Raw genomic sequence first — 72,089 nt, forward strand, 5'->3', positions numbered from 1 at the left:
ACTTGGAACGGCCATGGGTGTGTGGAAAAGGTTCCTAGGATCGAACGTTAGAGGTAGGCGTGACTGAGTTTTCTGGTGCCTTCTCCTCATGACCTCGTTTGACACGTTCAGATCCACCGAGAGTCAGAAAGTCTCTGGTTGAAGCTGCTGAGCACGAGCGTCCAAAGCCGCCCGCTCTATAGCCATCCTGACCTCTTCTACTGCTAAGTTTTCCTTGGCCTGTGCCATCTCTTCGTGTACCCATGCCACCTCCGTGTCATGCCGGGCCTTATCCGCTGGCTCCACCACAACAGTCAACAGAGCCATCAACTTATCCATCAGGTCCATTAGCATCTGAGCCGGGGGGCGCGTGGGGTCTCCTGACCTGACTGCTGCTGACCCGGTGGTTGTTGCCGCTGCAGCGATGGAGTTTTGCCCAGGTTGAGTGCCCGCCATGAAGACTCCGGCTTGATTTGGCGGCTCAAAGGGGTCTGGAATACTACTGCCATCGGAATAGCCCCCGAGCATGCCATCTTGCAGTTGGTACAAAGAATCTGTCTCGCCTGTTGATGATGTAGCGTCAGAACAGATGGCCGTCTCACCGCCATCCACTGATCCTTCAGAGCATTCACCTCCATGGACGCAACCCACGAAGGCATGCCTCACGGCAGGTTGAACCCGGGCGGATGTCGCACGCTGAGCCGTCTCAACGAGGTTGGTGTGGACGTCCGGCTCAGGGCCCGATTCGCCGATCCGGCCGATGAAGACATGAATTCCGCCGAAGGGGACCCGGTACCCGTACTCAATCGAGCCAGCCTTGGGGCCCCAGCCTTCGTCGTTGATGTAGAGTTTGCCGCGACGACTCTTGGTTATCCGGCCCATAGCGTATCCCTTGAGCCCTTCGAAGTTGCCCTTCAAGAACTCAAATCCACCATGCGCTGGCCCCACCATGGGCGCCAACTGTCGTGGAATTGTCACGACAGATGTCCTAGAGAAAGGACTTAGTCGTAGGGCCATCGCAACTAGGAAGCTTAAATGGGTTAATCGGGACAAAGGACATGAGAGGTTTTATATTAGTTCGGCCCCTTACGATGAAGGTAAAAACCTACATCTAGTTGTGTTTGGAATTGCTGGGGTTTCGAAGACCAGGGAGCGAATATGCTTGTTCTGGGTTCGAGTTGTTGTCTCTTACCCTAAGCCGCCGCCGGGTCGTCCCCTTATATACACGGGTTGACTCCTGGCGGCCTACAGAGTCTCGGCCAACTTCTTTTACATGCCTTTCTTTACAAGTCTTTCCTTACATACGGCGGTTTACAATATTGGGCCTTAAGCCGCCTCTGGGCTTAGGCCTTCTATAAGTCTTAATAAACTATCGCCTTGAATGTTACTGGGCTTCTTTTGTAACCCGCCATTGGGGCTGACCCGGTCCCTCCTGGGCGGGTCATTCCTAGTAGCTATATCCCCAATAGAGGCAGTTGCTCCTAACGAAGTTGCACAAGAGATTCAAGTTCCCTGAATGGGATGATAGTATAGAACAACCGTGGGATGATCCAAAGATGAAAAAGATTAACAATCACACCATGCATGTTCAGCAATGATTTGGCCTCTTGGAAAGGGATGGTGAAACGAGCTATTGAGGCTGCGGAACCCCTGTCCAAGATTCTGGAGGAAAACCGGACACTTACGGAAGAGGAGTTCCAAAATTTCAAGGAAACTTGCGCTACCGAGGCAGCCAAGGCTAAGGCTGCAAAATTCAAGAGACTTCAGCAAAGGAACACGGGGAACCAACGCCTTAGAAGCCGTGGCTACCTTGGCAAAAGGCCCATATGTGATAAGGAGGATGCAGAACGTGAAGCCGCGGGTCTCCCAGACCCCTTCGCAAAGTTCACCAACCCCTTGGAGCGTGACTTCATTAGGGCCCGCTACAAGTGGGACAAGGAAAAGAAGGTTTTTTACACGGACCCAATCATGAGGAAATTGATTAGAATACTGGTAATTATTCTTTTACCACCTTACATTTAGTTTCTAATCAAGTCGACTACACATTCGTAAAAGGTTCATGTTCCTTCTGCAAGAGAAGCAACACTAGCCTGCAACTAAAAGCCAGTCTTCGTTGATGAGGCCCAAGTGGGATACCCCTCTCAACCGGGCCTTGAACGAACTTAAGGGACTCCCTATGGACCAGTGGCCGCAATATGGACGTGTGCACGGAGCCGGAGACGGCGGCACGTGGAAGGTCCTTTATAACGAGGGCCAGGAGGCCAAGAAGCGGAAAAAGAAGTTTAGTCAGGCGGACATCGACAAGAAGGTGAAGCATGCGTTCGAGAAAAAAGCAGTTGAGGACACGAAAAAGCAGCCGAGGAGAAAAATGAGTTGCTATAGCAGGCAGTCGATGCAGTTGTACATGCCTGCAGAAATGATGTCGCTACTAACTTGATCCCAGCTATCATCAACTGGACGAAGGAAAATCCAGACAAGACGGTAGATGATTTCCCCATGCCCAGTTTTTCGGGAGCAACTCGGTGAACAACACCACCGCACCATCACCAGCTCACGCAACCGCGTCTGCTCTCGCACCCGCACCCGCACCCACACCCGCTCATAGCAGCCCGTCCGCAGCCTCTGGCGCGCTAGGCGGGCTTTCGTCTTTGGCTGAGCTCGACGCCCTCATGGTAATTACATGTCGCACCAACATATATCTAGAATATTCCATTTTCGTTGCCTTTCAGATGTTTTACGCCGCAAACATGTATTTGCAGGCCGACAAAACCCCGTGCACGGTACTCTACTTGATCAAAGGCCAGAAGGTGGACGAGGGAAAGGCGGTGATAATGAAGCCCTTGGAACTCACGTTCCACGGCCAGCCGATGCCCGATGGGCACGTCAGGGTTACCTTGTCGAGTGTGAAATCGGGACATGAGGATTTGCCTCCTCTAGTACGGCTAGGGGGAGAGGACAACGAGACCACGCCGCAGATTGGAAACTACAAGGGTTGGGTGCTGCTATGGCCGAACAATCTTCTTCATCTGGAGCCAGCCGAGAGAACACCAATAACCACACACCAACAAGCAGGTATGAACACCACACCTCGCCTAAGCAATTACCAGCGCATGTAGTGCTTAGTGAGAGCGTCGGACGAGGTGATGAAGGGGGTCCAATAGTGGCTGATGTAATCGCCCCCGTAGAACAAAGAATGGATGATGAGATGGATGAGGACCCTCTTCGGTCCTCAATATAGGCGCCTGTGACGGTGACTTAGATATGATGAGTCAGCCATATGACAACTCAGGCTATTAGCAGGCTGATGAGGATATGGATGATCTGCCCGGGTAGGAATGTCCTAGTAGGGATTGCAAGAAGTCTCTCTTCACACAATCCTCACAAGACACGCCTGAAGATGCCACCTCAACACAGGCTCAACTAGCCGAGGGTCGTACAATGCTTAGCCCGACAACACCGGGGTAGGAGTTAAGGAAGGGTCTGGAAGGTCAGCCCAGGAAAAAGGAGAGGAAGAGACCGGGGAAGAGAGGCTCTGCTGCCTACAAACAAGCCAGAGCACACAACAGCCAGACGGCATATTTTCAAGAGAGTGTACATGTCAAAGGTGTGGCCATGTTCCATGTCACGAGCGGGCCGATGCTACCACGAAAATCGCTGGAGGCAATATCAGGGGATCTTAGGAGACTTCACGACTATGTGCTATCGGCCGAGAAAAGCCTATGATGACCCACAAGTATAGGGGGTCAATTGTAGCTCTTTTCAATAAGTAAGAGTGTCGATCCCAACGAGGAGTAGAAGGATATGACAAGTAGTTTCCAGTAAGGTGATGTGTGTGTAACGCCCCGGATACAACTTTCCATATTTGTAACTCTGACTCTTGCCTTTTCCGGAGATGCGGTACGATTTTTCCCTTCGTGGTTTGGTTTTGTCTTTGTTTAGCTTTTGGTCATGTCATGCATTTCATATCATGTCATAATGTGCATCACATTTGCATTCGTGTTTGTCTCATGCATTCGAGCATATTCCCCGTTGTCCGTTTTGCAATCCGACACTCCCACTTGCACCCGGCGCACCCCTCATGTCCCTTTTCATGAGCGGGTGTTGAACATTCTCGGAATGGACCGAGATTTGCCAAGTGGCCTTGGTACACCACCGGTAGACCGCCTGTCAAATTTTGTTCCATTTGGAGTCCGTTCAATGCCCCAACGGTTAACTGGGTAACCGCAAAGGCCTCGTGTGTGTTGCAGCCCAACCTCCAAAACGGCCCAATAGCCCATCCTAACCCCTTCCATGTCCTCCGTCATCAGATCACAATCATGTGGGCGAAAACTACACTCTATCTGGACACTCCTACCTCCTCCTAGCTATAAATATGTGTCTCCCCCCGAAAATTCGCGGTCTAACCCTAGATCTCACCTCCACCGCGCCACCGGACATGCCCGCACCACGCCGGACATGTCCATCGCCGCCTCCACGTCGCCCAGCCAATCCGGAGCCGCCACCTCAGCACCGCCGCCTCCCTCCTCCACTCGCGCGCCGCCATGTGTTGCCGCCGCCCTCCTCCACCGCGCGGCCCGCCGAGCCCATCGCGGGCCCGCGTGAGCCCGACCGCGCTGCCACCCGCCTGCGCTTCCCCGCCGCCGTGCGCCTCCCGCATGCGCTTCCCCATCGCCAGCGCCGCTTGCTGCCTCGTCGGCAACCGCTCGTCGCCGCCCGGCCCCGCCATCGCCAGATCCGGGGGCGCCACGCCCGGATCCGCCCGCCCCGCTAGCCGGCGAACCGCCTTGCCGGAGTTCAGCCGCCGCCGCGCTCATTCCCTGGTGTGGGAGGATGACGCCTCCAGCCCCACCGTCCGCGTGGGCCTGCGCGTGGCCAGCGACCCAGCCTAGCCGCTTCCACAGGCCTGCCAAGCCTCCACCAAATGGGCCGAGCCCATGGGTGAGCGCCATTATTCCCTGCCCTGGGCGACCCATAGTTATTCGACGCTCACTTTTCAGACCTGAGATTTTCTCTAAGTCCTTTTTTCTATGAGATTATATGCCCTGTTCATATGCCCCTGAGATTTCATTCCATTGTGGCATGCTTGTTTGTGTCCATCTTGATGCCCATATCACTGATGCAAGAGTGCTATAAAATGTTTACTGCTGCTACTTATCAGATTATGATGTTTTGTCATTTTTGCCACATTTGTTGTGTGCATCATATGGGCATGAGCTCTATATGTGTTTTGATCTATGCCATGCCATATTTATAGAGGTGCTTTCCATGTATTTTTGTGATCTATGTGGTGACTAGCACAAGCATGCAAAGTAGCCCTCGTGATATTGCTATTTTCAGGGACTTAGGATTTTACTAAGTCATTTTCCCGCCGTTATTTTTATGCCATGTAAACATGATGCTACAGTGAGATACATGCTTGTTTTGAGTATCAGTAAGGGTGTTTTGCAAATATGGTTATCCCCTATCCATCCATGCCCCTGTTTGCCATTATGGAGTGCCCTAGCATGTCTTAATCTTGCTCTACTTTTGCTACAAAAGGTTCTTGGCAGATTGTTTACATGTTAATCAATTTTGCCATGGTTGTTGCTATTGATCCATGCCTGCTATGAACTTGCTCTTGCCATGGTTAGCTTCATGAACATGTAATCTTGTTCTTGCCATGCTTGTCTTGTCATGCAATGCCTTGTGGTGAGTGATTTCAGCTCGCAAAGATGCCTTCATAATTTTGTTTATGCCATGCTCTATTTTATGCCAAGTCTGAAACTATTAATAAAACTTGCTATGTTTACATGGGTGCCATCATATATTCTGTGCCTTTCTGGCTCATGATCAGTAAGGGACTTTTGTTCTATCCATTTAGTAGAATCATGCCATGCCTTTGTTTGCTATGATATGTTCCCGTAGCATGTTGTTTGCTTGCTCTAAACATGTCTTCCTGATGTTATTCCTGGCATGTTAGTAATTTCAGAAAGTCTGTGAAGCTGATATCTTTTGCACTTTTGCCATGCTTGTTTGAACCTGCTCTTATGTGATTTAGCCGTAGCTCAGTGTTCATGTTTTGTCAAGCATCTTGTGTACATCACTGCCATATGTTTTTTTGCTATGTTGGAGTGCAGTAGCTTACTTTCTTGGTGCATTCTAGATGGCATCGTGCTGTTAATCGCAGAATTGTGCCATTCTTGTTTTGCTTGCCATTTGCAAACCGTGCATCCGTTTCCGGCGATCTTTATATCGATTTCATCCGAAATCATCTCATCTTTCCAGCAGCATACTTGGTTTTCCAAGTTGATGCCTCGATCATTATTTCTCTTTCGGAGCACGCATATGCATTGCATTTCACATCTCGCATGTCATGCCATGTTTTGCATCATGTTGTTTGTGCATCGCACCGTGATTTATTGTTGGACCTTTTGCTCGTGTTCTTGCTGTGGGTAGAGCCGGGAGACGAGTACGTGATCGAGGAACCTGTTGAGTACACTAACGAGGATCAAGCTTTCGTCAACTCTGAGAACTTTGCAGGCAAGATGACCATACCCTCGAAATAACTTCTATCTTTGCTTGCTAGTTGTTCGCTCTATTGCTATGTCGCACTACCTACCACTTGCTATATCATGCCTCCCATATTGCCATGTCAAGCCTCTAACCCATCTTCCTAGCAAACCGTTGTTTGGCTATGTTACCGCTTTTGCTCAGCCCCTCTTATAGCGTTGCTACTTGCAGGTGAAGATGAAGTTTGTTCCATGTTTGGAACATGGATATGTTGGGATATCACAATATCTCTTATTTAATTAATGCATCTATATACTTGGTAAAGGGTGGAAGGCTCGGCCTTATGCCTGGTGTTTTGTTCCACTCTTGCCGCCCTAGTTTCCGTCATACCGGTGTTATGTTCCTTGATTTTGCGTTCCTTGCGCGGTTGGGTGTTATGGGAACCCCTTGACAATTTGCTTTGAATAAAACTCCTCCAGCAAGGCCCAACCTTGGTTTTACATTTGCCTAACAACCTATACCTTTCCCTTGGGTTTTCGCGAGCCCGAGGGTCATCTTTATTTCAACCCCCCCGGACCAGTGCTTCTCTAAGTGTTGGTCCGAACTAGAGCCCCTTGTAGCGCCACCTCAGGGAAACTTGAGGGTTGGTTTAGTTGTATGGATTGCTCATCCGGTGTGCCCTGAGTATGAGATATGTGCAGCTCCTATCGGGATTTGTCGGCACATTCGGGTGGCTTTGCTGGTCTTGTTTTACCATTATCGAAATGTCTTGTAACCGGAATTCCGAGTCTGATCGGGTCTTCCTGGGAGAAGGAATATCCTTCGTTGACCGTGAGAGCTTGTGATGGGCTAAGTTGGGACACCCCTGCAGGGTTTTGAACTTTTGAAAGCCGTGCCCGCGGTTATGGGCAGATGGGAATTTGTTAATATCCGGTTGTAGAGAACTTGACACTTAACTTAATTAAAATGCATCAACCGCGTGTGTAGCTGTGATGGTCTCTTTTCGGCTGAGTCCAGGAAGTGAACATGGTTCTTGTGTTATGCTTGAACGTAAGTAGTTTCAGGATCACTTCTTGATCACTTCTAATTCACGACAGTTGCATTGCTTCTCTTCTCGCTCTTGTTTGCGTAAGTTAGCCACCATATATGCTTAGTGCTTGCTGCAGCTCCACCTCACTACCCTTTCCTACCCATAAGCTTAAATAGTCTTGATCTCGCGGGTGTGAGATTGCTGAGTCCTTGTGACACACAAATACTTCCAAACAGTTGCAGGTGCCGATGATACCAGTGCAGGTGATGCAACCCAGCTCAAGTGGGAGCTCGATGAAGATTGTAGTCGTTGTTTTGTTTCTTTTCCGGATGATCAGTAGAGGAGCCCGGTTGGGACGATCAGGGATCTAGCATTTGGGGGTTGTCTTCTTTTATTTCGGTTCCGTAGTCGGACCTTGATTGTATTCTCGATGATGTATGTTTAACTTGTATTTGTGTGAAGTGGCGATTGTAAGCCGACTCTTTATCCCTTTCTTATTCAATACATGGGATGTGTAAAGATTACCCCTCTTGCGACATGCCTACCATGCGGCTATGCCTCTAAGTCGTGCCCCGACACGTGGGAGATATAGCCGCATTATGGGTGTTACAGTCTGCAAGTGCTGAAATTGTAAGTAGCAGGGTAGTTTGATAGCAAGATAATTTGTAACGAGCAAGTAACGATAGTAGTAACAAAAGTGCAGCAAGGTAGCCCAATCCTTTTGAGGCAAAGGACAGGCCAAAATGGTCTCTTATAACAAGCAAAGCGTTCTTGAGGGTACACGGGAATTTCATCTCGTCACTTTCATCATGTTGGTTCGATTCGTGTTCGCTACTTTGATAATTTGATATGTGGGTGGACCGGTGCTTAGGTGTTGTTCTTACTTGAACAAACTTCCTACTTATGATTAACCCTCCCGCAAGCATCCGCAACTACGGGAAAAGTATTAAGAATACATTCGAACCATAGCATTAAACTTTTGGATCCAATCGGTCCCTTACGGAATAGCGCAAAAACTGGGGTTTAAGCTTCTGTCACTCTCGCAACCCATCATCTAATTGCTACTCCACAATGCATTCCCTTAGGACCAAATATGGTCAAGTGTCATGTAGTCGACGTTCACATGACACCACTAAGGGAATCACAACATACATACTATCAAAATATCGAACACATATCAAATTCACATGATTACTTACAACATGATTTCTTCCGTGACCTCAAGAAAAAAGGTAACTACTCACAAACGATAAACGTGCTCATGATCAGAGATGTATTAAATAGCATATTGGATCTGAACATATAATCTTCCACCAAATAAACCATATAGTAATCAACTACAAGATGTAATCAACACTACTAGTCACCCACAAGTACCAACCTATAGTTCCGGTAACAAGATTGAACACAAGAGATGAACTAGGGTTTGAGAGGAGATGGTGCTATTGAAGATGTTGATGGAGATTTCCCTCCCCAAGATGGGAGAGTTGTTGGTGATGATGATGACGATGATTTCCCCCTCCGGGAGGGAAGTTCCCCCGGCGGAATCGCTCCGCCAGCGGGCAAAAGTGCTCCTGCCCAAGTTCTACCTCGAGGCAGCGGCGCTTCATCCCGAAAGTCCTCTTATTTTTTTCTAGGTCAAAATGACTTATATACCAAAAGATGGGCACCGGAGGTGCTGAGGAGGCCACAACCCCCAGGGTGCGCCCGGGGGCCCTGGCGCACCCAGGTGGGTTGTGCCCACCTGGTGGCCACCCCCTGGTAGTTATTTTCTCCAATAATTCTTATATACTCCTTAAAAAATCCCCATGAAGTTTTAGCTTGTTTGGAGTTGTGCAGAATAGGTAGCCGGACATAGCTTTTCCAGGTCCAGATTTCCAGCTGCCAAAATTCTTCCCCTTGGTGTGTACCTTGCATATTATGAGAGAAAATGCATTAGAATTACTCCAAAAAGTATTATTATTGATAATAACATCATAAATAACAGTAAGAAAACATGATGCAAAATGGACGTATCAGCCTACTAGCCTCGAAGGATCCAGGATATCTGACATACGCGACTCGTGTGCCAGAGGGGAAGTGCTATGTCGACACACATCCTGTGGAGGTGTTCTTCTTGTGGTTTGAGCATATCTTCGAGATGTTTCCGAAAAGGTGGCTCGATTGTACAATCGTCCGCCTTTTTGCGCTACATATGAGCTCCGTCATGAAGAGAGAAGAAGTCTCGCAAATCTGTGTAGCGGATCCATACTACATGCACGAGTCCTTCTTGAGTCTCGGCGACTTTGAGCATAAAACTGCTAGGGAGTACCTCGAAAACTTCATGGTACAAAAAAAGGACCAGGAAATCGTCCTCCTGCCTTATCATCCAAAGTAAGTCAGTGCCGGACAACCCTTTCGTACATCTCAATCATTCCTTCTCGCTCACAAGGAGAATAATTTGAGGTGTTTTTCCCCGCAGCAACGGGCGCGCCGTCCTTATCGTTCTTTGCCCGTGAGTCTCCCATGCAGTGTATTTCGACCCTACCAGAAACTACGAGAAGGACTACACCCACATAATGAATATTCTAGATGATGCTCTCCAAGGCTTCAGCTTGAGGGGTGGCCATGTTACACCCTGGATGTAACTTGCCATATTTGTAACTCCGACTCTTGCCATTTTCGGCTTTATGTTATGAGGTTCTCTTCGTGGCTGGGTTTTTGTCTTTTGTTTTGAATCTTGTTCATCTCATGCATTTAATATCATGTCATCATGTGCATTGCATTTGCATACGTGTTCGTCTCATGCGTCCGGTCATTTTCCCCGTTGTCTGTTTTGCAATCCGACACTCCCACATGCACCCGGTGCACCCCTCTTGTCTCGTTTCGTGAGCGGGAGAAAAATGTTCTCGGAACGGGCCGAGATTTGTCAAGTGGCCTTGGTGTATCACCGGTAGACTGCCTGTCAAATTTTGTTCCAGTTGGAGGCTGTTTGATGCCTCAACGGTTAACCGGTAACCGCAAAAGCCTCTTTTGTGTTGCAGCCCAACACCCCTCCAAAACAGCCCAATAATAACCCATCTAAACCACCTCCATGTTCTCCGTCGCCGGATCACGATCGTGTGGGTGAAAACCCCACCTCATTTGGAAACTCATAGCTCCCTCTACCTATATAAACACCCCCCTCGAAAATTCTCGGGCAAACCCTAGCCTCCTTCCACCTCGCGACGCCGGACAAATTCCCCCGCCGCCGAGGAACGTGTCCGCGCCGCCGCCCCGGGTCCCCGCCGCCATGCCTCACCCACCAGCCCACCAGGGCCCGAGCGGGGCCCTCTGGGCCCTTTCGCCGCCGCCCCCACCGCCCGGCTGCCCGTGCCGCCCCGCTCCTCCGCGCGCCTTCCCAAGCTCCCGCTCCTCCGCGCGCCGCCTTTGCCGCTGGGCGCCGTCTGCCACGCCGCCGAGCCGCCGCCTTGCTCCGCCACACCGCGCTGCCGCCTTGCTCCGCCACGCCACGCCATCGCCCGCCGCCGCCTCTCCCTCGTCGCCGGCGTCTTCCTCCTCCACCATGAGTCCGACCGGCCACCTCCTCGCCGAGCATCTCCGGTGAGATCCGCATCGCCTCGTTTTCCGTGCCAAACCCTAGATCCGATCCAGAGTGGTATAATTTCGTCTAAGTCCTCGAATCGTGTAATTTTTATGCCATCTTCATCATGCCATATCTCGGGGACCATGGCTCCAAATCATGCATATGATATGTGAAAATGTTCGTCTCGTTGAGCTCTTCATGTTAGTAGCATTTCCATGCATGTTACTGTCCATTATGATGCCATTTTCATTGTTGCAAAAGTTCTATGAAATGTTAACTGCTGGTACTTATCAGATCACGGTGATTTGTCATTTTTGTTGCATTTGATGTGTGTATTCTATGAGCATGAGGTCTGCATGTATTTTGAACTACATCATGCCATCTTTCCAGAGGTGCAAGTCTTGTATTTTTGTGATGTATGTGGTGACTAGCACAAGCATGCAAATTAGGCTTCATAATGTTGCTGGTGATGATGATGGTGATGTTGATGAAGACATCACTAGATCATAATATGTGGCATCAAGAACCATGTTCAAGTAGGGATTATAGCGGGGTGCGGGAGAGTGGACTGCGTAAAAGAGATGAGGATGGTGATGATGATGGTGATGTTGATGAAGACGATCACCGCGGCGATGATTCCCCTCCCGATGGCACTCCCATGCCACCGAGAGAGAGGAGAGGTTCTCCCCCTTGTGCGTCCTCCTACATGGCCTCCCCCTGGATGGGAAGAAGTTCTCCCTCTAGTCCTTGGCCTTCATGGTGATGATGGCCCCTTCGGGATCCTCCTTGACAGCCTCCGGTAATGATGGCCCCCTCCGATACGGTGCCAGAGAAGGCCTAGATTGATTTCTCGTGGCTATAGAGGCTTGCGGCGGTGGAACTTTCGATCTAGGTTTCTTTCTAGAAGTTTGGGTATAAATAAGAGGTGTTGGAGTCGGGAACAAGTCAGGGGGTCCCTGAGGCGGCCACGAGATAGGGGGGCGCGCCCTGATACGTCTCCGTCGTATCTACTTTTCCAAACACTTTTGCCCTTGTTTTGGACTCTAACTTGTATGATTTGAATGGAACTAACCCGGACTGACGCTGTTTTCAGCAGAATTGCCATGGTGTTGTTTTATGTGCAGAAAATAAATATTCTCGAAATGACCTGAAACTCCATGGAAGATCTTAGAAAAAATAATAAAAAATCATCGCCAAAGATGAAGACCAAGGGCCCCACACCCTGTCCACGAGGGTGGCGGGCGCGCCCCCTACCTCGTGGGCCCCCTGGATGCCCTCCGACACCAAATCCAACTCTATATATTTGCTTTCGGAGAGAAAACAATCAGAGAGAAGAAATCATCGCGTTTTACGATACGGAGCCGCCGCCAAGCCCTAACACCTCTCGGGAGGGCTGATCTGGAGTCCGTTCGGGGCTCCGGAGAGGGGGATTCGTCGCCGTAATTATCATCAACCATCCTCCATCACCAATTTCATGATGCTCACCGCCGTGCGTGAGTAATTCCATCGTAGGCTTGCTGGACGGTGATGGGTTGGATGAGATTTATCATGTAATCGAGTTAGTTTTGTTAGGGTTTGATCCCTAGTATCCACTATGTTCTGAGATTGATGTTGCTATGACTTTGCTATGCTTAATGCTTGTCACTAGGGCCCGAGTGCCATGATTTCATATCTGAACCTATTATGTTTTCATGAATATATGTGAGTTCTTGATCCTATCTTGCAAGTCTATAGTCACCTACTATGTGTTATGATCCGACAACCCCGAAGTGACAATAATCGGGACCACTCCCGGTGATGACCATAGTTTGAGGAGTTCATGTATTCACTATGTGCTAATGCTTTGTTCCAGTTCTCTATTAAAAGGAGGCGTTAATATCCCTTAGTTTCCAATAGGACCCCGCTGCCACGGGAGGGTAGGACAAAAGATGTCATGCAAGTTCTTTTCCATGAGCACGTATGACTATAAACGGAATACATGCCTACATTACATTGATGAATTGGAGCTAGTTCTGTGCCACCCTATGTTATGACTGTTACATGATGAACCGAATCCGGCATAATTATCCATCACTGATCTGGTGCCTACGAGTTCTCCATATACTGGTTTACGCTTATTTACTTTCCCGCTGCTACTGTTACAATCACTACAAAATACCAAAAACATTACTTTTGTTGTCTTTACTTTTGTTACCATTACCACCACTATCATATTACTGTGCTACTAAATACTTTGCTGCGGATACTAAGTTTCCAGGTGTGGTTGAATTGACAACTCAGCTGCTAATACTTGAGAATATTCTTTGGCTCCCCTTGTGTCGAATCAATAAATTTGGGTTGAATACTCTACCCTCGAAAGCTGTTGCGATCCCCTATACTTGTGGGTTTTAAAGACCAATTTATGGCGCCATTGCCGGGGAGCATAGCTCTATTCTTTGAGTCACTTGGGATTTATATCTGCTTATCATTATGAAGAACTTGAGAGATCCAAAAGCCAAGATCTATCCCTCAACTACGAGGGGAGGTAAGGAACTGCCATCTAGCTCTGCACTTGATTCATCTTCTGTTATGAGTAAGCTTGCGACACCTACACCTGCTTCTGCTATTCGTTCTGATATGTCGCATGTTATTGATGATTCCACTTCTGCTATGCATGATACTTATGATGAAACTGCTTCTATGCCTGATACTACTGTGCCCCTTGGTGAATTTCTTGGTGAACAAATTGCTAGGGCTAGAGAAAAAGAAATTATTGAATCTGAATACGATGACGATAGTGATGATGAAAATATGCCTGTTATCCCTGAGGGTTATCTTTTTGATATGGAATCTTCTGCCACTATTTTAGCTTGCAAAGATAGATATGAGATTAAGAGGTTATTAATTAAATGGAACAAAGAATCACTTAGAGATAAAATGAAACCCGACCCTGCTTTTGCTACTTCACCTATTTGTGTTCCCGATAAGGATTATGAATTCTCTATTGATCCTGATATAATTACTTTGGTTGAATCTGATCCGTTTTATGGCTATGAATCTGAAACTGTTGCGGCACATCTTACTAAGTTAAACGATATAGATGCTCTATTCACTAATGATGAGAGATCGCGTTACCTCTATATACTCAAAATATTTCCGTTCTCATTAAAGGGTGATGCTAAGATATGATTTACTTCTCTGCTAAATATTTCCCTGCTCATAAGAAACAAGCTGCTTTGAGGGAAATATACAACTTTGTGCAAATTAAAGAAGAGAGTCTCCCACAAGCTTGGGGGAGGATTATCAAGTTACTTAATGCTTTGCCTGATCATCCTCTTAAGAAACCCGAAATGCTTGATATATTTTATAATGGACTAACCGATGCTTCCAGAAATTACCTGGATAGTTGTGCTGGTTCTCTTTTCAGGGAAAGAACACCGGATGAAGCTGAAGTTCTATTGAATAATATGTTGACAAATGAAAATAATTGGGCACCTCCTGAGCCAGCTCCTGAGCCAGCTCCTGCTCCGATTACTGAGCCTATTCCTAAACCAACTCCGAAGAAGAGAGGAGTTCTATTTCTCAGTCCCGAAGATATGCAAGAGGCAAAGAAATCTATGAAAGAGAAAGGTATTAAAGCTGAAGACGTTAAGAATTTACCTCCTATTGAAGAAATACATGGTCTTAATTCACCGCATGTTGAAGAAACTTATGATCTCAATTCTTTATTTATTGAAGAACCTCCTGACCCCGATATCCCGACATAGGTAGTAAAGGTAAATTCTCTCTATAGATACGATAAAGCTAAAGTTCCTCCTACTAAAATTGCTAGTCAGTGCTTGGATGAGTTTGATAACTTTATATTTAAGAAAGACGACTTCAATGCTTATTTTGGTAGACAATTAAAAGAAAATTCTTATATGATTAGACGCTTGAGTGATTATATGGCTAATATTAAAGGTGAACTTAAACTTGTTAGCAAACATGCTTCTATGGTTACCACGCAAGTAGAACAAGTGCTTAAAGCTCAAAAAGAAGTGCTTGATGAAATGAATAGTAAAAAAATGATTATTCTATTAGAGTGGCTACTAGAACTGGTAGAATGACTCAGGAACCTTTATATCCTGAAGGCCATCCTAAGAGAATCGACCAAGATTCTCAGAGAAATAATATTGATGTTCCTAGTTCTTCTAAGAAGAAGAAAAAGAAAAATGATAGAACTATGCAAACTTCTAGTGAACCTATTGCTGAACCACCTGATAATCCAAATGATATATCTATGTATGATGCTGAAACACAATCTGGTAATGAACATGAACCTAATGAAAATATTAATGATGATGTTCATGATGATGCTCAACCTAGTAATGACAATGATGTAGAAATTGAACCTGCTGTTGATCTTGATAACCCACAATCAAATAATCAATGTTATGATAAAAGAGACCTTGTTGCTAGGAAACATGGTAAAGAAAGGGAACCTTGGGTTCAGAAACCCATGCCTTTTCCTCCAAAACCATCCAAGAAAAAGGATGATGAGGATTTTGAGCACTTTGCTGAAATGATTAGGCCTATATTTTTGCGTATGGGATTAACTGATGTGCTCAAAACAAATCCTTATGCTAAATATATGAAGGATATCATTACTAATAAAAGAAAGATACCGGAAGCTGAGATTTCCACCATGCTTGCTAATTATACTTTTAAGGGTGGAATACCAAAGAAACTTGGAGATACCGGAGTACCTACTATACCTTGCTCCATTAAAAGAAATTATATTAAAACTACTTTATGTGATCTTGGAGCCGGTGTTAGTGTTATGCCCCTCTCTTTATATCATAGACTTGACTTGAATAAGCTGACACCTACCGAAATATCTTTGCAAATGGCTGATAAATCAACTGCTATACCTGTCGGTATTTGTGAGGATGTGCCTGTTGTGGTTGCAAACATTACTATTTTAACGGACTTTGTTATTCTTGATATTCCCGAGGATGATAGTATGTCTATTATTCTTGGAAGACCTTTTCTTAATACTGCAGGGGCTGTTATTGATTGCAACAAGGGAAATGTCACTTTTCATGTTAATGGTAATGAGCATACGGTACACTTTCTGAGGAAACAACCTCAAGTTCATAGTATCAACTCCATTGGAAAAATTCCATCGATTATAATTGGAGGTTTTGAATTTCCTCTTCCTACTGTCAAAAAGAAATATGATATACTTATTATAGGGGATGTGCATATCCCCGTTGAGGTAACTTAGTGTTATTTGAAATTTGTCTGGTTTCATGATTATCGGAATGAGTTTGTTAACAAGACTTGATCAACCTTGTTAGTGGATTCTTTTTGATGAGCATGAGATGGATGAAACTAGAAGCACAAATTTCTGTACCCTCTCTATACTTTCTGTTAATTAGTAGAAATAAAGTAAAAATAGTATTTTTCTGTCTGTTTCCTGGTTTATCCGTGCAATATAAAAATATCCCAAAAATAAAAGTCCTCAGAATGACATGCCAATTTAATATGATTTTTTCGGGAATATTTGAGGATTTATTATGCAAAAATTACCGCGGGAGGAGCTGCCACCTGGCCACGAGGGTGGTGGGCGCGCCCCCTGCCTCGTGGGCCCATGGTGGCCCTCCTCCACTTATCCCAGCACCCATCTTCTTCCTCTGCTCACACAAACCCGAAAAACCAACTCAAGCACGAGTTCCAGCCACTTTTGTTGTGATTTTCGATCTCCTTGCTCAAAGCACCTCTCGCAAAACTGCTTGGGGAGATTGTTCCTTGGTCTGTGACTCCTCCATTGGTCCAATTAATTTTTGTTCTAGTGCTTTATTCATTGCAAATTTTTGCTGCTTAGGTGACCCAGTTCTTGAGCTTGCATGTCAAATTTATATGGTTCTAAGTAGTTCTAATGCTTGATATAGGCTCTAGGCACTTGTAGGAGTAGTTGCTATCAGTTTTATTGAAGTTGGTTCACTTTTGTTTGAAGTTAGGAAAAATTTCAGAATTTTTCAGAAAATGATGAGGAGATTATTGAGGGGCTCATCGAGCCAAAGCATGAAGGAAAAGGCACCGAAGCCTAAGTATAATTTGCCGCGCATCACGGAGATTCGGGCGTGTGAATGGCCTTCTAATGATTTATTGAGAGCAGCCAGTATCTATGAAGATTTTCATGAATTGGCTCACAATGCAGGCCTCACCTCTTTCCTCCACGACCAATGCGATCAGTATCTCCTACTCACAAATACCTTTGTGCAAAACTTTCATTTTCATTCTAGGAACTCACCACCTACTGTGGAGTTTCATTTATATGATGAGCATAAGGAGATGTCACTTTATGATTTTTGTCGGATTTGTTTAGTCCCCTTTGAGGGCAAGACAGAAGAACCACATCATGATGATGTGGTTGGGTTTATTGATACTATCACTGTAGGAGAAACTGGGAAGGTTTCTGATGCACGAATCACTAGCATACATTTTCCTGTTTTATGTTACTTTGCATTATTTGCTAGTCGTTGTTTAATTGGACGCAGAAACTGTGGAAACCTTAGTATCCCTGATATAATTATTCTTCTCCACGGTTTATACAGTGATAACATTTTTAGTATGGGCAGTATTATTGCTAGACGGTTAAGTATGAACCGTACCAAAGGCCCCATCTTTGGAGGCATCTATGCTACACGCCTAGCCGTACATTTTAACATACCTATTAGGCATGCTGAGAAGGAAGAAAAGGTGCTGCCCCATGTTTATCTAGATCATAAAAGCATGGAGGCACATGATTTTATTGTTAAGAATAGGGCAGGAGAGCTTAAATATCAATTGTTCTTTAACAAACATCATCCTGAGACTATTATCCTGCCTGCTCCTTCTTTGTTTGATTTGACTGTAGGCACGTACTTGTTCCATTGACGGCTATTCATGCCTACCGGAACCCTGCACCAGCCGAGGAGCCAGAACCGGAACCACAATTTGATCCTTCACGGCAGTCTAACTATCAGTGGGATCCGGAGATGATTGCCAGCCAGTGGCAATCGGAGCCTTCTTCTTCCTCATCACAGTACGACCCCAACAACTATTATTATGGATATCAGCCGGGCCAGCCATGGTCATAGACCAACTTAGGCCAAAAGCCTAAGCTTGGGGGAGTACGTATTTCTCACCGACATTACATTTATGTTCACACACACTCATTGCTAGATGTCGGTGCTCATACTCTTTCACTGTAATATCCATGCTAGTTTATTTTCTTTTTCCTGCTTTCTTCTTGTGTGTTTGTTAAACCTTAAGAAAAACCAAAAAAATTAGTAGTAGTTTATTTTTCTGCTGTAGTAGTAATAATTAAAAAGAAAACCCAAAAATATTTCCCGTTCTTCTTTTGCTTGTTGGGAGCTTTCCCGTGTAAATAGTTTTATTTCTTTTCTTTTCTTTGGGGGTCAGTAGGAGAAGACCATGATTAAATTGTTGAAGTGGCTCTTATATGCATTATTGTTGATTTAACCCAAAGCCCATATTGCCTTGTCTTCTCCTGTTTATTGAATGCTCGCAGATTCCAGCTTAGTCCAATGCACGTACACTCTTATTATTATTATTATTCACACCGTTCAGTCGTGCAAGTGAAAGGCAATTATGATGATATATGATGGACTGACTGAGATGAGAAAAGCTGGTATGAATTCGACCTCTTTTGTTTTTGTAAATATGACGAGTCCCTCGTTCTTGATTCAGCTTATTATGAATAAACGTGTTTGCAATGACAATTAGAGATCATAGTTGCTTGTGCCATGGTTGATTAGCTATGAGTTATAATGATTTACCTTGTGTGCCAACATGCTATTGAGATGGTTATGATGTGGTATGATGGGGTGGTATCCTCCTTTGAATGATTTAAGTGACTTGACTTGGCACATGTTCACGCATGTAGTTGAAACAAATCAACATAGCCTTCACGATATTTATGTTCATGGTGGATTATATCCTACTCATGCTTGCATCCAATGTTTATTAATTTTAATGCATGTACATGGTTGTTGTCGCTCTCTAGTTGGTCGCTTCCCAGTCTTTTGCTAGCCTTCACTTGTACTAAGCGGGAATACTGCTTGTGCATCCAATCCCTTAAACCCCAAAGTTATTCCAGATGAGTCCACTATACCTTCCTATATGCGGTATCTACCTGCCGTTCCAAGTAAATTTGTATGTGCCAAACTCTAAATCTTGAAATAAACATTCTGTTTTGTATGCTCGAATAGCTCATGTATCAACCAAGGCTGTCCTTATCTTCCATGTTAGGCGGGTTATTCTCAAGAGGAGTGGACTCCGCTCCTCACTCACGAGAAAATGGCTGGTCACCGGGATGCCCAGTCCCATGCTTTATGCAAATTAAATCAAAATTAATTGCAAACAAAACTCCCCCTGGGACCTGATGTATGCTGGAGGCACTCGTTGTTTCGAGCAAGCCATGGATTGATGTTTGTTGGTGGAGGGGGAGTATAAAATTTACCATTCTGTTTGGGAACCACCTATATTGTGTTTAGCATGGAAGATATCGCCATCTCTTAGTTGTTACGTTGACAATGAAAGTATACTGCTCAAAATACAATTTATCTCTATTTCAAAACCGAGCTCTGGCACCTACAAATCCCTGCTTCCCTTTGCGAAGGGCCTATCCATTTACTTTTGTGTTGAGTCATCACCCTCTTATTAAAAAGCACTAGCTGGAGAGCACAACTGTCATTTGCATTCATCACTATTAATCTATGTTGGGTGTGACTATGATTGGATCTCTTTTACCATGAATTATAGTCCTTGATCTTTAAAGGTACTTTGCATTTATGTTTTGCGGTCTCAGAAAGGGATAGCGAGATACCATCTTGTTATATCATATTATGATTGTTTTGAGAAAGTGTTGTCATCCGAGATTTATTATTATAACTTGCTAGTTGATTATGCTATTGATATGAGTAATTATGAGACCTGAGAATTATTGCAAATGTGGTTAGTTATGATCTATGCTGAAAACCTGAATGCTGGCTTGACATAGTTACAACAACAAGAGCAAACAGAGTTTGTAAAAGTTTTTCTTTCTTTCTTTCAGTTTGTCAACTAAATTGCTTGAGGACAAGCAAGGGTTTAAGCTTGGGGGAGTTGATACGTCTCCGTCGTATCTACTTTTCCAAACACTTTTGCCCTTGTTTTGGACTCTAACTTGTATGATTTGAATGGAACTAACCCGGACTGACGCTGTTTTCAGCAGAATTGCCATGGTGTTGTTTTTATGTGCAGAAAACAAATATTCTCGGAATGACCTGAAACTCCACGGAACATCTTAGAAAAAATAAAAAAAAATCCTCGCCAAAGATGAAGACCAGGGGGCCCACACCCAGTCCACAAGGGTGGGGGGCGCGCCCCCCCTAGGGCGCGCCCCCCTACCTCGTGGGCCCCCTGGATGCCCTCCGACGCCAACTCCAACTCTATATATTTGCTTTCGGAGAGAAAAAAATCAGAGAGAAGAAATCATCGCGTTTTACGATACGGAGCCGCCGCCAAGCCCTAAAACCTCTCGGGAGGGCTGATCTGGAGTCCGTTCGGGGCTCCGGAGAGGGGGATTCGTCGCTGTCGTCATCATCAACCATCCTCCATCACCAATTTCATGATGCTCACCGCCGTGCGTGAGTAATTCCATCGTAGGCTTGCTGGACGGTGATGGGTTGGATGAGATTTATCATGTAATCGGGTTAGTTTTGTTAGGGTTTGATCCCTAGTATCCACTATGTTCTGAGATTGATGTTGCTATGACTTTGCTATGCTTAATGCTTGTCACTAGGGCCCGAGTGCCATGATTTCAGATCTGAACCTATTATGTTTTCATGAATATATGTGAGTTCTTGATCCTATCTTGCAAGTCTATAGTCACCTACTACGTGTTATGATCCGGCAACCCCGAAGTGACAATAATCGGGACCACTCCCGGTGATGACCATAGTTTGAGGAGTTCATGTATTCACTATGTGCTAATGCTTTCTTCCGGTTCTCTATTAAAAGGAGGCCTTAATATCCCTTAGTTTCCAATAGGACCCCGCTGCCACGGGAGGGTAGGACAAAAGATGTCATGAAAGTTCTTTTCCATAAGCACATATGACTATAAATGGAATACATGCCTACATTACATTGATGAATTGGAGCTAGTTCTGTGTCACCCTATGTTATGACTGTTACATGATGAACCGCATCCGGCATAATTATCCATCACTGATCCGGTGCCTACGAGTTTTCCATATACTGGTTTACGCTTATTTACTTTCCCGGTGCTACTGTTACAATCACTACAAAATACCAAAAACATTACTTTTGCTGTCTTTACTTTTGTTACCGTTACCACCACTATCATATTACTGTGCTACTAAACACGTTGCTGCATATACTAAGTTTCCAGATGTGGTTGAATTGACAACTCAGCTGCTAATACTTGAGAATATTCTTTGGCTCCCCTTGTGTCGAATCAATAAATTTGGGTTGAATACTCTACCCTCGAAAGCTGTTGCGATCCCCTATACTTGTGGGTTATCACGCCCCCACCCTCGTGGTGGCCTCAGGACTCCTCTGGTCCATCTCCGGTACTCCGTGGGCTTCTTCTGGTCCAAAAACAATCTCCATGAATTTTCAGGTCAATTGGACTCCGTTTGATTTTCCTTTTCCGCGAACTCAAAAACAAGAAAAAAAACAGAAACTGGCACTGGGCTCTAGGTTAATATGTTAGTCCCAAAAATCATATAAAACATCATATAAAGGCCCATTAAACATCTAAGATGGATAATACAATAGCATGAATACTTCATAAATTATAGATACGTTGGAGACGTATCAGAGGACCAACACGAGTCTACAAAAAGAAGGTTGCGTAGTAGACATCACTACTAGGGAAAACCTTATACACAGAATCTTAGCAGTAGCGGTGGACAAGAAGGGGCGCTACTGCTAATGAGCAGTAGCGTTGGCCCCAGATAGGCGCTACTGCTACCGACTTAGCAGTAGCGCAGCTCGATAGAGCCACGCTACTACTAAAATTCCCCGACCATTGCCGCCACGCTAGGTTTAGTAGTAGCACGCCCACATTAACCGCGCTACTGCTAATGTAATAGTAGCAACGCAGTTATTTTGCAGGTCGCTACTGCTAATTTTGAACATGACCACATGACGGGCCCCACTTAGCAGTAGCGCCTCTTCCATAAGCGCACTACTGCTATCTTATTAGCAGCAACGCGTTTTATACCTAGCGCTACTGCTAAACCGCAACAATACCACCTTTTCCTCCCCCCGTCCTCTCTTCCTTCACTTTTCCCTAGCTCCCACCTCCTCTCCCTCAGTTTTCTTCTTCCTCACTACTTCTCCCCCCATTACTCTCCTTCTACCTATCTTTCTCTCTCTTTATTACTCCTAGCTAACTACACCACCTCCATTAATGCATCTCCTTTCTCCTTTTCCTCCCCCTCCACTAGTTGAACTTGCTCCTCCCAAACTAGCTAGCTAGGTAGATCTAGCATTTAGTGAAGTGATCTATGTACCTCCCTAACTAGATCTAGCCTTCTAAAGAAGAGCTTTGTCCACTTTTGATCATTCCATAGGTGTGTGTGGCGACACCTATCGACATCATCATCACCGTGCTCAATCTCGAGATAGGTGATTAAAAATTTATGCTTTTGCAAGAATGGAAATATGTGTATGTGTGTGATATGACATAATCGGGGGCTATGATGGAAATTGTGTGTGTGGCATGAGTTGCCGCCGAATTGTGCTTTTGAGTTGCCTATGTTTTGCCGAAATGTCAATTTATTTCCATTTCGGCGAATTCCGGGGAAACTCTATATGTCCTATTTTTAGGGAAGGTCATGCCGAATTTTTGTATGACTTTGATGCATGCATGCATTTTTATAATCAATTTGTTTATTATTACCATGTAGGTGTTTATGATGGTCAGTGGAACGATGGTGGACAGGTGGTTGTGGTCGGTGGTGCATGACATGAAAGAAAATAACCTGACAGAGATTTTATGTCCGTGTCGAAGATGCAAAGGACGAGTTTGGCTCAACCCTATGACGATGGTCATGTGATGGCACACCTACTCATGACTGGTTTCATGGATGGCTATACTCACTCGATAATTGAAGATGAGGATGATGATGTTGAGGACGGCGATGGGGCATGCAATGACGACACGGGGCAAGACGAAGAGATGATCGGTAATGGCGGCGGAGAAGGGGCCGGACATGGCGGCGGAGAAAATGTGGACTCCGCGCCGCAGACTTCGTCGGTACTAAGTTCAATCATGTGGGAACCTCATGTTCAAGCACTGCTTCGCAAGGAGACGAGTACTGACAGAGCTGCTTCTAGAGAGGAGGCCAAGCTGCAACAACTGGTGGTTGACTCAAACACTCAATTATATCATGGTTGCGATCCCGAGGTGACCCGCTTGAGTTTCACGCTCTAACTCCTGAAGACGAAGGCTAAAAAAATGGACCGACACTAGCCTTGATGAGCTTCTCAAGTACCTAAAGGATGTTCTTCCTGCGGGGAATCTATGTCCTACTAGTGTGGATGAGGCCCCCAATTCCTTCCTCCCCCAATTACCTCCCGTCCTTCGTCCCCCCAGTTCCCACACTCTCTTCTCCCCTCGTCGCCCCTGCCCTCGCCCTCACCGGAGCCCGAGCGCTGACCCCGATGTCGCACGCCTCCCTCACCATCGCCCGACCCCGAACCCAACGCCGCACGCCTTCTCCCTTGGCCCCGGCGCCGACCATGATGCTACATGCCTCTGTTGCAGTCGCCTGGCCCCGGCCTCGATCCCGACGCGCCATGCCTCCCTCCTCTACTTCCTCCCCTCACAACCTCGGCCTTCGTCGGGCCTGCCTCCTCGCCCTACATCCTCTATAAGCCCCCACCTCTCCTCTGTCTTTGCCATTAGAGTTCTAGCTAGGGTTCTTTGGTTAATTTACTTAGGTTTTAGTAAGGACAGTAGGTTAATTAGGTCATCTATTTAGTTAGGGCAGTAGGTTAATTAGGTTATATATTTAGGTAGGGAAGTAGGTTAATTAGGCTATATATTTAGTTAGGCAGTAGGTAGTTGTTTTTTTGCGGTGATGAATTTAGTTATGAATTTAGCTAGGTATCAAACTAGTAGGTTAATTTGGCTATATTATGAACCATAGGTGCAATTTGAACCCTAGTTAGTATGAAGCCTAGGTTTCAAATTAGGATATAAATTTAGCTAGGTTTTTGTAACATCCCAATTTTTTAAAATTTGAAATGTTAATAGGATCATTCTTTTCATCATGATTTCTATGCTTATTTAAATTTTCTGAATATTTAAAGTGTTTTCCAACTCAAGGCAATATATTTGGAGTGGAGATAATATGACTTCTCCACTATTAACTATATTTGTAAAACGCTAAGAATACATTATCGTGTCTACCTAAATTATTTTGGCTTTATAGAAACTCAAAATTGTTTTATAGTGGTTATTATGTTGCTTTTTATGCTTTTATTGCATAATTGTTTTGTCTTTAGTTCATTTGTGTTGTAAAAAAATGTTCACTATTTTCTAATATAGATATCTTTACCTAATAATAAATAAAATTGGGTTTCTTTCGTCCGTCATGGCTTTTTTTAGAAAAGTCCCTCTATTTCAAGGAATTCGACCCGCAGTCCTGTTTTAAGTTAAAACGAACCGTTATTTTTGTATTTTACACAAAAGTCTTTTCTTGAAATCAACCCGCCATCCGGATTTAATTCACACTCGAACCGTTATTTTACATTTTTCGAAACCCCCTTGATGTTTTAGATAATTCATCCGCGGATCATATTTAAGTCAAACAAATGCTTTTTAAAATCACCCATATCTTTTGAACCGAAACTCCGATTTGAACATGTTATATATGAAATTTGATTAGAAAAATATGTAGAATATGAATATGAGATTATTTTTACCTGTTAAGTATTTTTAAATATTATTTTGGAATATATTTGAGTCAAACCAAATGATTTTCTAAATTATCTGTATCTTTTAAACCGTAACTTCGATTTTAGCATATTATATATGAAATTTTATTAAAAAATATGTGGAATGTAAATATGATGTTAATGTTACATGTTAAATATTTTAAAATATTGTTATGGAAGCAAACTTATAATTTATAGCGCAAGATTCATTTTTTTCATACCGGCGGCAATTCGGATTGCAAATAAACACCCCACTATAACGGTATACGGAAAAGAAAACATCGATAACTACACATGCATACCTCTGAAAAATGTCGCACGGGAAAACAACAGATTTCTCATCGCGACAGTGAGAGAAAGCGAGCGAGAGAGAGAGAGAGAGGGAAAGGGAGGAGAGAGGGAGAGAGAGACGCCTTAGAATTAACCATATTCAACACACATTTTTGTCGTTTTGTGTGAACATCGAGGCCATCGCCGGCGAGGGTGAGAAGGAGGATAAGCGGCAACACAAATAAGATGCCTCGTAAAAATAAAGGAGATGGACCTATTGTGGTCTTGAGTGATGGTTGTTGAGTTAAGATCGTGTGTTATGTTTTCTCTCCCATTGTAACGCACGGGCTCTTTTGCTAGTAATGTTTTACTGTGTGTTTTAATTATTTTATATTTTCAGTTTGGCATTTTATTTTAGCTACTATATAACTTCTGTAGCTAGTAAAAAAACAGGGCGCGCATTGTGCAGTCGGGCTGCACAGCGGCCCAGCCGACACCCCGCCCACGCGCACAGCACACGCAGCAGCTAGGCAGGCCAGCCCATTTCCGCACAGCGAGCAGCCCACACCCCGCAGGCCTCTCCTTCTATTATTTTTTTTCTCCCCCTCACTTGCAGTGACGCTGGGTTGCGCCAGGTCGTCTTCATCCTGGAGACGGATTCCTGCACGGGAACGAGTTCTTCACTGTCCCGACCCAAATCTTCGATGGATTTGATCCATTCTTGACCTCTCTCCCACGCCCTACCCTTTATATATTCTGCCCAACTCGTCCTAGTCCGGTTTTCGCCAAAATCTCCGTCTCCTGTGCCCTACAGAGCCGCCCCGATCTCGCCGGAGTCCGCCGCCCGAAGCTCCTGTCGCCGGTCTCTTTCGTCGCCGTCAAAGGGTCTCTACACATCTCCTCCACTCTGTCCTCTTCCCCTTTTACTCCTCCACTTCCCTTACCTTCTAAAGCACGTAGGGGAGCACCAGGACGACCGCAACGACCTTGGTCCGGAGCTCAACTCCGCCGCCGCCGCTCCAGCCGCTCGCCATCGCTATCCGAGGATCTCCCAGCCACCGTCGACGTCGCCAAGATCACCCCCGAGGAAGCCCGCACCCGTAGGCCACCCCCTATTCGCCGGAGGACCTCCGTGGCCGTCACCTGCATCACCATCGAACCGTCCGCATGTCGTTCTTCCCCAAGTCCGGCGGTCTTCTCTTGTTTCTCCGGTGAGCAACCCTGACCCGTCTGATCTACTTTAAACGGTCAGGATTAGATCTGTTTCTTTCTATTTAAAGCCAAACTGGTATGCACTAATTACCTGATGTCCGTTAGTTAGCCACCGTAGCGAATTCCCTCCACCGAATCCCATGCCGCCACGTGGCCCCGCTACAGGACCCGCACACGAGCTGCTATAGGACCAACAGTTTCCTGTCTTTCTTTTTATTTTTTTTATTTTCACCTAACACTTCAAATGGGTATATCCTTTATTCTATAACTCCAATTTAGTTGATTCTTTTTTCCTATGCACTCACAAAAACCAACACTTTATCACAGTACCAAAGTTTCATGTGTTTGCACTATTCAAATTTGAATTTGCTCAAAATTGAATGCAAACTTCCGGAGGCCATATCTTTCAAACCGTTGATCCAAATTAGTTGATTCTTTTTGCATTGTGTTCCTACTAGCATGTAGATAAGATATACTTATTGATATGTTCTGTTATTGAAATTTTATTTGGATTCATTGCTGTTAACTTTATTCTGGTGTTATGTGAGTACGGTTCATTTATCGGTGCCTTCGTTATGGTATAGATTGTCCGGAGTGTGAAGCGGATCAGAATTAAGCATTAGAGTACTTCAACATCGTTGAAGGCAAGTTTGCACTTTGATTTTGCTTATCCTATATTCTGCTATGCAAGTGTGGTTTTATGTTATGCTATATGTTTGGCTTGATATTTGTATTCCGTGTTACCATGTTTTGTTGTTGATTGTGGTATGTGATGGTGTGATCAACTTGCTATGGTAGACGCGGGCATGTGTCGAGTGATCCATGAAAGTGGTGAGTGTTTATAGACATAGGCTTGGGATCATTAACCAGGTGAATGCGTCACTGGCAGAGCGCTCTATTGTCCCTAGAGAATGCGCCATTGGTAGAGCGCACTTGAGGCGAGGTATAGTTTTCGGAATATAAATCAGGTGAATGTGTCCTTGGTAGAGCGCTCTATTGCTCCTAGAGAATGCGCCACTGACAGAGCGCACTTGTGAGATACTTCTGAAGTTCTTGTCATGTTTATTTAGAATCTTTGGGTTATCTTGGGTGAGTAAATTAGAGACGATTGTGAGTTTAGGTAGTGGAGGTAGGTGAAGTTCTTCTCCAAACTAACTTGTGTGTTTTGTTTGTCATACATTGCTTTGTGGATGTAGGTTTGCTATATCATATTGTGTGATTTGCTAATACATTCAATGTATTGACCCTTTGTGGCTGCAACTTATCATGTTGCAGGATTTTCATATGATCAGTGAGATACAGTAGGGTCGCGAGTCTTCACTCAACATTTTCGCCAATGGGCATTGATGGTGTCAGGACCCCGACTCGATGTCACATTGATCTAGCCGGTAACACCTCATATCACTTTGCGGCCTCACGCACGGTATCCCCACGGGTGTCGCCTTACCTTTGCCCGGGACCGTTTGCGCCTTTTGGCTCACGTATATGATAGTGTCGCTAGCATCGATATGATAAGGAGCCCGGGCTGACATGACTAGTCGTAAACCCAAAGTGGCACAGACTTACAGGGACAGGCATCCATGACCCAGCTTCAAACATGTCGGTCAGCAGCAAGTGGGTCCGGGCTGTAGCACTGGGCTAGCAGGACTCCGGTAAACCGGGCTGTAGCGGGCTAACAGGACTCCGGTACTCAAAGCGTGATATTTCCCCGAAGGGACAGACACAGGAACGAAGAAGGACACATGCCGGCCAGCCTAAGTGTTCCGGAGCAGTAGCAAGCTACCATGGCTTAGTGGAAACACTAGGAGACATTTCCCGGTAAGAGAGGCTACTAAAGATAAACAACTAGATGGTCAGATCCCACACATACCAAGCATTTCAATAACATACACACAATATGCTCGATATGTGCAAATACAACATGGCATCACAACATGACTCTACGACTCAAGTAATTTATTCATTAGGCTCCAAGGAGCGAGATATTACAAACATGGGTCTCATGACCCAACACTCAGAGCATACAAATCAAAGCACAAGCGGAAGCTATCATGTCTGAGTACAGACATCTATAAATGAAAAAGGCTGAGAAGCCTGACTATCTATCAGATCCTGCCGAGGGCACAAGATCGTAGCTGAGGTATCAAGCTAAACGTCGAAGTCCACGCGGAACTACTAGTGAGACCGAAGTCTCTCTGCAAAAACATAAAATAGGCAAACGTGAGTACAAATGTACCCAGCAAGACTTACATCAGAACTAACTACATATGCATCATTATCAACAAAGGGGATGGTGGGGTTTAACTGCAGCAAGCCAGCTTTGACTCGGTGGCTATCCTAAACTACGACTGCAAGCGACTCTTTTGAGGTGGCGCACACGTGTCCACATATTCACCATATCAATACACCACTATGGATCCGCTCCCGTCTCCCTACGAGAACGCCATCCATAGCACTCACGCTTATCTTGCGTATTTTAGAGTATCCACTTTCACTTGTCTATGAACTGATATAAGCAACCCAGAAGTCCTTTACCGCGGACACGGCTATTCGAATAGATGATGTTAACCCTGCAGGGGTGTACTTCTTCATACATGTTTCCACCACTTAGCGTCTGCACACGACATGTGCTCGGCAGACTTCAAGCGAAAGCCGACGTGGGTGTAGACCACGACCTACCTAAACACCTAAGTCTCTAGTCCAGGTTTATCGCCTATTCAGGTTCCATCCGCAGGGAGTCCGGCCGAGGTTTCCCATACGGCCCCGAACGGTGTGAACAGGGTTCCCGAGATACCTAACGGGTATTCGGTACACCCGGCCACGTACCTACCGCATCACAGCCCACCCCTACGGTCAGCGCTGTCCACGGCCTCCAGTAGGCTACAAACACCAGAAACTACTTGCAACTCCTGGACAGAGAGCTAGGGTGAATAAGAAGTCGAGCGGGGTCATATTTCAGGGCCCAATGTATGGTAGTAGCTGAATCATAGATCACAAACACAGAACTCAGTTCCTGAGGACGGCTGCAATGAGACAACCCACCATGTACTCCTACATGGCCTCTCACCGCTACCTTTACCAAATCGTATTCACACACTTAGCTCACACACAGTAGGACATGTTCACACACCTCTGATTCATCCCGGATGAATCAGACCTGACTCAACTCTAAGCAGTAGCAGGCGTGACAAACAAGCATGAATGAGTAGGCACAACAGGGCTCAAACAACTCCTACTCATGCTAGTGGGTTTCATCTATTTACTGTGGCAATGACAGGTCATGCAGAGGATAAAGGGGTTCAGCTACCGCAGCAAGTAATAGATGAATCGATGTTGTCCTAATGCAGTAAAAGAGAGCAGGAGCGAGAGAGTAGGATTGTATCGGAATGAACAAGGGGGTTTTGCTTGCCTGGCACTTCTGAAGATAACATTGAGTCTTCGTCAGTGTCAACGATCGCATCATCGGTATCACGTCTATCGAGAGGGGACAAATACCGGCAACACAGAAGGGAACTCAATCAATGCAATGCACAATATGATGCATGATCATGACATGGCAAAATGAATGTGTTTTGGGCTAATGCAACTAGCAACAGATTAAACGAAGTTGGTTTGAATACAAGATTCAAATGCAAACTCCATATGTGATTATTCAAATGCCATTTAAATGATTTGTGCTAAACAGCACCTATAAGTTGTTCTAACATGCATGAAAATGGTACAGATGGATTCCTTGAATTTTTCTGATAATTTTTCATATATAAATTATTTAATTTGGAGTTACGGTTGAATTTCTATGATTTTTAGAAGTTTATATAATTTTCTGGAATTATAAATCATTTCCTAATTTATTTTAATTCCAGAAAGGAATTATTGCGTCAGCATGACCTCATGCTGACCTCAGCAGGTCAACGGGCGCCGTCCAGGTCAAACTGACCTGTGGGACCCATATGTCAGCGTCACAGTTAGTTAACAGGGGGTTATCTGCTTAATTAAAGGATTAGGGGGGGTCGGGGCCCACTGGTCAGTGTTAGTGGCTAATTAGGTTTAGTTAATGGCCTGGGGCCCACACGTCAGGGGGTCAAACCCCGGGTCAAACCCGCCGGAGTTGACCCGCGGCTTGTCGCCGGCGACGCCAGCAACGGCGGAGGGCGTCGGAAACGCTGCTCCGGCCACGGTTTGATGCGCGGGTGGGTGCTACGAGTAGCTGGCGATGTGGCGCATCCAACGGTGGCGGTGTTTGGTGCTGGGGTGGCCGGAGTTAACGGCGGCGAGCTCTTTTGCGGCCGCCGGAGTTCGGCTGGTGGCGGGTTTGGCGCTACGAGCGGTGGTTTGGCGCGCTGAGGGCACTAGGGAGAAGCTCTTGCTCCTACGCATCCAAAGGAACGGACGGGAGGCCGCGAGGTGGCCGGAGTTGAGCACGGCGTCGACCTCGGCGGCGGCCGGAGCTCGGGCGAGCTCGGGGTCGGGGTTAGGGAGCACGGCAGGAGGAGCTGGGGCGTGCTACGGACTCCTGAGATCGCGGTGAGCACGTCAGTGGGCTCGGATACGAGCTGGGGTGGCTGTGGCCACGGTCACGCCATGGCCGGCGGCGAGAAACTCTCGGCCACGGTGGAGGAAGAGGCTAGGGGATGAGTGCGAGCTTGAGGGAAGGGGGAAGAGGAAGAGGGGCTCATAGTGGACTGGACGGAGGGGTCAGCGAGCTCGGGGAAGCTTCTGCGACGGCGAATTTACGGCGGCGATCTCCGGGCACCGGGGATGAAGACGACGATGCTCCGGTCGACTGGGGCCTCCTCTGGTCGCGTGCGTCGGTGTGCAGCTCCATGGGGTCGGGACGGAGCTCCTGAGCTCATCGGAAGGGCGAGGGGTGGTCGGTGGCCATGGGTACAGCGACGATGACGGCGAGCTCCGCTCGGTGGTGTGCGCGAGAGGGAAGCAGAGGAGCGATGGGGAGGGAGGTCCAGAGAGCGAGGGAGAAGTGAGAGGGGGGTCGGGGAGGCGCGTGGCGTCTCCGGGCGTCGAGGAGGGAGGCAACCAGGCAGGAGGTGGCCAGGGGGGAAGCAGGAGGTGGCCGAGGCCTCTCGGGCGCGCGCCACGCCTCGCCTCTGTTCATCCTCCTGGCAGAGGAGGAAGAGGACAAGGGGGAGGAGGAGGTGGGCTGGGCCGGCCAGGTGGGGGAGCTGGGCCGGCTGGTGGGCTGCACGGGTGAGGCCAGGTAGGCTTTACTCTTTTTATTTTTTTTCTGTTCTGTTTCTTTTATTTAATATCTTTTGCCATTGTTTGAATTTAAACAAATTCAAACAATGCCAAAAACTCCTCTGAATATTTTATATTGCTAGATGGACTTTTCCAAAAGCTTATAAAAATATTTCAGGGGTATTTGAAATTATATTCTAGTTATATGAATATAATTCAAATTCAAATAGCTAATGAATTAAATCCAAAGTCCCAAATATAATTCCTTAAAAATGTTCAATATTTTGGTTGGGACCAGAACCCTTACCAAAAATTATCAAACATTTAAAAAGGCATTTTTGGAGCAATGAATGAGATTTCTAGGGTTTTTGCCCCTCTTTTATTTAGGGTTTTTGAGGCTTCCAAAATTCCTCAGTTCAAGTTTCAAAAATTTAAACATGATGCACAGATGGAAGCAAGCATAGGACAGGCCAGAACTAGGGATGTGACAACTCACCCCCACTAAACAAGAATCTCGTCTCGAGATTCAAGCGTAGGGTAAGGCGATGGGAAACGCAACCTAACACAATCTTCACGATCCAGGTTGCACTTCAAATGAACGTTGATTTGAACACCCTCTTTGTCTTGTCGTCTTGCTCCGAGAAATCCTGTCAACATGACATGGAGGGAAGAAGGAGACTCTAGAAGGGTCGATCTTCTCGAAGATCGAACAACTCACGAAATGAGACATAGGACCATCTCTCGGGTTGAGATACGAGATACACATCAAGAGGGGTGGAAAGAAACGGATGACGAAGGTTCACTAGGTAGACAACAATTTCACGCTTAAGAAGGTGGTAAACGATTGTCAACGTAGCGAGGAGTTGAGTTGCCATGATACCATAACGATACACCTTAGGGAAGGTGACTCGTAGAGATATTCCCTTAAGTGGCAAAAAGAATTACTTTTGATTCAGAGATCATTGAAACTCTTTAAACCAGCCTAAGACAATTCTCGAGCGATCGTTTGGAGGGGGTCGGTAGGATGGCATACTCGGACTTGGATGATGTGGATTACCTTGTTGAATACAACGTAATGGATGAATTTGCTTATCACCGGAAATGGAAGAGACCCATGGTAGAATGACACATTGGCGGTGCAAGCTGGAAACAAAATGCAAATACTGGGAATGATTCTAGTAACTGGGGAGAGGCTCAACAATAGAGAGTTATTCCACTATTGGAATGGTTATAGCATTGCCGAGGAAACTGAGAGCGCTATACAGTTAATGCCGATGATTAAACCTAGCACTTGCGCGTGCTCTCAAGAACTTGAGCAATTCCATAATTGTCAGGACCCCGACTCGATGTCACATCGATCTAGCCGGTAACACTTCATATCACTTTGCGGCCTCACGCACGGTATTCCCACGGGTGTCGCCTTACCTTTGCCCGGGACCGTTTGCGCCTTTTGGCTCACGTATATGATAGTGTCGCTAGCATCCATATGATAAAGAGCCCGGGCTGACATGACTAGTCGTAAACCCAAAGCGGCACAGACTTACAGGGACAGGCATCCATGACCCAGCTTCGAACGTGTCGGTCATCAGCAAGTGGGCCCGGGCTGTAGCACTGGGCTAGCAGGACTCCGGTAAACCGGGCTGTAGCGGGCTAACAGGACTCCGGTACTCAAAGCGTGACATTTCCCCGAAGGGACAGACACAGGAACGAAGAAGGACACATGCCGGCCAGCCTAAGTGTTCCAGAGCAGTAGCAAGCTACCATGGCTCAGCGGTAACACTAGGAGACATTTCCCGGTAAGAGAGGCTACTAAAGATAAACAACTAGATAGTCAGATCCCACACATACCAAGCATTTCAATCATACACACAATATGCTCGATATGTGCAAATACAACGAAGCATCACAACATGACTCTACGACACAAGTACTTTATTTAAGGCTCAGGGAGCCATACATATCATACACACAGGTACGGGTCTCATGACCCAACATACAAGTCATACAGTCATACAAGCCAACAGCGGAAGTAACTTGTCTGAGTACAGACAACTAGTAAAATACAAGAGGCTTGGAAAGCCTGGCTATACTATGTGGTCCTCCACAAGCTCAGGCTCACCACCTGGGTCTTTAGCCTACTCGTTGATGTCAACGTCTACATAGAACCCATCAGAAGGGGTTGCAGCGTCTTCTGTAAAAATGTAGATTATAGCAACATGAGTACAAAGGTACTCAGCAAGACTTACATCAGATCCTACATACATGCATAGTATCAAGAAGGGTTGGTGGAGTTATTGCAGCAAGCCAGCTTTGACTCTTGGCTAGACTATCCTACGATACACCAACTTGAAATGTTTTGCGCACACGATTCCACTACTCACCACTTCAATACACTACCGAGGATCCACCTCCGTCTTCCTACGGAAGAGCCATCCTCGGCACTCACACTTATCTTGAGGCTTTTAATAGTTTCCATTTACTTGTCTATGAACTGTATAGGCAACCAAGTAGTCCTTTACCGCGGACGCGGCTATTCGAATAGATCATGTTAACCCTGCAGGGGTGTACTTCTTCATACACGCTCTCACCACTTATCGTCGTTTACACGACATGTACTCGGCAACCTTCAAGCGGAAGCCCAACGTGGGTGTCGGCCACGACCTACCTAATCACCTAAGCTTCCAGTCCAGGTTTATCGCCTATTCAGGTTCCATCCGCAGGGAGTCCGGCCGAGGTTTCCCATACGGCCCCGAACGATGTGAACAGGGTTCCCGAGATACCTAACGGGTATTCGGTACACCCGGCCACGTACCTACCGCATCACAGCCCACCCCTACGGTCAGCGCTGTCCACGGCCTCCAGTAGGCTACAAACACCAGAAACTACTTGCAACTCCTGGACGGAGAGCTAGGGTGAATAAGAAGTCGAGAGGGTCCATTGGTTTCGGGCCCAATGCATGGTAGTAGCTGATTCTTAAATCACACATACAGATCTCAGTGCTTAAGGTCGGCTTCAATGAAACAACCCACCATGTACTCCTACATGGCCTCTCATCGATACCTTTACCAAATCGTGTTCACCACACCACTCTCATTACCGACATAATCATTTCACTCTAGCCCATCACCCAGATGAACCAGACCTGACACGACTCTAAGCATAGCAGGCATAGCAAGGTAGGAACAACACATACATATGGCTCAATCAACTCCTACACATGCTAGTGGGTTTCATCTAGTTACTGTGGCAATGACAGGTCATGCAGAGGAAATGGGTTCAACTACCGTAGCACACAGCAGTTTGAATCGCGTTGTCTTAATGCAGTAAAATAGAGCAGGAGCGAGAACATGGGATTGTATCGATATGATCAAATGGTTGGTTGCTTGCCTGATGGTTCGTTGCACGGATACGATTCCTCGTTAGGGTAATCACGGTACTCCTCGGGGACAGATCCTGTCGCAAAGGATAACGATACACAGGCATCACCAAACAATGTGCAACAATATGATGCATGCATGAAACATGGCAATATGAGTGTGTTGGGCTAATGCAACTAAGGCCAGAAGTGTTTGAGCAAATTTGAATCAAAGACTCAAATTCCAATTCAAATATGGCCTTTTAAAGTGCCTTTTCTTGTTCTGATTGAAACATCAAGTTAACTTGTTTGATCATGCATGAAATAGTACAGATGGATAGATTGGATTTTTCTGATCATTTTTCATATATTATTTGTCCAATTTGGAGTTACAGAATAAAAGTTATGAATTTTTGAAGTTTAAATAATATTCTAGAATTTCCTGATTTAATTAAATCCAGAAATATCATTTACTGCGTCAGCCTGACATCACAGTGACATCAGCAGGTCAACAGGGCTGGCTCGGGTCAAACCTGACGTGTGGGGTCCACACGTCAGTGACCAGGTGCTAATCCCGCGTTGACCCCGGGCTGGTTAGCTTTGACTAACCCCTGGGGCCCACTTGTCAGCGTCAGTAGGTGATGGATTAGTGGTTAATCAACTAGGCCACGTCAGCTCGCCGGAGTTCTGGCCGGCGGCGACCAACAGTGCGGCGGCGATAGTGGTTTTGGTCGTTTCGGCCACCAAATGGAACGTGGCGACCACCGTAGTGAAGCTGAGGACGACCCGCGGCTCTTGGCGGAGTCCGTTGGGGTCGGGGTGGCCGGAGTCGACGCCGGCGACGACTTTGGCGGCCATCGAGGTTCGGTCGGAGGTGAACTTGGTGCTAGAGGGTTCGGTGAGGCTCGTGGAGTGGCTAGCTAGGTGCTGTGGAACGCGGTGAGCAAGATGGACACCATCTTGTGGCCGGAGGATGACCGGGAGCACGTCGGCGACGAGGTCCACGGCGGTGGGTGCGGTTGAGCTCCGGGAGGTTGCTACACGGCTCGGGAACAAGAACGGAAGGGAGGGGAAGATGGCTAAGCTCACAGTGAGTGCGACGGAGTCTTTGGTGCGGTCGGAGATGGACCGGAGCGACGTCGGCGTTGAAGGGGATCTCCGGCGACGGTGAGCTCGGGCGAGGTCGGTGCGGTGGTCTCGGGCGTTGCGAGCGCTCGGGGCTCGGCTGCTCGATGAAGTGGACAGCGGCGAAGCTCCTGGACACGGTGAGACGGCGTGGAGACGACGGGGAGCACGGCTACGACGGTGGTGCGGCGATGGTGGCGTCGGCCATGGCTGGGGCGTGCGAGGGGGAGGAGCTGGAGAGGAGAGGGGGTGTCTGGGGGGTTGGGGGGAGAGAGGGAGGACGATCCACGTCGTCACCTGGCGAGGGGAGCGGCGAGGCGGCGAGCAGGTGCGTGGCGCACGCCGCGGTCGCCGTCGGGCACCTGCCTGCCTGCCTGGCCGAAGCAGCTCGCTGGAGCGGTGCTGGGCTGGGCCGGCAGGTGGGCTGGCTAGTGGGCTGCGGTGGCGCCAGGTAGGGTTTTCCCTTTTTTTCTATTTTCTGTTTTATTTAATAATTCTGCAACTTTGTTGAGTTAAATAAAATACCTAGGCAACTCCAAAAATCACCAAACTACTCCTGGTCCATAGTTGGAATATTTCCAACATGAAACATTTCAGTTTGGAGATATTTGAGCATTTAAATATTTTATATTATTTCAAATGCCCAAATTCAAATATCTATGATTTAATTCAAAGACCCTATGATGGCCTAGAAAAATGTGCACCACTTTTGTCAGAGGTTCTGAACCAAGGCTAAAATGATGGACATTTTAGAAGGGCATTTCAGGTTCATTGAAAAATTATTTTAGTAACCCTAATTGGTTTCAGAGGGGACTGGGGGTTCTGTCATCCCCATTTCAAGTTTCTGATGAAAGAATAAACATGATGCAACACTCTAATGCATGACTAGCTAGGGTGTGACAATAATCATCAAGGTTTTACCATCATCCGTGTCAAGGGTCCGGTAACACAACTTACTACCATAATGGATGGTGATGGAGGATGCAGATGCCAAAGGAAGATAACACCTTCTCAGATTTCACCCTTGGCGGGGCCAAGGAAATAAAATCTGGATGATCGACCGAGAGACATTTAGCACTCCGCTTCTAATGTTCTCCTTGATGTGCTAGTGTAACCCACTCATAGATATGGTTTGATAACTAGAACATCAAGTAAAGGTCGGACTTCGGGATCTCAAAATCCATAGGGGCAACTAGGGAGTAGATCCTACGAAATCTCTATGGGAGGGTGGCCAACTTCATTAATCAAGATATTATAATAACAGGTCTTCCGGCTGGGTGGGTTGGCCACGACATCCACTTTACCGGTTATCGCGCGACCAATATTATAATTCTTGGGAAATATTCCAACCATCATATCTGCCTGAGACTCAGATCTGGTTGGTGTCAGGATATTCCAGACTCATCGAGTCTAGGAAGAAAAACGAAAGTTTGCAACACAAATCGACGGGATGACGTTGCGAGATTCTCGGGAAATGAACTACGATAGTAAGCTCCAAAACATGAGCTGGTTCTGCTACAAACATGTGAACACGTTGTCCCAGACAGGCATGACCACAAAGTAGTCTTATAATAAAACACTACCGAGTTCAGGAGGGGGAACCATCAACAAGGGTATCGAAGTCCTTACATAATTCCGGATTAGCTCTTATGAAGGAACTCCTTCTCCTTGAACAAATCAATCAATGGCTTGGTGTGCTAGGGGTACATATAGATTGAAGGTTGCAAGTCTTCAAACCACAGAATTCTTCGCACGTGTGCATGACTGATTTGGGATGATTCCAAAGGAAACAACATTGACTTTCTCGAGTCCATGGCGGCAACTTGCATCAAATGCACATGAATTAAAGGAAGTCACTACCTTCATCCAAACATATGCTTCATGAGCTAGCATGAACAAATGCTTTCAAAAGTTTCCAACACTAGCTTAATGTTCAGCAAAATTATGGAGGAGATAAGGATGTTGTCAATGGGCTCAACAACAATTCATCTGGGTTTCCTTTTAAAAGGAATTCCATCGTTGAGTGAACACGGTGATAGCATTGGTCAGACCCAAAAGATATAATGGTGTATGCTCGAGGGATCAACCACGAGTAAGACAACATTACGAATATCGTTGGTTCTGGTATGATTGGGTGATAGCCCATACTCAATCAAAGGTTTGGGTAAGATAATAGATCCAACAATTGTTCACGAGGACCAATTGATGAAGATATCATATTTCTTCAACACACACTACACAAGAATATCCCGTTGGAACGAACTAAGTCAGGCAAGATTTTATCTTCCAACTCTCCAAGTTGTTGTCTAGCTTAACCAACTAGCTCAGGGTATCCAACACGGATTCTTGGAGAAGGAGTGGTTTACAGGAATAAACCAACTTGATCACGAACTCAACATAGCGGTCAGGTGACAACCTGGTAATACTTCTGAGAAGATATTCAGAAAATCACGAACCACCGGTATGTTACTAAGCTCGAGAACAATCTCGCTTTTGAGGGCAAGACGATATGATCAAATGAGTGAGGACTTGACAAGATCCTAACTCATCAATCGAAGGGTGCACCAAAATAAGGACTAGGTAGCACGATCAATCTTGGAATGGTGATTCAATAACCAACATACTAAGAATAAGATTATTGTCCATTAACTACCAAGCAATGGGGTTGCTAGGAGTATTGAGTTCACACATCATGATTCACTGGTCGGCACTCCGGCTGCAACAACACGGAACCGAGGAATGAAAAAGGATGGCGAGAAGTATCACTATGTCAAGAATTTACAAGAGCCGGTGCAATCCTCATGAAAATCCTGACATAAAGACGGTAATACTTCAGGGTAGAACAGAATCAAAAGTTGGATTGGCATTTTTATCTGCGGAGTACGATGGTTTTGACCTAATCCTAGATATGGATGAGGTATTGGAGTTTGTTTCTCCTAGTCATTCCGCGATGGAATGGCTTGACGGACCACAAGAGTAATAGGCATCGATAAACGAACGCACGCATACTCTTGACTATTAATTGATAGATGAAGGTCAGAATGCAACTAAAGAGAACAACTCAAAGGAACATATAATTTTCTGAGTTGTGGATGCATAGATTAGTATGTCGAACCAAGTTCAACATATTTCTTCCGGATAACCCATGCAGAAAGGTAGAACTGGCAGAGTCACAATTTATGAATGGAGAACTCCTCAAGAATAATCCTGTTGTGATATTTCAGTTCAACGAGGAACTTCTGCCATAAGTAGTTCATGGTATTTGGAAGAAGAAGATACCACGGACTTCAAGGACTATCGCAAAGGTTACTAATATCCTAAAGGCGCTAGCAATTACTATCAACATGAAGTAGGTAGAGTGAATCTCGGGTTCAAAACCCAGGGATAGAATACCTATTACTAAGTAGCATCACGGGATGCTTTCGAGAATGATGGCCAGAATCATCACACTGGGAACACAAATCATGGCTAAATTACTAGATGATCCCCTAAGACACCTAGGGTCACAATAATAACTCCAACATAATGTCAAGGCAATAGAATACCTCAACTCAACAATTAGTGTGATTGAGCTGGCATAAAGGAACATCGAAAACCAGAGGGAAAGGATTTTGCAAATGCATCAGACTATTTAGAAACCTGGAATGACTCGGACAGCATAACGGCTGTAAATGCTCAGAAAAGATTTGAGACATTCACAAAAATGGTGGCATAACCACTCAGAAGCACAATATCACGGTTTCGAGATCAACAATTAACATACGGAAGCAGTAAAAACTGAACAGAGGCTTAAGTCCAAAAATCTTATAAGTCTACGGATTAGTAACACGTGATCCTAATAGAAAGAAGGGATAGCCTAGTTCTTAATCCCCGTAGAAGAGAAGATGATGACTCAGATCAAAAGGGCATGAGGTAAAGGAGTAAAAAGAGCCTTACGTTCCATCCCACAATCAATTCCCTTATATAACTAAAGAATTTCTAGACTCAACTTCGACCAGTTTGGCTTGGTAATCCTACAGGCAGTCAAGCTCTGATACCAACGCTGTCAGGACCCCGACTCGATGTCACATTGATCTAGCCGGTAACACCTCATATCACTTTGCGGCCTCACGCACGGTATCCCCACGGGTGTCTCCTTACCTTTGCCCGGGACCGTTTGCGCCTTTTGGCTCACGTATATGATAGTGTCGCTAGCATCCATATGATAAGGAGCCCGGGCTGACATGACTAGTCGTAAACCCAAAGTGGCACAGACTTACAGGGACAGGCATCCATGACCCAGCTTCGAACATGTCGGTCAGCAGCAAGTGGGTCCGGGCTGTAGCACTGGGCTAGCAGGACTCCGGTAAACCGGGCTGTAGCGGGCTAACAGGACTCTGGTACTCAAAGCGTGACATTTCCCCGAAGGGACAGACACAGGAACGAAGAAGGACACATGCTGGCCAGCCTAAGTGTTCCGGAGCAGTAGCAAGCTACCATGGCTTAGTGGAAACACTAGGAGACATTTCCCGGTAAGAGAGGCTACTAAAGATAAACAACTAGATGGTCAGATCCCACACATACCAAGCATTTCAATAACATACACACAATATGCTCGATATGTGCAAATACAACATGGCATCACAACATGACTCTACGACTCAAGTAATTTATTCATTAGGCTCCGAGGAGCGAGATATTACAAACATGGGTCTCATGACCCAACACTCAGAGCATACAAATCAAAGCACAAGCGGAAGCTATCATGTCTGAGTACAGGCATCTATAAATGAAAAAGGCTGAGAAGCCTGACTATCTATCAGATCCTGCCGAGGGCACAAGATCGTAGCTGAGGTATCAAGCTAAACGTCGAAGTCCACGCGGAACTACTAGTGAGACCGAAGTCTCTCTGCAAAAACATAAAATAGGCAAACGTGAGTACAAATGTACCCAGCAAGACTTACATCAGAACTAACTACATATGCATCATTATCAACAAAGGGGATGGTGGGGTTTAACTGCAGCAAGCCAGCTTTGACTCGGTGGCTATCCTAAACTACGACTGCAAGCGACTCTTTTGAGGTGGCGCACACGAGTCCACATATTCACCATATCAATACACCACTATGGATCCGCTCCCGTCTCCCTACGAGAACGCCATCCATAGCACTCATGCTTATCTTGCGTATTTTAGAGTATCCACTTTCACTTGTCTATGAACTGATATAAGCAACCCAGAAGTCCTTTACCGCGGACACGGCTATTCGAATAGATGATGTTAACCCTGCAGGGGTGTACTTCTTCATACATGTTTCCACCACTTAGCGTCTGCACACGACATGTGCTCGGCAGACTTCAAGCGAAAGCCGACGTGGGTGTAGACCACGACCTACCTAAACACCTAAGTCTCTAGTCCAGGTTTATCGCCTATTCAGGTTCCATCCGCAGGGAGTCCGGCCGAGGTTTCCCATACGTCCCCGAACAATGTGAACAGGGTTCCCGAGATACCTAACGGGTATTCGGTACACCCGGCCACGTACCTACCGCATCACAGCCCACCCCTATGGTCAGCGCTGTCCACGGCCTCCAGTAGGCTACAAACACCAGAAACTACTTGCAACTCCTGGACAGAGAGCTAGGGTGAATCAGAAGTCGAGCGGGGTCATATTTCAGGGCCCAATGTATGGTAGTAGCTGAATCATGGATCACAAACACAGAACTCAGTTCCTGAGGACGGCTGCAATGAGACAACCCACCATGTACTCCTACATGGCCTCTCACCGCTACCTTTACCAAATCGTATTCACACACTTAGCTCACACACAGTAGGACATGTTCACACACCTCTGATTCATCCCGGATGAATCAGACCTGACTCAACTCTAAGCAGTAGCAGGCGTGACAAACAAGCATGAATGAGTAGGAACAACAGGGCTCAAACAACTCCTACTCATGCTAGTGGGTTTCATCTATTTACTGTGGCAATGACAGGTCATGCAGAGGATAAAGGGGTTCAGCTACCGCAGCAAGTAACAGATGAATCGATGTTGTCCTAATGCAGTAAAAGAGAGCAGGAGCGAGAGAGTAGGATTGTATCGGAATGAACAAGGGGGTTTTGCTTGCCTGGCACTTCTGAAGATAACATTGAGTCTTCGTCAGTGTCAACGATCGCATCATCGGTATCACGTCTATCGAGAGGGGACAAATACCGGCAACACAGAAGGGAACTCAATCAATGCAATGCACAATATGATGCATGATCATGACATGGCAAAATGAATGTGTTTTGGGCTAATGCAACTAGCAACAGATTAAACGAAGTTGGTTTGAATACAAGATTCAAATGCAAACTCCATATGTGATTATTCAAATGCCATTTAAATGATTTGTGCTAAACAGCACCTATAAGTTGTTCTAACATGCATGAAAATGGTACAGATGGATTCCTTGAATTTTTCTGATAATTTTTCATATATAAATTATTTAATTTGGAGTTACGGTTGAATTTCTATGATTTTTAGAAGTTTATATAATTTTCTGGAATTATAAATCATTTCCTAATTTATTTTAATTCCAGAAAGGAATTATTGCGTCAGCATGACCTTATGCTGACCTCAGCAGGTCAACGGGCGCCGTCCAGGTCAAACTGACCTGTGGGACCCATATGTCAGCGTCACAGTTAGTTAACAGGGGGTTATCTGCTTAATTAAAGGATTAGGGGGGGTCGGGGCCCACTGGTCAGTGTTAGTGGCTAATTAGGTTTAGTTAATGGCCTGGGGCCCACACGTCAGGGGGTCAAACCCCGGGTCAAACCCGCCGGAGTTGACCCGCGGCTTGTCGCCGGCGACGCCAGCAACGGCGGAGGGCGTCGGAAACGCTGCTCCGGCCACGGTTTGATGCGCGGGTGGGTGCTACGAGTAGCTGGCGATGTGGCGCATCCAACGGTGGCGGTGTTTGGTGCTGGGGTGGCCGGAGTTAACGGCGGCGAGCTCTTTTGCGGCCGCCGGAGTTCGGCTGGTGGTGGGTTTGGCGCTACGAGCGGTGGTTTGGCGCGCTGAGGGCACTAGGGAGAAGCTCTTGCTCCTACGCATCCAAAGGAACGGACGGGAGGCCGCGAGGTGGCCGGAGTTGAGCACGGCGTCGACCTCGGCGGCGGCCGGAGCTCGGGCGAGCTCGGGGTCGGGGTTAGGGAGCACGGCAGGAGGAGCTGGGGCGTGCTACGGACTCCTGAGATCGCGGTGAGCACGTCAGTGGGCTCGGATACGAGCTGGGGTGGCTGTGGCCACGGCCACGCCATGGCCGGCGGCGAGAAACTCTCGGCCGCGGTGGAGGAAGAGGCTAGGGGATGAGTGCGAGCTTGAGGGAAGGGGGAAGAGGAAGAGGGGCTCACAGTGGACTGGACGGAGGGGTCGGCGAGCTCGGGGAAGCTTCTGCGACGGCGAATTTACGGCGGCGATCTCCGGGCACCGGGGATGAAGACGACGATGCTCCGGTCGACTGGGGCCTCCTCTGGTCGCGTGCGTCGGTGTGCAGCTCCATGGGGTCGGGACGGAGCTCCTGAGCTCATCGGAAGGGCGAGGGGTGGTCGGTGGCCATGGGTACGGCGACGATGACGGCGAGCTCCGCTCGGTGGTGTGCGCGAGAGGGAAGCAGAGGAGCGAGGGGGAGGGAGGTCCAGAGAGCAAGGGAGAAGTGAGAGGGGGGTCGGGGAGGCGCGTGGCGTCTCCGGGCGTCGAGGAGGGAGGCAACCAGGCAGGAGGTGGCCAGGGGGGAAGCAGGAGGTGGCCGAGGCCTCTCGGGCGCGCGCCACGCCTCGCCTCTGTTCGTCCTCCTGGCAGAGGAGGAAGAGGACAAGGGGGAGGAGGAGGTGGGCTGGGCCGGCCAGGTGGGGGAGCTGGGCCGGCTGGTGGGCTGCACGGGTGAGGCCAGGTAGGCTTTACTCTTTTTATTTTTTTTCTGTTCTGTTTCTTTTATTTAATATCTTTTGCCATTGTTGGAATTTAAACAAATTCAAACAATGCCAAAAACTACTCTGAATATTTTATATTGCTAGATGGACTTTTCCAAAAGCTTATAAAAATATTTCAGGGGTATTTGAAATTATATTCTAGTTATATGAATATAATTCAAATTCAAATAGCTAATGAATTAAATCCAAAGTCCCAAATATAATTCCTTAAAAATGTTCAATATTTTGGTTGGGACCAGAACCCTTACCAAAAATTATCAAACATTTAAAAAGGCATTTTTGGAGCAATGAATGAGATTTCTAGGGTTTTTGCCCCTCTTTTATTTAGGGTTTTTGAGGCTTCCAAAATTCCTCAGTTCAAGTTTCAAAAATTTAAACATGATGCACAGATGGAAGCAAGCATAGGACAGGCCAGAACTAGGGATGTGACAGATGGGATTCATCGTTTGCTTATGCTACATTTCCACTGTTAGTATTGAATAAAGTTAGCTATGTGGTACTCAGTTTGTAATACTTTATGAATTCTGGATCATACATTATAGTAAATGATGCACTTGTTATTTGATATTCATATGTACTGTGTGTGCTAGCGAGTAGATCCAGGGACTAGCACAGTGGGCACAGAGACATCGAATCTTATCAGGTTTGGGTCGTTACAGTTTTGAAATTCGGACAGAAATTTATATAGGTTTCAAATTAGGATAGAAATTTAGGGTTAGGTGTTTTACGTGTAGCTAAAAGAAAAAACAGAATTGATTATATAGGTTTCTTGCATTTTTTAGTTTAAGCAATTGTTGCAATTTAAATTTTATAGTGCTAGTTAGTTAATTAGAATTAGTTTGAACCCTAGGACATATTAGTTAAAGCAATTGTTTCTATTTTAAAAAATAGAATTAGTATGAACCCTATTTAAAGCAAAAAAAATTAGTTTCAAATTTAGGTAGGCTGAATTTAGTTTCAAATATTGTGAAGAAAAATGACTTCTTGCATTTTTCTTCAAGTTCTATATTTTTCTTCCTTTTATATGCAAATTTGAGGTGGACATGTGATATGTGGACATGTGATTTGGACATGTCATGTTTGGAATTTGGACATGTCATATTTAGACATGTGATGTTTTGGACATGTCATATTTGGAAAATGATGATTATGTGCAGGGTAAATGATCTGAGTGGCCTATGTTTCGCCGGAATGTTGATTCATTTCCGTTTCAGTGAATTTCAGGCGCCCGATATGTCCACTTTTTAGCAAAGGTCATGCCGAAATTTCCCATGAATTTTGGCATGACTTGTGCTTGAAAGTAGGCATATCAAGTGCCAGGATTTGCTGGGAAATGACATTCCGGCAAACCATAGACCTTTTTATGTCATATCTCATTTTATTATAGTTTTAGAATTAAACAAGGAGACTTAATCATAGGAAACATGTTGAACAACGAAGAAACCGGGCCTTCTGACCAAGATGCAGACGAGATGGATTATGAGGGTGAACAACAGTACCTCGACTTTTTGTCTACTAAGCATAGTCAAGGTTTGCAGGGCGGCCTCGATGATGGTACTGAGGCCGACATGGACACCGACGGCACCGACACCGATGGCGGCCCCGAGACCGACGTGGAAGGTACCGGCGTCGAAGCCGCTACTGAACAAGAAGAGAAGAAGCAGAGGATACGAAAAGCTAACAAACCCGACATCGGATGTCGGGTGATCACAAAGATGGCCCCTGGCAAGTTTGAGCCATTAGAGCCAGGAGAACCTCGCAAGTACTATGGGAACCAAGTAGGATGCATCCTTCGGGAATGCGCGAGCATAAACAATGATGACTTAAGGAGTAAAGACCATTTGAGGCAATTGCTCCTGACGAAGTTGCACAAGAGATTCAAGTTCCCTCACTGGGATGATAGCATAGAACAACCGTGGGATGATCCAAAGATGAAAAAGATTAACAATCACGCCATGCATGTTCAGCAATGATTTGGCCTCTTGGAAAGGGATGGTGAAACGAGCTATTGAGGCTGAGGAACCCCTATCCAAGATTCTGGAGGAAAACCCGACACTTACGGAAGAGGAGTTCCAAAAGTTCAAGGACACTTGCGCTACCGAGGCAGCCAAGGCTAAGGCTGCGAAATTCAAGAGCCTTCAGCAAAGGAACACGGGGAACCGACGCCTTAGAAGCCGTGGCTACCTTGGCAAAAGGCCCATATGGGATAAGGAGGACGTGGAACGTGAAGCCGCGGGTCTCCCAGACCCCTTCGCGAAGTTCACCAACCCCTTGGAGCATGACTTCATCAAGGCCCGCTACAACTGGGACAAGGAAAAGAAGGTTTTTTACATGGACCCGATCATGAGGAAATTTATTATAATATTGGTAATTATTCTTTTACCACCTTACATTTAGCTTCAGATCAAATCGACTACACATTCGTAAATGGTTCACGTTCCTTATGCAAGAGAAGCAACAATAGCTTGCAGCCGAAAGCGAGTCTTCGTTGATGAGGCCCAAGTGGGATACCCCTCTCAACCGGGCCTTGAACAAACTTAAGGGACTCCCTTTGGACCATCGGCCGCAATATGGACATGTGCACGGTGCCGGAGACGGCGGCACGTGGAAGGTCTTTTACAATGAGGGCCAAGAGGCCAAGAAGCAGAAAAATAAGTTTAGTCAGGCGGACATCGACGAGAAGGTGAAGCTTGCGTTCGAGAAAAAAGTAGTCGAGGACACGAAAAAAACATCCGAGGAGAAAATGAGTTGCTACAGCAGGCAGTTGATGCAGCTGTACATGCCTGCAGAAATGATTTCGCTACTAAGTTGATCCCAACTATCATCAACTGGACGAAGAAAAATCTAGACAATACGGTAGGTGATTTCCCCATGCCCAGTTTCTCGGGAGAAACTTGGTGAACAACACCACCGCACCATCATCTGCTCATGCAACCGCGTCTGCTCCCGCACCCGCACCCGCACCCACACCCGCTCATAGAAGCCCGTCCTCAGTCTCTGGCGCGCTAGGCGGGCCTTCATCTTTGGCTAAGCTCGACGCCCTCACGGTAATTACATGTCGCACCAACATATATCTAGAATATTCCATTTTCATTGCCTTTCAGATGTTTTATGCCGCAGACATGTGTTTGCAGGCCAACAAAACCCTGTGCATGGTACTCTACTTGATCAAAGGCCAGAAGGTGGACGAGGGAAAGCCGGTGATAATGAAGCCCTTGGAACTCACGTTCCACGGCCAGCCGATGCCCGATGGGCACGTCAGGATTACCTTGTCGAGTGTGAAATCGGGGCATGAGGATTTGCCTCGTCCAGTACGGCTAGAGGGAGAGGACGACGATACCACGCCGCGGATTGGAAACTACAAGGGTTGGGTGCTGCTATGGCCGAAGAATCTTCTTTGTGTGGAGCCGGCCGAGAGCACACCAATAACCACACACCAACAAGCAGGTATGAACACCACACCCCGCCTACGCAATTACCAGCACCTGTAGTGCTGGGTGAGAGCGGCGGACGACGTGATGAAGGGGGTCCAATAGTGGCCGATGTAATCGCCCCCAGAGAACAAACAATGGATGATGAGATGGACGTGGACCCTCTTCTGTCCCTCAATATAGGCACCTATGACGGTGACTTAGATATGATGAGTCAGCCATATGACGACTCAGGCTATTAGCAGGCTGATGAGGATATGGATGATTTTCCCGGGCAGGAATGTCCTAGCAGGGATTGCAAGAAGTCTATCTTCACGCAATCCTCATAGGACACACCTAAAGATGCCGCCTCAACACAGGCTCAACTAGCCGAGGGTCGCACAATGCTTAGCCCGACAACACCGGGGCATGGGTTAAGGAAGGGTCTGGAAGGTCAGCCCAAGAAAAAGGAGAGGAAGAGACTGGGGAAGAGAGGCTTTGCTACCTACAAACAAGCCAGATCACATAGCAGCTAGACGGTGGATTTTGAAGAGCGTGTACATGTCAAAGGTGCGGCCATGTTCCATGTCACGAGCGAGCTGATGCTACCGCCGAAACTGCTGGAGGAAATATCAGGGGATCTCAGGAGACTGCACGACCATGTGCTGTCGACTGAGAAAAGCCTATGATGACCCACAAGTATAGGGGGTCAATTGTAGCTCTTTTCAATAAGTAAGAGTGTCAAACCCAATGAGGAGCAGAAGGAAATGACAAGTAGTTTCCAGTAAGGTGATGTCTGTAAGTGCTGAAATTGTAAGTACCAGGGTAGTTTGATAGCAAGATAATTTGTAACGAGCAAGTAACGATAGTAGTAACAAAAGTGCAGCAAGGTAGCCCAATCCTTTTGAGGCAAAGGACAGGCCAAAACGGTCTCTTATAATAAGCAAAGCGTTCTTGAGGGTACACGGGAATTTCATCTTGTCACTTTCATCATGTTGGTTCGATTCGTGTTCGCTACTTTGATAATTTGATATGTGGGTGGACCGATGCTTAGGTGTTGTTCTTACTTGAACAAACCTCCTACTTATGATTAACCCTCCTGCAAGCATCCACAACTACGAGAATAGTATTAAGAATAAATTCTAACCATAGCATTAAACTTTTGGATCCAATCGGTCCCTTACAGAATAGCGCATAAACTGGGGTTTAAGCTTCTATCACTCTCGCAACCCATCATCTAATTGCTATTCCACAATGCATTCCCTTAGGCCCAAATATGGTCAAGTGTCATGTAGTCGACGTTCACATGACACCACTAAGGGAATCACAACATACATATTATCAAAATATCGAACACATATCGAATTCACATGATTACTTACAACATGATTTCTCCCGTGACCTCAAGAAAAAAGGTAACTACTCACAAATGATAAACATGCTCATGATCATAGGGGTATTAAATAGCATATTGTATCTGAACATATAATCTTCCACCAAATAAACCATATAGTAATCAACTACAAGATGTAATCAACACTACTAGTCACCCACAAGTACCAATCTATAGTTCCGGTAACAAGATTGAACACAAGAGATGAACTAGGGTTTGAGAGGAGATGGTGCTATTGAAGATGTTGATGGAGATTGCCCTCCTCAAGATGGGAGAGTTGTTGGTGATGATGATGACGATGATTTCCTCCTCCGGGAGGGAAGTTCCCCCGGCGGAATCGCTCCGCCCGAGGGAAAAGGTGCTCCTGCCCAAGTTCCACCTCGAGGCAGCGGCGCTTCATCCCGAAAGTCCTCCTCTTATTTTTTCTAGGTCAAAATGACTTATATACCAAAAGATGGGCACCGAAGGTGGGCCGAGGAGGCCACAACCCCCAGGGCGCGCCAGGGGGCCCTGGCGCCCAGGTGGGTTGTGCCCACCTGGTGGCCCCCCTCTGGTAGTTATTTGCTCCAATAATTCTTATATATTCCTTAAAAAATCCCCGTGAAGTTTCAGCTTGTTTGGAGTTGTGCGGAATAGGTAGCCTGATGTAGCTTTTCCAGGTCCAGATTTCCAGCTGCCAGAATTCTTCCCCTTGGTGTGTACCTTGCATATTATGAGAGAGAAGGCATTAGAATTACTCCAAAAAAGCATTATTATGGATAACAACATCATAAATAACAGAAACAAAACATGATGCAAAATGGACGTATTAGCCTACTAGCCTAGAAGGATCTAGGATATCTGACATACGCGGCTCGTGTGCCTGAGGGGAAGTGCTACGTCGACACACGACCCGTGGAGGTGTTCTTCCTGCAGTTTGAGCATATCTTTGAGATGTTTCCGAAAAGGCGGCTCGATTGTACAATCGTCCGCCTTTTTGCGGTACATATGAGCTCCGTCATAAAGGGAGAAGAAGTCTAGCAAATCTGTGTGGCAGATCCATACTACATGCACGAGTCTTTCTTGAGTCTCGGCGACTTTGAGCGTAAAACTGCTAGGGAGTACGTCGAAAACTTCATGGTACAAAATAAGGACCAGGAAATTGTCCTCCTGCCTTATCATCCAAAGTATGTCAGTGCCGAACAACCCTTTCGTACATCTCAATCATTCCTTCTTACTCATATGGAGAATAATTTGAGGTGTTTTTCCCCGCAGCAACGGGCGCGCCGTCCTTATCATTCTCCCATGCAGTGTATTTCGACCCTACTAGAAACTACGAGAAGGACTACACCCATGTAATGAATATTCTAGATGATGCTCTCCAAGGCTTCAGCTTGAGGGGTGGCCATGTAACACCCCGGATGTAACTTGCCATATTTGTAACTCTGACTCTTGCTATTTTCGGCTTTATGTTATGAGATTCCCTTCGTGGTTGGGTTTTGTCTTTTGATTTGCATCTTGTTCATGTCATGCATTTCATATCATGTCATCATGTGCATTGCATTTGCATACGTGTTCGTCTCATGCATCCGGTTATTTTCCCCGTTGTTCGTTTCGCAATACGACACTCCCACATGCACCCGACGCACCCCTCATGTCTCATTTCGTGAGCGAGATAAAAACGTTCTCGGAATGGGCCGAGATTTGTCAAGTGGCCTTGGTGTATCATCGGTATACCTCCTGTCAAATTTTGTTCCATTTGGAGGCCGTTTGATGCCCCAACGGTTAACCGGGTAACCGCAAAAGCCTATTTTGTCTTGCAGCCAAACACCCCTCCAAAACGGCCCAATAACCCATCTAAACCACCTCCATGTTCTCCGTTGTCGGATCACGATCGTGTGGGCAAAAACCGCACCTCATTTGGACACTCCTAGCTCCCTCTACCTATATAAACACCCCCCTCCAAAATTCTCGGGCAAACCCTAGCCTCCTTCCACCTCACGACGCTGGACAAATTCCCTCGCCGCCGACGAACGTGTCCGTGCCGCCGCCCAGACGAACCAGGGCGCGGCACGTCAGCAGCCCGAGTCCCGCCGCCGTGCCTCACACGCCGGCCCGCCAGGGCCCGCGCAGGGCCCTCCGGGCCTGGTCGCCGCCGCCCGCACTGCCCGGCTGCCCGCGTCGCCCCGCTCCTCCGCGCGCCTCCCCGAGCACCCCGCTCCTCCGCGCGCCGCCTTTGCCGCCGGGCGCCGGCTGCCCCACCTCCGCGTCGCCGCCTTGCTCCACCACACCGCGCTGCCGCCTTGCTCCGCCACGCCGCCCGCCGCCGCCTCTCCGTCGTTCCCGACGTCTTCCTCCTCCACCGTGACTCCGGCCGGCCACCTCCTCGCCGAGCATCTCCGGCGAGATCCGCATCGCCTCGGTTTCCATGCCAAACTCTAGATCTGATCCGGAGTGGTATAATTTCGTCTAAGTCCCCGAATCCTGTAATTTTTATGCCATCTTCATCATGCCATATCTCGGGGACCATGGCTCGAAATCATGCATATGATATGTGAAATGTTCGTCTCGTTGAGCTCTTCATGTTAGTAGTATTTCCATGCATGTTACTGTCCATTATGATGCCATTTTCATTGTTGCAAGAGTGCTATAAAATGTTAACAGCTGGTACTTATCAGATCATGGTGATTTGTCATTTTTGTTGCATTTGATGTGTGTATTATATGAGCATGAGGTCTACATGTGTTTTGAACTACATCATGCCATCTTCACAAAGGTGCAAGTCTTGTATTTTCGTGATCTATGTGGTGACTAGCACAAGCATGCAAAGTAGGCTTCATAATGTTACTGTTTTCAGGGACTTAGGTTTTTGCTAAGTCCTTTTCCTGCTGTTATTTTGACGCCATGTAAACTTGATGCTACCATGAGATCCATGATTATTTTGGGATACTTCAGTAAGGATGTGTTGAACATGTGGTTATGCTCTATCCATTCATGCATCTGGTTGCAATTATGGAGTGCTCTAGCATGTCTTTTCCTTGCTCTACTTTTGCTATAAAATGTTCCTGGCAGACTGTTAACATGTTAATCAATATTGCCATGGTTGTTGCTAGTGATGCATGTACCCTATGAACTTGCTCTTGACATGTTTAGATTCATGGATATGTCTTATTACTTTTAGTATGCTTATGTTGTCATTTAATGCTTTGTGGTGAGTGGCATGAGCTCGCAAAGTTGCTATCGTGAATCTGTTTATACCATGCTCTGTTTTTGTTCTAAGTCTGAAACTGTTAATAAAACTTGCTATGTTTACATGGGTGCCATCATATCTTCTGTGCCTTTTTGGCTCATGTTCAGTAAGGGACTTTTGTTCTATGCATTTAGTAAAATCATGCCATGCCTTTTTTTGCTATGATATTTTCCTCAAGCATGTTGTTTGCATGCTCTAAACATTGCTTCCTGATGTTGTTTTTGACATGCTAGTATTTTCACCAAGTATGTGAAGCTGATATCTTTTGCACTTTTGCCATGCTTGTTTGAACCTGTTCTAGTGGGATTTTAACCTATCTTAGTGTTCATGTTTTGTCAAGAATATCTTGTACATCAATGCCATATGCCTTTTTGATATGTTGGAGTGCAGTAGCTTAGTTTCTTGTTGCATTCTAAGTGCCATCACGCTGTTAATCACAGTTTTGCACCATTCTTGTTGTGCTCGCCATTTGCAAACCGTGCATCCGTTTCTGGTGATCTTTATATCGATCTCGACCGAAATCACCTCATCTTTCTAGAGGCATACTTGGTTTTCCAAGTTGATGCCTTGATCATTCTTTCCCTTCCGGAGCACGCATATGCATTGCATATCATATCTTGCATATCATGTCATGTATTGCATCATGTTGCTTGTGCATTGCACTGTGTTTGATTGTTTGTTCCATTGCTTGTGTTCTTGCCTTGGGTAGAGCCGGGAACGAGTACGTGACCGAGGAACCTGTTGAGTACGCTAACGAGGATCAAGCTTTCGACAACTCTCAGAACTTTGTAGGCAAGATGACCATACCCTCAAAATCACTTCTATCTTTGCTTTGCTAGTTGTTCGTTCTATCGCCATGTCGTGCTACCTACCACTTTTTTATCATGCCTCCCATATTGCCATGTCAAGCCTCTAACACACCTTCCTAGCAAACCATTGTTTGGCTATGTTGCTGCTTTTGCTCAGCCCCTCTTATAGCATTGCTAGTTGCAGGTGAAGTTGAAGTTTGTTCCATGTTGGAACATCGATATGTTGGGATATCACAATATCTCTTATTTAATTTAACACATCTATATACTTGGTAAAGGGTGGAAGGCTCGGCCTTTTGCCTAGTGCTTTGTTCCACTCTTGCCGCCCTAGTTTCCGTCATACCGGTGTTATGTTCCTTGATTTTGCGTTCCTTACACGGTTGGGTGTTATGGGAACCCTTGACAGTTCGCTTTGAATAAAACTCCTCCAGCAAGGCCCAACCTTGGTTTTAACAGTTGCCACCTAAGCCTTTTCCCTTGGGTTTTCGCGAGCCCGAGGGTCATCTTTATTTTAACCCCCCGGGCCAGTGCTGCTCTGAGTGTTGGTCCAAACTAGAGCCCCTTGCAGCGCCACATCGGGGAAACTTGAGGGCTGGTTTTAGTTGTACGGATTGCTCATCCGGTGTGCCCTGAGGACAAGATATGTGCAGCTCCTATCGGGATTTGTCGGCACAGTCGGGTGGTCTTGCTGGTCTTGTTTTACCATTGTCGAAATGTCTTGTAACCGGGATTTCGACACTGATTGGGTCTTTCTGGGAGAAGGAATATCCTTCGTTGACTGTTTGAGCTTGTGATGGGCTAAGTTGGGACACCCCTGCAGGGTATAAAATTTCGAGAGCTGTGCCCGTGGTTATGTGGCAGATGGGAATTTGTTAATATCCGGTTGTAGAGAACTTGACACTTGACTTACTTAAAATGCATCAACCGTGTGTGTAGCCGTGATGGTCTCTTTTCGGCGGAGTCCGGGAAGTGAACACGGTCTTGTGTTATTCTTGAACATAAGTAGTTTCAGGATCACTTCTTGATCACTTCTAGCTTCTCGACCGTTGTGTTGCTTCTCTTCTCGCTCTTATTTGTGTATGTTAGCCACCATATATGCTTAGTGCTTGCTGCAGCTCCACCTCATTACCTTACCCTACCCATAAGCTTAAATAGTCTTGATCTCGCGGGTGTGAGATTGCTGAGTCCTCGTGACTCACGGATACTTCCAAATAGTTGCAGGTGCCGATGATACCGGTGTAGGTGATGCTACCGAACTCAAGTGGGAGTTTGACGAGGATTCGGGCCGTTACTATGTTTCTTTTCCCGATGATCAGTAGTGGAGCCCAGTTGGGATGATCGGGGATCTAGCATTTGGGGTTTATCTTCCTTTTTATTCGGTTTTGACTGTAGCCGGTCTTTGAGTGTATTTGGATGATGTATGAATTATTTATGTATTGTGTGAAGTGAAGATTTTAAGCCAACTATTTATCCCTTTCTTATTCAGCACATGGGATTGTGTGAAGATCACCCCTCTTGCGACAAAACTACCATGAGGCTATGCCTCTAAGTCGTGCCCCGACACGTGGGAGATATAGCCGCATTGTGGGTGTTACAGGCCACCTGCAGATCAGGAAACAAAGGAACAAGAAGATGGGTTTCTCGCATAAAACTAACTTCTGCTGCATCCATGTCCCAAAACTAAGCAAGAACGATGGATTCTACCTCCTCCATCTCATGATGGAGTTCATAACGGATCACCAAAAGCTTCGCATGACAAGCAAAAACGATGATCATATCCGCAAGTGGGTAGAATCTCATGGAGAAACGGATTATAAACTTAGAGATGACTTCTTTCGCATCCGGAGGGACATTGCGATGATCATCATGAAAGAAGTCGTCAAAGAGAAGGGGATGTTGCACCAGGGCCCTATATCGTGAGCTGACGTTCGAACTCGCATAGGCATGCAATGTCAGGACCTCACGCCGTTCAAGAAGCTAGGGTCCATCCTCGATGATATGGAAGGATGGAACTTCTAGTGATTTACGACGCCGATGATGATGATATGTGTCGGTTGAACTTGAATAGTTTCTGTAGCGATGAAACTTTGTGATGTCCATGGTCCCTGCCGAACTTGCATAATGCTACTTTGTTATTTTGGGTACGATGACTTGCGTACCTCTAGTTAATTAGTTTGCGTATGATGAAACTACGTTGATTATTTGTATGTTTACTATACATTGCATCTAGTTGCTAACCCTTTCTTTTTTGTGTTGCTCAAGTATATTTTGTTGCATATGATTGTACATTCTCTTGATGAAGATGCATCTCTAACAGGTACCTAGATTCTTTATGGCGAAGAAGCAGTGCTATGTCGTGTACAAAGGGAAGGTTCCGAGAGTGTACGACGAGTGGCCTAAGTGTCAGGCGCAAGTGGAGAGGATCTCGGGCGCCAGCCATAAAGGCTTCAAAAGCAGGCAAGAAGCAGAAGCTAGTTACTTGAGGTTCACACTAGCGCGAGAGAGGACTCATAACCACCGCCTCATGTACTGCATAGTTCCGCTCTCACTCATAGTGATAGCTCCTCTCACGTATATCATTGTTTAGATGGACGATGATGTACGTAGTTGCAAGTATTCAAGACTTGTATCGCTATTTTCGAGATGATGACGAGAGACCACTTTGTGTTGGATGATGATTATGATGATGACATGATTTGATGAGACTATTTGTATGTATATGTTATGATTATATTTGTATGTGTATGATATGCTAAAGATTATTGTATAAAGCCTATTAAAATACAAAACAAACATGCAGAAAAAATAGAAACTAATAAAACTAGTAGTAGCGAGGGGAATAAAGTAGCGCGTGCACCCGCGCTACTGATACACCAAATAACCGCGCTACTGCTAGGCTTATCCCTAGTAGTGCATCATCGCCCACGGCGTCAACGCTGATGGTGCCATACATTGGGGGTGGCTCACCCAAAGGAGCCCGACATGAGGCCTGTCCGGAGGCCCACAAGGCCCAGGGATTGAAGGGAACCCTAAAAGGGGGCGCCAGGGACCTTCTTTCCCTCCAAGCCAAGGACGGCGGCAGCCAAGATCGCATCTACCCACATGTAAATGCTAGCCTCCACCGTGTATATAAGGGGAGGCTAGTGAGCTCTCATTTTCATCTATTCTCAGATAGAAACTCTCGATAGCAACATCATACACCATTTTAGGGGTAGATATATAACAAGTAGCGTTCATAAAGTAAATGGTAACATATATCTCGAAAATGAAATAAGCTTACCCTAAATTTATGCATCAGTTGAAAGATTTGAAATCCAATATCATCCATATATTAGTACAGACTTGTTGGACAGATTTCATATCTTCGAAGATAACGGAGTGCACTGATAGATAATAGGGATTTCTATTTTCATGCCCCTGGTTGCTTAGTTCTAGTCAGATTTGCCCGCACACAACAAAGATCCCTCACTTTTCCCCTCCTTTAGTCAGCCTACACTCAAAAATGCCCAAAATGGAGCCTTGCCGTCAGGTCAATCTAGTTGACAATTACCTGGCTCATATACTGATGTGTGGGACCCCCCCCCCCCCGAGGGCCACCTATTAGTGTATTGTTTATTAGGGAAAAAGTGTGGCAAATACTGCCACCCATGGGAGTTGAACTCAAGAACCACTGTTGAATCTTCTTCAAACGAGGCATCTAAGTTGTGTACGTGTGTGCTTAGGAGCAAAGCCTTGGTATTTTGACCTGTCATTGTCTGTGTGGGAGAAGGGCCCATGATTCAGTGACCCGGGAAAGATAGATCACGACGTTGACAAATAAAGCATTTCAGAGATATCACATTCGGATAGCACATTCAAATAAAATTAACAAGACATCCATAGATTTGTTCAATGCTAATAGCAGAGTGAACTAGCTTTACATTAAGGGACCCTTACATTAATACGGATAGGGGCTACATAAGATGGTTGGCCGGTGCTGACAACGACGATAGATGGATGGCTACTTGCCTTCACCGTTCAAAAGGAGGATGGTGTCTGTCGTGGGTGTGGTCTTCGTCCTCGGAGGAGGATATGATGCCGAAGTATGATCCACCATCTTCCGCCTCAACGATGGTCACTGCCTGAAGAGTGGCCACCCTTCTCTGCTGTCGAGTTGTGACACCTTCTTTAGCTGCCCTGCTGATGTCTGCTAGACTACTTCGGTATTTCCCCAAAGAGGAAGGGATGATGCAGCACAACGACGATATTTATTTCCCTCAGTGATGAGACCAAGGTTATCGAACCATTAGGAGAACCAAGCAACACTACGTAAACAACACCTGCACACAAATAACAAATACTCGCAACCCGATGTGTTAAAGGGGTTGTCAATCCCTTTCGGGTAATGGCACCAAAAATTGGCAAACGGACGTGAGGGAGTTATAATAAATTGATAGATCGAACGCCAAATAAAACAAATTTCAGCAAGGTGTTTTTGTATTTTTGGTTTAATAGATCTGAAAATAAAAGAAAAGGAAAATACATCGCAAAGGCAAATATATTAAAGAAGAGACCCGGGGGCCATAGGTTTCACTGGTGGCTTCTCTCGAGAGAAAATAGCAAACAGTGGGTAAACGAATTACTATTGGGCAATTGATAGAACTTCAAGTAATCATGATGATATGCAGGCAATAATCATTATATAGGCATCACGTCCAAGATTAGTAGACCGACTCCTGCCTGCATCTACTACAAAATATCGACCGCTATCCAGCATGCATCTAGTGTATTAAGTTCATGGAGAAATGGAGTAATGGAATAAGAATGATGACATGATGTAGACAAGATCTATTTATGTTGATATAGACCCCATCTTGTTATCCTTAATAGAAACGATACATACGTGTCGGTTCCCTTTCTGTCACTGTTATCAAGCACCGTAAGATCGAACCCATCACAAAGCACCTTTTCCCATTGTAAGGTAAATAGATCAAGTTGGCCAAAAAAAACCCAAATATCGGAGAAGAAATATGAGGCTATAAGAAATCATGCATATAAGAGATCAAAAGATTCAAATAACTTTCATGGATAAAAAGATAGATCTGATCATAAACTCAAAGTTCATCGGATCCCCAAAAAAACCTGCAAAAAGAGTTACATCATATGGATCTCCAAGAGACCATTGTCTACAAAATACTACTCACGCATCATCGGAGAGGCACCAATGGAAATGATGAACCACTCCGTGATGGTGTCTAGATTGGATCTGGTGTTTCTGCATCTTGCGGTGGCTGGAATTGATTTTCGCCGACTTCCCTAGGGTTTCTGGAATATTGGGGGTATTTATAGAGTAAAGAGGCGGTCCAGGGGGCACCCGAGGTGGGCACAACCCACCAGGGCGCGCCTGGGCCTCCAGGCGCATCCTGGTGGGTCGTGCTCCCCTCGGAGCACTCCCTAGGCACTTCTCCGGCCCATTGGATGTCTTCTAGTCCAAAAAAAATCCACAAAATGTTTCACTACGTTTGGACTCCGTTTGGTATTGATTTCCTGCGATGTAAAAAACATGCAAAAAACAATAATTGGCACTTGGCACTATGTCAATAGGTTAGTACCAAAAATGATATAAAATGACTATAAAATGATTACAAAACATCCAAGAATGATAATATAATAGCATGGAACAATCAAAAACTATAGATACGTTGGAGACGTATCAACATCTCCAAGCTTAATTCCTGCTCGTCCTCGAGTAGGTAAATGATAGAAACAGATTTTTTTGATGTGGAATGTTGCCTAACATGTCGGTGGGAACGGCACCTATGGGATCACAAGAATCCCTACTGTGGTTAGCGGAGCGCGGGGTCGTGAGAAGAGCGGATCTAACAGGTAGCATACAGTTCATTTATCCTGGTTCGGGCCGCGAGAATGCGTAAAACCCTACTCCTGCTTTGGTGGATTGTATATCTATGTTCTTGAGCTAGCTATGGGGCGTGAGGAGCTCCAAAAAGCCGAATCCTTCTCCTGGTCGCCTCGAGCCTCCTTTTATAGAAAAAGGGGTTGCCACAGTGGCACACATGAGGTGGAAAGGGTACAGTGATGCGAGGTTATCCCTCGCATTACATGACAAGGTGCATTTAATGTGTCTTGCTTAGGTGTCCTTGCTTTATCGGGGACGGGGGAGAGATCTGTCTCGTTCGTCGCCGCTCCTTCTTGTGTCGACACGTGCCCTGGCCAGCGATGCCTGAGATGCCACGTAGGTAGGCAGGCAGCTGAGGTGGCGCAGTGGTGGGTCTTCACGAAGATCTGCATGCCGCCACGCAGGTGCCTGCCCAGCTGGTTGGGTCGGTAGCTGCATGCATGTGGTGGTGGAGGTTTAGTCGGCATGGGCCTGATGGTGGCCCTGCGGGTGTCCTCGGTAAGGGCCTTGCAGGGGCCCCGGCAAGGGTCTTGCCGGGGTGCCTATTGTCATCCCTGGCAAGGCGCTTGCCGGGGGCCTTGTGGTCTTCCTCGGCTGGGATCCCGCCAAGGGTTGTCGTCTCCTTAGTGCATAATTGATCTTGAATGTCTTCACAAAGATCTGCATGCCGCCACGGGGATGTCTCCCGAATCCTTGCCCTTTGGGGGCAGTGGACTCAAGGGTGATTTGCTCCGTAGGCGCGGGACGAGTTGCCACGGCTGCTAGAACTGTCTCCCGGCAAGGATCTTGCCGGGGGAGTCCGCTTCGTCCCCATTGCTCTTCGTGGTCTTGGCCTTGGCATTGTTCTAGTTCTCTTGAGATTTGGTCTTACCCTGGCTCACCTCCCTTGCCTTGCTTTGTGTGGTGGTGCCTGTGGCTCAGACTGCCCGTGCACAGCTATAGGGGTACACAAAGTGTACCCCTCTTTTTGTACACCGACAGGAGCCCCCGGGCCTGGTCGACACATAAGCGCAACGCGTTGTTGCGCTAGGCCCAAAAATGGTGCACGGGCAGGCGGGGCGGTTTTTACTGCGGTAAGGTTCTTCATGCGCTGTGCTTCCCATGACTCCTGCGCGTGGCGCGGCGTGGGGAGGTGCGTGTGACGTGGGCGGCATGCGTGGGGTTGGTTCTCGCAGGCATGCATCACATCGTAGTAAAGGGGCGGGTCGCGCCTTCCCCATAAATGGAGGGAGGCGTGGAGGCATGGCCCATTTACTGAATGGGGCTGAGGCGCGGTCTTCAAGGCGTCCACTCCCCACGATCACGGGGTGGGGAGTGGTCGTCTCACCCGTCCCCTCAGTTCTGCACATCCGCCACGTGTCTCCCATGCGCCTGGGGTGGCAAACGGTGGGGGCGGGAGACCGGGCCGTCGCTGGTTGGGGCGGCGGGTCGGTCCTGGCTCCCTGCGCCTTCCGTATCTTGATTGTCCGAGCGGGGCGGCCGAGCCCCAACCCCGATCCTTTATAAAGAGCGGGAGGGGGGATGGCGTCCCGCATTCTTTCATCTTCTTCTTCCTTCAGCTTCTGCTCCTCCCTTCCATCCGTCATGGAGAGAGGGAATCCCGGTCCTTAAACAGTGGCGGCGAGGGTCGCCGCTCGACAACGCGTCCCTCCTTCTCCTGCGCCTGCGGTGGCAGAGCCAGCCGCGAGGGGAAGGGGGAGGGGGCGAGGCCGGGGTGCTCGGGGAAGAGGAGGACGGGGCAGCGTGCCGGCCTCACCTCCGCCAGCAGCTCCTCCTCCAATGGAGGGCCATGTTGGGGATGACCCTTGTGAGTTCTTTGTCAGGCTGCGCTGGCCGCCGCGCCGTCGCCTTCGTCTCCCGACTCCATTTGCGCGGGAGATGGAGCTGGATCCGCCGGAATCGTTGCGGCTGCACATGAGGGGCTGCGGGATCAGTGGCACGCGGGTCCGCGTTGACTTCCCTGCCCCTCACGTGATGTATCTTTGTCGGGGATGGAAGACGTTTGCTCATATCCACCGCTTGACGGAGGGGCTCACTCTCCATTTTAAGCTGATGGAGGGTGGCCTTCTCTCCGTCAAGGTCTTCGGGTGCTTTGGGACCTGTGCAAGGTGCTGCGTGGAGAGCTCTTCTGATAGTGAAGACTCCTCCTCGGGCGGGAGTGATGAGGAGGACAGCGGCAGCGACGACGAGGGTAGTAGGCGGCAGGATGACGGGTCCGATTAGGTGTCGGGTGCCGCTCCGTGCGGCACCGGCGACCCCATCATCCGCGTCGCCGGCTCCCTGAACTTCTCGGGGTCGTCTCCTTGGGCGGCTGGCGTTGGGAGGCTGCAGAAGAGGAAGAGGGAGGGCGGCAAGGCCGTCAAGTTGGAGTACGCGGGCACCGATGCCTTCGACGCGTGCTGACATCCTGCCGCCTCGTCTTCGAGCTCTGCTTCCGGCGCCGCCATCACCATCCAGCCTTTGGACGGCCACCAAGATGTTCTCTTGGTGCCTTCTGCCACCCGTAGCTCACCTAGGCGCTCCTTTTGTCCTTTTCGCCTCCTTGACCTGCCTCCTGAGGAGAGGGACAAGAAAGGGATTACGGGCACCTTATCTCTTTTTAGTTTGTAAGCCTTCGGGCCTTTGCTGAATTTAAAACTTGTAATCCCATCATTCATGTTTTGCATTCCCTATGGACTGTACCTGAGTGGAATGTTTTTTTAATGAAAAAGGGATGCTTGTCGGGTCATTTGTTTGTGGGTGGAACCCACGACAAGGAGTAAATCCTTGATATCTTCAAGATAAACATTTCCTTGCCCGGCAACAGGCCTTGCCGTCTCCCAATTCGCTCGACCTTCCTCACGCCTTTGGCGGAGGCAGGGATGAGGCGGGTTCAGGCTCCTTGTTTCATCCTTTCGCTGCCGCGACTACGACCCAACTTGGCCCCAGGAACGAGCCCTGGGGCCTAGAGTTAGGGGAGCACGGTAGCTTAGGGGAAAATGAGGTTTCACATACCTCAGTCCATAATGGAATGCATGATAAGGGATGAAGAACTTATCTGAAGCTGCAGTCCTCGGCAACCCTCGTTCGCCGTGGGTGAATCTTTGCTCTTGCAGCCCCCGGCAATACTGGCTTGCCGGGGGCTAGATGCTGGTTTGTTCCTCTTTTTTTCTCCCCAAGTGGTTCAGCACGGATATCTGTGTGTCCTATGAACCAAAGAAGACAAAAGAAAGACAAAGAGACGCACACTCGACCTCTAAGCTAGGGGTTAGTCGCCGCTAAGCACTATCAACCCTAACCAAGGACGAGACTCGACCTAGCATGCATGCTATAACTTAGGGCGCCAGCACTTCATTTACTTATGCTCAGGGTTTGCGCCTGGCTTTGTACAAAGGGTTACATGCGTCATCGGCAAGGCTCGTACAAAAGGTGGCTTGCCGGGGAGCCCGGCAAGCCGTGCCTCACGGGTAAAACTTGCTAAGATGCTCAATGTTCCAGGAATTACTCACCAGAACGGCATGTTCGGTCTCCAGGCGGACTGCGCCGGGCATGGTGACTCGTATTACCCGATAAGGGCCTTCCCACTTTGGCATCAACTTGTTGGAATTCTTGGCCGATTGAATGCGCCGAAGAACAAGGTCGCCTTCCTCAAAGCTTCGGGCATGAACCTTGCGGCTATGGTAGCGGCACAAGGCTTGTTGGTAGTGTGCTGCTCTCACAGCCGCCCAAAGACGATCTTCCTCAAGGAGCGTTCCGTCATCTTGCCGCAATTGCTCTTGCTCAAGCTCGTCATAAGCGAGTACTCGAGGTGACCCGTATATGAGTTCCATGGGGAGAACTGCTTCTGCCCCATATACCAGGGCAAAGGGTGTCTGGCCGGTGGCTCGATTTGGTGTTGTTCTGATTGACCAAAGAACCGCTGGCAATTCATCAATCCAGCGCCTTCCACTCTTGCGTAGTCTGTCAAAGGTCTTTGTCCTCAGGCCTCGCAGTACTTCAGCATTTGCCCTCTCAGCTTGACCATTGCTTCGTGGGTGAGCAACGGAAGCGAAACAGACCTTGCTGCCGAAGTCTTGAATATATTGCATGAAGGTGTGACTTGTGAACTGCGTGCCGTTGTCGGTGATAACCCTATTGGGTACACCAAAATGGCACACCAGTCCTCTGAAGAACTTGACGGCTGACTGTGTTGTGACCTTCCTCACAGCTTCCACTTCTGGCCACTTTGTGAACTTGTCGATTGCAACGTACAAGTACTCAAAGCCCTCGACAGCGCGGGGGAAAGGGCCCAGTATGTCGAGCCCCCAGACCGAGAAAGGCCAGGAGAGAGGAATGGTTTGAAGGGCTTGAGCTGGCTGATGAAGCTTCTTTGAATGGAACTGACACGCTTCACACCTGGTGAATAGTGTCGTCGCATCTTGGAGGGCGGTGGGCCAGAAGAAACCTTGCCGAAACGCTTTGCCGGCAAGGGCCCTTGACCCGATGTGGGATCCACATATTCCTCCATGTATCTCCGCCAACAGCCCCAGTCCTTCCTCTCGAGGGATACACTTCAATTTCACGTCGTTCGGCCTCTTTCTGTACAGGACGTCATCGACGAACTGGTACATAGTAGAGCGACGGGCTACTTTTTCCGCTTCTTCCTGCTCCTCAGGAAGTTCCGCTGTTTGGAGGAATCGGACGGCATGCTGTGCCCACGCTGGAGCCTGGGGCTTGACGGCGAGGACTAAAGGCATTTCCTCCGCTATAGGAGCGGCTGTCTTGACGACAAGAGCTTGATGCTCTGTCGGAGCTAGCCGTCGTGTGGCGGGCTCAGTGTCTCCGGCAACATCCTTGCCGGCGGCTTCGGGGAGCTTGGCAGGAAAGTACTTGCCGGGCCCTGATTTTCTCCTTTTGTTCTGCTCTATTGATGGATCAACGGATGGCTGAGTTAGCCGAAGCACAAAGGTACCTGGTTCCACAGGTAGCTTGAGGGCAGCGTGTTTTGACAGGTAATCGGCGATATCATTCTCCGCTCGGGGAAAGTATTCTGCCTGTATACCGTCAAAACGCTCTTCTAGCTTTCTCACTTCGTCGACGTAGGCCTTCATCAACGGGCTCTGGTAATCCTTGTTGACTTGCTTGACGACAAGTTGCGAGTCGCCTCTGACGACGAGTTTCTTGATTCCGAGGTCCGCCGCAATCCTAAGACCGACAAGTAGCCCTTCGTACTCAGCCGTATTGTTTGTTGACACCTCCCTGGGGAAGTGCATCTGGATCACGTACTTGAGGTGCTCTCCGGTGGGCGCGACAAGGAGTACGCCAGCCCTGGCGCCCTGTAAGGAGAAAGCTCCATCAAAGTACATGATCCAGTCGCAACTTGCCTCCTTGTCGGGGAGAGCAGTCTCTTGGGTTTCTTCGTCAGGCGTCGCGGTCCATTCTGCAACAAACTCCGCCAGGACTCGGCTTTGAATCATCGAGGTACTCTCAAACTTGAGGCCAAAGCTGGACAGTTCCAGTGCCCACTCTACGATCCTTCCCGTTGCGTCTGGATTGTGCAATATCCGTTGCAGAGGGAGGCGAGTGACGACAGTGATTTCGTGCGCCTGGAAGTAGTGACGCAGCTTCCTCGAGGCCATAAGAAGGCCGAAGAGCAGTTTCTGCACACCGGAGTACCTCGATCTAGCCCCATGCAGGAGGGAACTAACAAAGTGGATCGGGTGCTGCATCATTTTCTTCTTCGGCGGCACTTCAATTGGCTGCATCGTCTCGGCATCGGTGGCATCGGGCTCTGTCGCTGCTATTACCTCATCATCAATTTCTCTCTGTGCCACTAGTGCGGCGCTGACCACCTGGTTCGTTGCCGCGGGGTACAGCAACAATGGTTCCCGTGGCCTAGGCGCAACTAGTATTGGCGCGGAGGAGAGGTACCTCTTCAAATCTTGCAATGCTGCTTCGGCTTCTGGCGTCCACTGCATCGGGCCCGCCTTTTTCAAAATCTTGAAAAAGGGAAGGGTGTGCTCGGCGGACTTGGAAATGAACCTGCTCATGGCGGCAACGCAACCAACAAGCTGACGCACATCCTTGACTCGCTTGGGCGCTTCAGTCTGCTCTATAGCTTTGATCTTGTCCGGATTGGCCTCTATCCCACGCTGTGACACAAAGAACCTGAGAAGCTTGCCAGACGGGACGCCGAAGATGCACTTCTCAGGGTTCAGCTTGAGATTGATCTTGCGTAGGTTTGCAAATGTTTCTTGTAAATCTGATATGAGGGTTGCCCTGTTCTTGGTTTTGACCACTATATCATCCATATAAGCTTCCATATTTCTATGGAGCTGGGGTTCAAAACCAATCTGGACCGCCCTTGCAAACGTTGAACCAGCACTCTTCAACCCAAAAGGCATCCGTATAAAGCAATACGTACCACATGGGGTGATGAATGCTGTTTTCTCTTCATCTTCCCTTATCATGAAGATCTGGTGGTAGCCGGAGTAGGCATCGAGGAATGACAACAGATCACACCCAGCTGTGGAGTCAACAATCTGGTTGATGCGCGGCAATGGGAAGGGGTCTTTGGGACAAGCCTTATTAATATCTGTGTAATCAATACACAGCCTCCACTTCCTGTTTGCCTTGCGCACTACCACCGGATTGGCCAACCACGTTGGATGGAGCACTCCTCTTACCAAACCCGCTGCTTCCAGTTTCCGGATCTCCTCTGTGATGAACTCTTGTCGTTCCAAAGCTTGCTTTCTGACCTTCTGCTTGACGGGCCGCGCATGAGGACAGACAGCAAGGTGGTGCTCAATCACCTCCCTGGGAACACCGGGGATGTCGGATGCTTGCCATGCAAACACATTGACATTCGCCCACAGGAAGGTGACGAGCGCGTCTACCTATTTGTCGTCAAGGGTGGAGCTTATGGTAAAAGCCCCTCCCGTGCCCTCCTCCTTGACAGAAACCTTCTTGGTTCCCGGCGGTGTGGCCCTGGACTTCTTGTTTCTGTCGGCGGAGCTCTCTGGCACGTCCTCGACGGGAGCGCTACACTCCGAAGAGGTGCGCTTGCCGGAGTGGGTGCCTGAGGTCTCACCGATCTTCTTCTTTTGCCTTCCCGGGGCTCCAGCGGCAGGAGCAAGCTCCTTAGCAGTGGCGGCTGCTGCAACTGCTTGTTGGTAGAGTTGGTCAGTGCAAATTAGCGCATCCTTCTTGTCTGGCGGGACGGTGATGATCGTCACAGGCCCCGACATCTTCAGGGTGTTGTAGGCGTAATGTGACGCCGCCATGGACTTGGCTAGCGCTGGGTGGCCAAGGATCCCGTTGTAACGCAAGGGGATCTTGGCAACGTCGAACACAATCCTTTCTGTCCTGTAGTTCAGATCACTCCCAAAAGTCACGGGCAACGTGACCTTTCCCTTTGGTTGACTTCTTCCCGGGTTGACCCCCTGAAACGTGTCCGTCTCTTCGAGGTCTTCATCAGGAATATGCAATTTCTTGATCACGACAGGCGAGATTAAGTTCAGACCGGCCCTACCATCGACTAGCATCTTTGTCACCTTGAGGTTGTGTATTGTTGGTGAAACCAACAATGGCAAGCACCCGACTGTAGTAGTGCGATCAGGGTGATCCTCAATGTCAAAAATGATAGGTGTGCTGGACCACTTCAGTGGCCTTTGGGCATCAAACGACGGTTCCGCCGCTGTAATCTCACGCGCCCACTGTTTAAGCTGGCGGTGAGAGGTATGCAGCGAGGCGCCGCCATCGATGCACATGGCCTCTGTAGCTTTCTGAAATTCTTGGTCACCAGACTCATCGTCCTCTTCATGATCATCGTCTTCTGGCTTTTTGTCACGGCCCCGGGCGGGCCTCTCCTGCTATTTATCTTTGCCACGACGGCCCGCCTGGCCGTTACGCTTCTTGCCGGACCACTCAGCACCGTCCTGGCCTTTCTCCTTGTCCCACCTCTCATATTCAGCCCTCTGCTTCTCAGCAAGGAGCTCAACCTGTCGGCAGTTCTGGAGATCATGGCCTTTGGTGCGATGGATCTTGCAGTATTGCTTGTCGGAGTTTCCTGGCTTCTCGGCAGCCGCCAAGGCCCGGCAGGTGACACATCCGGCAATTTCCTTGCCGGGGTCATCTGCCTTGGTTTTCTTGGCGGAGCCGGCGTCGTCAGATCCCTTGACGGCAAGCACAGCCTTACCTTTGCGCTTCCTGTTGCGGCGCCGACCTTTCTTTGCCGGGGCGGCAGTATCCTCATTTGAGGAGTCGGTTTCCATGCCGGCATCTTCGCCGGGGTACTTCCTTCCCTCTTCAGCTCGGGCACATCTGTCAGCAAGAACATAGAGTTCTGCCACATCTTTCACCTTGTTCATTGCCAGTTCTTCGCGCATCTTGCGGTTACGCACGTTCTGATGGAACGCGCTGATGATGGCGGTAGGGTGAACATCAAGGATATTGTACTGTACCCGGCTGAACCTCTGTATATACTTGCGCAGACTCCCGCCTCCCTTCTGGGGAATGACATGCAGGTCGCTTGCTTGGCCATGGGCTTGGTGACCTCCAGTAAAGGCGCCCACAAACTCATGGCACAAATCCGACCAGGAGGAAATAGAGTCTACCGGCAAGTGCATCAACCATGACATGGCGTTGGGTTTAAGAGCCAATGGAAAGTAATTCGCAAGCACCTTAGCGTCGCGGGCTCCTGCGGCTTGCATCGCGATGGTGTAGATGCTGAGGAACTCAGACGGGTGATTCTTGCCGTTGTACTTTTCGCCAACGTCGGGTTTGAAGGTGCGGTGAGTGGGACACTGGAACTGCCGCAGCTCACGGGTAAAACCCGGACAGCCTACCTCGTAAGGTAGGCCTCCAGGGCTCTTCGGGGCCGGGTGGTTCACAGCAGGCCCTGCTCGCCTGTCTGACTGGGGCTGCGCTCCGCGCCGGCGCTCGATGGTGGTTCGAGCGTCTTCATGGGCTCATTCCCGAAGAACTTGGCGCTGGTCACAGTGGGTCCGCGGGTCAGACGATGCTATGGAGATGTCGTCGCCCGCGATGTTGCGACGAGTCGGCATCCGCGGTACCGGATGGGGAAGAGGTGAATGCACCGTGGTTGCGGCGCCGCCGGCTTTTCCGCCACTGGTCCGCGGGACTCCATCGGAGCGTCGACCCGGGGGCCTCACCGGACCTGGTTCGTCTTTGTTGGCCACCGCAACAAGGCTTCGGATAGTGGCTCTCCATTCATCGAGTTTCCCCGTAGTGGGAGGAAAATCAAGGAGCAACTGCGCGCGTGCCAGGGCGTCTACTGGCGTCAGTGGCAGCGAAACCTGCATGGATCGCGACGCGCTTCGACTTCTTACCATGTCAGAAGGAGCTCTATCACGACCCTGCGGTCGCATGCCATTTTCACCAGCGCCTCGGCGAGTGGGCAGGTCTTCTACGTCCCGGGAGTGGCGCTCGGGGCTCTTCCCGCGGCGACGCCCGGGATCTTCGTCGTGATTACACCGTTCGTCGCGCGCTGCCTGGGAGGAGCGCGCTGTTGGCGCCGGCATGGGAGTCTTGGAGGCCCTTGCGTCGCCTTCGGGCGGGGCGGCGATGACCCTGGAAGGCTTCGCTCCACCCGCGAAGGGCTTGGCTCCGCGTTTTGATTTGGCGACGTGTGGCCCGTTACCAGGCGCACAAACATCGCCGCCTCCCAAACTCCGGCTGCTGGGATGGTGTTGGTGTTCGCGAGCAGCGCCCTGGGTCCTTTCTGCGTCCGGTCCGCTGCTCGCCCGCGTCGAGACGGGCTGTCCGACTTCCGACTGTCCAACCTCCACCGTCGTCTTCTTCTTGGGCGCCATGATGATGAAGAAATGCCGAACTAACTGCTAAAGCCGATTCTCACAACTGAACCCGCCCCCTACCTGGCGCGCCAGAGATGTCGGTGGGAACGACACCTATGGGATCACAAGAATCCCTGCTGTGGTTAGCGAGGCGCGGGGTCGTGAGAAGAGCGGATCTAACAGGTAGCACACGGTTTGTTTATCCAGGTTCGGGCCGCGAGGATGCGTAAAACCCTACTCCTGCTTTGGTGGATTGTATATCTGTGTTCTTGAGCTAGCTATGGGGCGTGAGGAGCTCCAAAAAGCCGAATCCTTCTCCTGGTCGCCTCGGGCCTCCTTTTATAGAAAAAAGGGGTTGCCACAGTGGCACACAGGAAGTGGAAAGGGTACAGTGATGCGAGGTTATCCCTCGCATTACATGACAAGGCGCATTTAATGCGTCTTGCTTAGGTGTCCTTGCTTTATCGGGGACAGGGGAGAGATCTTTCTCATCCGTCGCCGCTCCTTCTTGTGTCAACACGCGCCCTGGCCAGCGATGCCTGAGATGCCACGTAGGTAGGCAGGCAGCTGAGGTGGCGCAGTGGTGGGTCTTCATGAAGATCTGCATGCCGCCACGCAGGTGCCTGCCCAGCTGGTTCGGTCGGCAGCTGCATGCATGCGGTGGTGGAGGTTTAGTCGGCGTGGGCCTGATGGTGGCCCTGCGGGTGTCCTCGGTAAGAGCCTTGCCGGGGCCCCGGCAAGGGTCTTGCCGGGGCGCCTGCTGTCATCCCCAGCAAGGCGCTTGCCGGGGGCCTTGTGGTCTTCCTCGGCTGGGATCCCGCCAAGGGTTGTCGTCTCCTTAGTGTGTATCTGATCTTGAATGTCTTCACAAAGATCTGCATGCCGCCATGGGGATGTCTCCCAAATCCTTGCCCTTTGGGGGCAGTGGACTCAAGGGTGATTTGCTCCGTAGGCGCAGGACGAGTTGCCGCGGCAAGGGTCTTGCCGGGGCTGCTAGAACTGTCTCCCAGCAAGGACCTTGCTGGGGGAGTCCGCTTCGTCCCCTTTGCTCTTCATGGTCTTGGCCTTGGCGTTGTTCTAGTTCTCTTGAGCTTCGGTCTTACCCTGGCTCACCTCCCTTGCCTTTCTTGGTGTGGTGGTGCCCGTGGCTCAGACTGCCCGTGCACAGCTATAGGGGTACAAAAAGTGTACCCATCTTTTTGTACACCGACATAACATGTCATCTCGTTTTCTTTCCTTTATAGCATGGACATTGGACTTTTTATATGATTCAAAGCAATAGTCTCACTCAAGCATATGAACAAGCAACCATGTCTTTCAAAATATCAACGCTAAAATAAGTTATCCCTAGCCCATAATGCTCAATCATTGATCCATTCATGAAACACACTCGCATATTAGCTACACGCAATGCTCAAGTACGATCATAGTGCCCCCTAGTTGGTGCTTTATAAGAGAAGATGGAGATTCAAATTTAAAAATAAAAATTGCATAAAGTAAAAGAAAGGCCCTTCACAGAGGGAAGTAGGGATTTGTAGAGGTGCTAGAGTTCAAAGCAAAAAACATAGATATAAAAACATTTTGGGAGGCATGCTTTTCCTGTCAACGAGAATGATCGAGAAGTTCCCAATACTTTCCATGCTAGATATATCATAGGCGGTTCCCAAACAGAAATTAAAGTTTATTCCTTTTTCCACCATACTTTCACTTTCCATGTCTAGCCGTATCCACGGGTGCCTTCCATACCAACACTTTCCAAGGAATTTATTATTTAACAACATAAAATAAATTCATTTTTCATTTCGGGACTGGGTATCCCTAATACCTTTGCCTTACTCTCATGCAATAACAAGTGAATAAACACTCAGCGTGAGAATAACATATCTAGCATGGAAATATATTAGCCACCCCCTACCGATTCATGAGCGGTACGAGCACACAAAAGAGAAGTTTATTTTGAAAATTAGAGATGGCACATACAAATTTTCTTAGAACGGCAAAAGAATACCGCATATAGGTAGGCATGGTGGACTCATGTGGCAAAACTGGTTTAAAGGGTTTTGGATGCAGAAGTAATGATCATACTTAGTGCAAAATGAAGGCTAGCAAAAGATTGAGAAGCGACCAACCAAGAAACGAATAATCTCATAAACGAGCATTAAGCATAATTAACACTAAATAATGCACCACAAGTAGGATGTAATTTCATTTCATAACTATTGACTTTCGTGCTTGCATAAGGAATCACAAGCCTTAACACCAATATTCTTACTAAAGCATAATTACTCATCAACATGACTCACATATCACATCATCATATCTCAAAACTATTACAAGGAATCAAGTTTATTTTGTCCAATGATCTTCATGGAAGTTTTTATTATATCCTTCTTGAATATCTATCACTTGGGGACTAATTTCATGTGTTGCTTTTGATAAGCTCAAACAAATATAAGTGAAGATCATGAGCATAATATTTCTTTCTCTCAAATTAATTTATGTCAATCAAGAGAGAATTTCTTCAAATTTTTACTAACTCCCAAATAAATCTAAGTGAAGCAAGATAGAATTTCTTCAAAAATACTAAAGCACACCGTGCTAAAAAATATATAAGTGAAGCACTAGAGCAATTCCATAGCTCATAAACATTTAAGTGAAGCATAGAGAGCAATTCTAACAAGTCATGGCATAATTTTGCCTCTCTCAAATAGGTGTGTCCAACAAGGATTCAAGACTTAGAACACAAAGCAAAACAAGCAAAGACTCATATCATACAAGACGCTCCAAGCAAAACTCATAGTATGTGACGAATAAAAATATAGTTTCGAGTAAAATACCGATGGTCGTTAAAAGAAAGAGGGGATGCCACTCGGGGCATCCCCAAGCTTAGTTGCTTGCTTCTCTTTGGATAATAGATTGGGATTCCATGGGCACCCCCAAGCTCAGGCTCTTCTTACTCCTTATTCCTTCATCCATCGTAACATCACCCAAAACATGAAAACTTCAATCACACAAAACTCAACAAAACCTTCGTGAGATACGTTAGTACAAGAAAACAAATCACTACCATAAGTACTTTTGAAACCCATTCATATTTTATTCTTTTATTATATCTATTGTATTCCAACTTTTCTATGGCAAAAAATCTTCAAAGAAAACCATAGAATCATCAAAACAAGCACACAACGCGAAGAAAACAGAATCTATCAAAAATAGAATAGTCTGTAGCAATCTGGAGATTTCGAATACTTATGTAACTCCAAAATTCTGAAATATTAGGACAAGCTGAGCAATTTGTATACTAATCTTTTGCAAAAAGAATTGGTATTTTATCACGCTTCTATTAAAAATGAAAATTGTTTTGAGCATGAAAGTTTCTATTTTTCAACAAGATCAAGTCAACTATCACCCAAGAAGATCCTAAAGGCTT

This window comes from Triticum aestivum, chromosome 3A (assembly GCF_018294505.1).
Source record: "Triticum aestivum cultivar Chinese Spring chromosome 3A, IWGSC CS RefSeq v2.1, whole genome shotgun sequence".
NCBI classification, from domain to species: Eukaryota; Viridiplantae; Streptophyta; class Magnoliopsida; order Poales; family Poaceae; genus Triticum; species Triticum aestivum.